Consider the following 72,089-nt stretch of genomic DNA (forward strand, 5'->3'; position numbering starts at 1 on the left):
TCTCTCGCCTTTTCGTTCACTTTCTGCACCAAATTTTCATTAACGACCGAAGGACGCCCACTCCGTTCTTCATCATGCACATTTGTGCGGCCATCTTTAAATGCTCTCACCCATTTCCTTACCATTCCATCACTCATAATGTTTTGTCCGTAAACTTCAACGATCTCAAGATGAATATCGATCGGTTTTACGCCTTTAGCACTAAGAAATCGTATAACAGCCCGTACTTCACAATCAGCGTGACTCACGATTGTTGGAGGCATCTTAAACACTGGAGTAAACAAGTATACAATGAAGAATCAGACTGTAATGGCGTCAGTGCGTAGACAAGAGATGTAGGTAACCAGCGCTCATGCGCGGAACGCCGACCGTAGCGCTGCGGCGGCGGAATCGCAAAACGGTACTTACTTAAAAAACATGCCTCGTATAATACTTTTTACAGTATTATTTGCCATATTTCATAGGCTACAAAAGTGTATGTTGTAACTTTACCGAATTAAAAAAAAACGCAAAAACTCATTCATTGCACGGTTTTATTTAATATACTTCTCATATACATCTATAATACATACATTAAATTAATATTCTCGTGCAGGTGCATTAAATTAAATTAATTTAAATTATTAAATAATTCTTGCGGAACATGCCTTTTACACAATACAAAAAGGATATAAGAAAATAATACAGAGGCGGTCCACCCTAGACTAAAAATCATTATCGCAGATACTTGTGGTGCACTACTTGTGAGATCACCAGGCTACACTCACTACTAATACTCTAAGTTTGGAAGAATCGCATAAATTAGAAAAAGTACTGTTAATAGAAATTACATAGTAGCATTTACTTTAAATAGTATTCTTAATTAGTTACAAATAGTTAGTAGTCAACGGGTAGAATAACTTTCAATCGGATAAAAGAATATGGTACAAAAACTATGCTAATAGATAGATTTCATGGTCGTATATTCGTTCTAGTTTATGCGATTTAGATATAATAATATAATACATTATACACATTAAACGACTTTATACACACGTTAAACAAATTCGATGAATCGTTACAGGAACAATCTTTTTGAAACCTGTACGTGATTTGGTGAAGTTTCAATCCTATATAAATTAGCAAATGTTCGGGCAACGTAGGCAAAATTAGATTCGAAATTTTGTTGGTATAATAAAAAAAGAGAAACAAATAAGAATCTAGAATCCTGTAGTGTAAAAAATAGATAAGAACTGATAATAAACTCGTAAAAAAGACTCGTATAAAGAGTTGCTTTATAGATTCAAACTGTACAAAACTAATTACAATATTTTACACGAATAAATAAAGCAATTAGAAAATTTGTTTACTTGTAATAATATTACAAGAAATGAATGCAAATATTCTGATATTGTCACTAGCAAATACTTTCTGCTGTATAAAACTATACACGATTATGTTAATAAAAGTTAACAGCTTAAGTAAAAGTGCCAAGTATCCCTTTAGTTACCCGAATCAGAACACAGTCAAACCAACCTCACCAAACCAATATCCCTATCAATAGTTTAGATGACAGGAGCCCTCATTTTATTGATGGCATTTGTAAGGTGCATAATTTCTGTATTTAACTGGTGTGCAAGTGATTCCAATTTTTCTACTGAATCTAGGACTTCCACCCTTCCGGTGTGTGGGTTGAATCTGACTTCGAAGGGTCTGGACATTTGAGATACCCATCTTCTGAATTTGTCTTTCATATCTTCAATACTTTCTGCTACGTAGTACACTGGTTGGTATTCTTGATCTTGATATGGTTGAAGAGCGGTCTTAGCTGGGTCGAAAGGTCTGTGTTCAGGTTTGTCAGAAAGAGCATGGAGAAGTTCTCCGTACGCGCTGAGAAGACCGGCACCATATGCTCTGGTTTCTCCATTTTCCTTGCAGAGTCCGAATTCAACTGTGAACCAATAAATCTGAAAACGAAAGGTAAGAAAAATGTTAAAATCATTTAAAAAATATTTTTTTTCTTAGTTAACATTCGTAATAATTGGTTTATATAACATTTTAACTTGCGATGATCTGCTTTCTAGATTTTGAAAATTATATATAGAATGAATGTTTGCTGCATTGCTAAAGGTAGATGTTTCGTTTTACATCTTCATTTATTAAAATCATAGTGTTGATATTTTTATAAACTTTTTTTTTAGCTGTAGCATTTATTTATTTAGCCAATTACGTGTTGAGAAAAACTCTCGAAATATATCAAGGCTTCAAGAATTGCAAGTGCTTCAGCACTAAAAATTGAGCAATTAAGAGGTAGTTTGAACATTTTTCCAGTTCACTTGGATGGAATGTAGAAAGCACATTCGGTCCTTTCCGATGTTTTGGATACATCTGTATAGATTACAGTTGCCTTGGGCCATTTTTTAAATAAGAATTTAAGATGCATAAATCTAATGATGGAGTATTATAATTTGTTGGTATGTGTATGTCAGCTTCATTAAAAATGCGAAATAGTCGTTATTATCAAGGTTGGTTGCTAATACTGTTGTTACACATGGCTCTAAAGGCCATACAAAGGGTTGGTGAATTTTTATGAGTCCAGTAACTGTTTGTTAGATCATCTGTATTTAGGGAGCTTATGCCAAAATCTAAGGAATTAGTGATACATGAAGTTTTCACTACAAATTGTTCACTTAGATAATTTCGTCTAAAATTTAAAGAAGGTTCTAAAGCTTCAACATGCAATGGAGCTATTGGAGCAAACTTTATTGCTCCCATACAGGTACGAAGAACAGTCCGTTGAAATACATCAATTTTATTTAAAATTTGTTTACTTGCTGATCCATAAAATATACATCCGTAGTTCAGAATGGATCTGATGTAAGATTTGTAAAGAAGCAAAAGTTTTGATAAAGGTGACAAAAATACAAAAAATATACAAAATTGTCAACAAATGCCATTAATGTGAAATCAAATATAGCAGTATATTTTTCACTTAAAATAAAGTAATTATTTGGTATCAAAATTAGTCAAAAAGATTTAAATGCTCATATATTTATGTAAATACCAGAAATAAGTAGAAATGAAAAACATTATATTAATGCATATTACTAGTTAACAGAATCCAATTTGTTTTTGTATAAGAAGTATTCGTCTTAATTATTTCAGAGTAGTATTTAAAAATCTATTCTAAACGTCAATATTTTTTCTAAGTGGTCCAATTCCACCTAATTAATTTAGCGATTGCACATATCCGAAGAATCTACGTTGCAAGATAAACAGGTAATTTCCATGCTATTAGTATTTAAACTGAAGCAATAGCAATTAGATGGTGACAAATCAACGATACTGATTACTATTAAGTGGAAAACCAGAAAGAATTCAGTAAGAGTTTAATAATTAATTTTAGGAACGATTAGTGATACATTGATAATATTATGTTTTATGAAAAACATTATTGGTTCTTCACCTTTCACATAAAAATGTTAGTTTATATTTTATATGTGTATTACTAAACGAATAGCAACACGTAGGCATCTTTAATTATATAAACAGAACAACAAACTTATAACTCTTATACGAACAATATTTACATGATATTCAATATCTGAAATACATTGATGGTCCTCATAATTTAAATAATGTCTTTTCAAGCTGTACTTGCTGATATTTAAACAATAATTATTCTCTCAAAAGAATTAATGCAGCAATAACATGGTTTCGTTATTCTCTGCTTGTTATTCTCGGTTTCAATAGACACGTATGTTTCAGCTGAAAGTGACCAAAATGTTAACAAAGTTGTTAAAAATAGGAAAGGTATCTAAGATGAAATTACGATCAGAAATATAGTTTTTTACAATGTTACGCTGTCATCAGAGGACGTAAGAACCCCAAGGAAGCAAGTACATATATTATATGGATGTCAAAAATGAGAAAGAAGGTATACTTACTAGGGATAAAAATAGTTTGAAAGAGTATGACCACTACTATTAGAGATGCTGCTGTTGAAATTATTGGAAAAACCTTAGCAAAGAAGGCAACCACAAAAAGCCATAAAAAAAGTTCTTTGACAGTTTATTAAATGAAGAATTTGATAGAAAAGTGTAATCACATATGGCAGCGAAGTTTGGCAAATGAAACAAAGAACAGAGAAACTGTTACTAGCAACAGAAATGGACTTCTGGAGAAGAGCAGCAGGAAAATCAAGAAGAGATCGGATACCAAATGAGAGAATACGTGAAATGATGAGAGTCAAGCATACAATAGTTGATGACATAAAAACGAAACAGTTAATATGGTACGGCCATGTACAGAGAATGCCAGATGACAGGATTCCAAAACAGATTTTAAAGTGGACATCACAAGGAAGAAGGAAAAGAGGAAGGCCGAGAAAAAGCTGGAGAGAGGAAATTGAAAAAGAACTAGAGGAAAGAGAAATCCCTCCAAGCCTATGGCTGAATAGAGAAGAATGGCGGTTAGGAGTCGGAAGGCGTCGGAGAACGCTGTAAACCGATAGTAGTAGTAGTAGAATTTGATAGAAAACAAATTGAGCTAACTGACACAGCAACAGCAATTATCACCAAAATAATAAACGAATAAGTTGCTCAAGGCATTTAAAAATTAAAAAAAGGTAAAATATTTGGACCAGAAGATATCCATAAGAAAGTATGAAAGCTTTAGTAGAGCCAGCAACAAATTGATTAACAGGTTTATTTAATATCAATATGGAAGTGGGTAAAATTCTAGACAAACAAACGTTATATATAACAATGCACAAACTACAGGGCTATAACACAACTCAATCACACGATCAAAATATGAGAAAGGGAGAGGTTGATACACAGGTACGTAGACGTAGAAAAACCTAAATGTCCGAAGATCAGTTTGGATTTATGCAAGGCAGATCAACAATAACTATTTAAATAGGAATAAGTCACAATTAAAGGTTAAAGTACGTTTATTATAAACATTTGTTTGTATGGCATAAAATGTGGGGAAAACTGAGAGAAATGGGAGAAATGAAGAACAACTGGTATGTTGTATGTGTTATGAGAATAATATTATAGAAATATTTAATGTTATTAGTTTGAATGGTGCATAACTTAAAACGAAAATTTGTATAATTCTAACTGAAGCAGATGATATTTACTATTTAAAAATCTGGTAGATATAAAAAAACTTATATTTATATAAAATTATTGAAATACCGATATATTCATTTATATAAAAATAAATGTTTTACAATTTTCCATCATTAACAGCAATTAAAATTGCGGTATAATTGATTGCGAAAGAAAAATGTATTCCATTTATCTCATTGCCTTGCACCCTCACTGCTATGAATAATATGAGTACATGAATACTGAACCTCGGTTTATTGTCAATCAAGCAGAAAATCAATAACCACTTCACTTGTAATTAATACATATTTTCTAAACAAACAAAACCGTGATAATTACCTTCGACTGATGTTCTGGGACGAAAAAGGTGATTTTTATGAAAAAATGCGACTAATATGTCATGGTCAAGTATATTTACGCACGATCGACCATTATATCATTGGGCAGTGCATTGAATGCATTTACTCAATCTGCACATGGTCAAGCATCTATTTTGCAATCATAGAAACTAGGTCTGAGACATATATATGCACGCATTATAATTTAAAAAATGTTTAGGTGGGAGTTTTTATTCTACATGACAAAAACAACAACTAATTGGAATTTGCTACTTGTAAAAACGTCGATTGAGAGAAGGAATATGAATATTGATAAGCAGTTTTTTTTTTGTTAGTTCTTGCATAGTAACAAGGACGAAAAGATGTCGAAATAGTTTGTCATTTAAAAAGTATGGTTTATTAAAACATTGTTTTAGATATTAAAAAATGTTAATTTTGGTATTCCCATTTAAAATCATTTTTATCTATGTTTTAAACACATCTCATTTGTTTTACAAATGTCCTCAGTATTTTTATAAAATAACTAGCTGCTAATACTTACGGTAGATAATTTTTCAATCTCCTCATCAGATGCTCCAAGTGATGCAAGACCAATTTCTTGTGAAAATTGAGCGAAACTTGGATCGGCAAGTAAAGGCATGTGTCCTAAGATTTCGTGAATGCAGTCACTGAAAAAGTAAAAGAAAAACTCAATAAAGACTACAGATTCAATCTGGAAATAAGTACTTCCGATACGTTTAAATTTCAAAACGTCCCGTGAGATGCAAGATTAGGTTTATAGGTTATCAGACTGTAATATTCTTTCGTCAAGGAGACAAATCTTATTAGGGTATATCGGTACAATGGCGCACAGTGGATATTAAAATTTCTGATTAAATGCGAATGCAAAAAATTGATAAAAATTCACGAAACTACAAATCTCTTAAATATTACGGCGAATATTTATTTTTGCGAATGCGATATAATATAATATGCATGAATAAATTTAATTGTATGTAAATTTGTATTTCCGTTTTGACAACTTTGTACATTTATTTTTTATATGCTAGTACATTTAACAGTTTTTTCAAGCATTTATGAGTTCTATATCTAAGAATAAATTTTGCGAAACATTAAATATTTGTTTGGTTTTACTTTTTTGTTGTCTGTACTTTAGTGCAGATATTGTAGAATTTTTTATTTTATTTTAAACTGCTATTTATATCAAGTTTGGCAGTTTGTTGTACAACCTTATAAATACTCATGATTAGTATTATTCTTATTTCTTATAAAAATATTTGTGTTTCTTTGTTGGATATATTATTAAGTTCCTCATTTATTTTTAGAATCCGCTTTCATATTTTAACATAAAAAAATAATGTAAAATGAACGACACTGGAACTGTTAGATAATTTTCAATTGCAAAGTTAAGCGATCCGCTATTAGTCTAGCTCTCTCGATATAATGGAATACAGATTCAATTACACCCAAGTTCTTTGATGACACCAGGCCCTTTAATGTACTAACATTATATAACACTTCAAAAATCTATAACACGTCTATTAAAGATTGGTAATTCACAACAACTTTTGTAATATCCGCTGCTTAATAATTGGTCAAGAATATTAATAACTAACTGATGTATAATTATTATTTAAATCTATGTTATAAAATAGTTTAAATATCGATCGATTTTGCAATTTACTATTTTTATTGGGAATAATCCACAATTTTAGTTTAAAATGAGGTTATTTTGACATTTTGATTATTCAACATAAAAATAGTAAATTGCGTATTCCCAATAAAAATCATTATAGCAATAGTGATACTGAATATAAAGATACTTACGGTTCTGGGGTGTGGAAAGGTGTTTTTGTGTGACGGACGTATTGTGTACTTTGGAAAATTCTGAAAGCCAGTGAAGCCAAGAAATCCCTTGCTGTAAGTAATCCAGCGGCAGGTCTTAAAGTAAATCCTGTGCGTTTCTTCATAAAGCAAGACATTTCTTCCAATTGTGGCACTTTGTGTGGATTGAATATTCCTTCATCTTGAAGTATTCTGTAAAATATAATAATAATGATTAGGTTTGGCTTTTTTATCTAAAGAAGAAGGTATTTATTCAATAAGATCAAAGACCACTAATAAATCTCCAGGTCCAGAACAAATATATTATACATAAGGTATTATGGAGTCGTATCGTGGACGCCTGATCGAGAGGAGTCCAAATTAAGACTTAGTTCCTTTGAGATGTGAAAATATAGAAAAATTCTGAAGATCTCATGGGTGGATCACATTGCGAACTTTTTTAAGTGTTAAGAAAAACCAAGGAATAAAGTTAAAGTTAAATATAAAGTTGAGTATAATTAAATACATAAGTTGAAGGAATAATAAAAGAAAAATACTGCATCTTTAACCACAAAATCTTTGGCAAAATAGAGGGTAGACGGAGTTTCAAAAGAAGACGAATATTTTGGCTGAAGAATCTAAGAGATAAATTTACTTCAAAAAAATGTTTTAAAACGATAACTTTGAAAGTTATTGTTATATTATGATGATTGCGAACCTCCTTAACGGAGATGGCACTTACAAGAAGTCAACGATATTATAATATATAGGAACTATATATTGCAATAACTAGGAACATCTAATAAAATGGTTGTAGGTAAAAAATTAACCACTTAAAAGAATACAGAAATATTCAAAGAGTGAATATACGATAGCAGAAGGACTTTAAACCAATATACCTATTTGATCAAAAAGTAATATATGGGAAAGTTTGAAAATAGGTTAAATATAAGACATAAAGGATTTTATGGGAAATAAAAGACAATCTGTTGACAAATAAAAAAATTGGCTTTTGAACAATATGTATGCGCTCCAACGAGTTCGATTGTTTCCAAACAATAAAAGGTTTTTTAGAAGAAGAAGAGTTTGAAATGTCAGACACATTTATTAAAGAAATTATTCAACATCTGAAAGGATTGAGTGAAGCTTTTGATAAATATTTTCCAAAAGAACAGCAGATGAAATATCAAACTTAATTGTGGATAAAAAACCCATTTTTTTTTAATACACGAACTTTTACCATGTCAACGGGAGAATACGAAACTTTTATTGAAATGACATCTGATTCATCATTGCAAAATAAATTTAAATTAATGCTATTATTAATGCTATATATTATATTATTAATGCTATAATGCTGGTGCAGTATAAAAGATGAATATCCTGAATTGACGCAAAAGGCAATGTTGCTGTTTTTACCATTTGTAACCACATATATGTGCGAAACGGGGTTCTCAGCTTATTTGTCGATAAAAACTAAATACCTGAACAGACTTGATGTCGAACCTGACATGAGAATTCAGCTTTCATCAATTAAGCCTAATATTAAGTATATTTGTCGTAATAAAAAGCAATATCACTCATCCCATTAAAATTAAAATTTAAAAGTCCTTTAAATGTAAGTTTAAGTTTTTTTTTAAATTTTATATTAACTAATTACTTTTTAAAGAAAATAAATATTTTTTTTAAATAATTGTCATTTTCGCTTCATATAACTAATCTACAGATGAGGTTGATCAACAACTTAATGTTCCCAATACTGACCTACGGATGTAAACCCTGGACCCTGAGACAATCGTAAAGAAGAAAGATAGACGCCACTGAAATGTTCTGTGGGAGACGAATATTACGAATTTCTTGGATTGGACCGACCGTAGAACAAATAATTCAATTTTAAGAGAGCTTCTTCTTTTGCAGGTGCCATCTCCGCTACCGAGGTTGGCAATCATCATAGCTATTTTAATTTTTGAGGCAGTAGCTCTAAATGGTTGTTTTGAGCTGCATCTAAACCATTCTTTCAGGTTCTTAAGCCATGAAATTCGTCTTCTTCCGATGCTTCTTTTGCCATCTATCTTTCCTTGCATTATGAGTCGCACCCCGCATCACATGTCCGAGATACTGTAGCTTTCTTTCTTTAATTGTAAGTTCAACTTCCTTCTCTTTACCTATTCTTCTTAGTAGTTCATTGTTCGTAATACTATCTACCCAGGAAACCCTCATAATTCTTCTATAGGTCCACAATTTAAAGGCGTTTAGTCGTCTTATTGTGTCTAGATTTAACGTCCATGATTCCACGATTCCAAGAGAGCTAAAAGTTAGTAAACGGCTGGCTTTTTAGTAAAGTACATCTCCAACAATTAAAGTACTTTGGACATGTTTGAGAGCAAACACAGTAAACATGGAAAGAGTCATTACACAAGGAAAGGTATTAGGCCCAAATAGCTAGGAAGATCCCCAACAAGATGGATCAAGCAAATTACAGGAATATGCAAAAGACACTATGCATGAGTTAAAAGAAATACCCAAAGACAGAGATCTTCGGACATGGAAAATACACGATATCACGTCAATCACTACGCTCCCTCCGGGGGGTCAGGATTGGATTGAAGAGAGAGATTGAGACAAACTAGGAGTTCCACAATAAAAGTGACTACTAAAAAGGGTTTTATTTATTAAAAGAAACCGTGTTATAAACGATAAAACATTTTAAAACAATACCAACAGGTTTTCTCTATTAAATATTTTAAAGTAATACCAACTGGATTTCTCTTTTATTGTTAAAGTAAATGTGTGCAAATTTAAACTTACCTGAATACTGTTCTGTACTCTGCACATGCATGTTTGTGCATTAATTCACAAACTGTGGTAAATACTGCATTCCAGGTTTTATTTTCAGTTTCGGTATATTCAATAAATGGTACTGGTTCCCCACTGAAAAATAAAATCAGTTATATGAATTGTGTTAAATTATTAGGAATACATAGAGTAAGAAACTAGCATTATGTCTCTTGATCGTAATAAAACTATATCATAAGTTATTATTTTTTACTTACTATTTATAGGAAAAAGCAATTTCTGCAATTTCTTTTCGTCTGGCTCTGTATTCTTTGTCGGAGAATCCAGGGTGATTCATATCAAGATCAGGTTCGTACTTGGTCATCAAATGGTTGCAGCTATCCAATTCACTGGCATGTCTTGGAAACCATGGGTTTTTTGCAGAAATATTATCTTCTCCAATAAGAGTAGTGTGTTCCAAAGTTCCTGATTGTCTAAGACCCTGGACAATAAATAATATATACATTTACTTGCAATTATAACAATAGTATTGAAGCAAGAAGATTTTACCAAATTTAAGAAATTATTAAAAATGTTGGTAAATGCTATGAACCAGGAAGAGCAATATTGATAGTTATCGGAGTAGACTTAAATCACAACTTACTAAATATTGATTTTATATGCAACTAACCTTAAGAAGTTGAAGTAAGTTAACACGAGTCATCTCGATCTTAATAAGAGCATCCAATTGTCCATTTTCGCGTTGGTTAGGGCGAGTTTCTAAATGAAGAACTATGCCCTGATATTTTTCGATAGCTTTAAGTACACGCGATAGTGAGTTCATTCCTTCACGTAGACGAAGGATTAAAGCGGCTTTCTGGATGGCCTTTTCGGCCTCAGGTCCTTCAGTGATGGCATTTGCGAGAACAATTTCTTCTTCGGTTAATCCGGTATCTGAAATTATTTTATATTACTAAAATACACTTTATACAATAATAGTTGTTAAGTCAATAGCATCATGCAATTTGTTGGTTAAAAAGTCTTAGAACTAATGAAAATAAATGAATAAATCGATTTGGTTATTCGGCACGAAACATGCAAACTGAGATTATCTGATATTTATATCGGAACTGATATACTATATACACATTTAATAATAGGCGTCCATTAATTGTCTCTAATTGTTTTGACAGATGATATACCTGACTGTCCACAGACCATTGGCACTGATATTTGTCGACTACGAGAAAGCATTCGATATCATAAGCCATCAGGAAATGTTAAAAGCATTGACAGAATGCCGAATAGACTATCGCTACACTAAAATAATCAAATATATCTACCAAGATGCCACAGCTAGCGTAAGACTGTCTCTCAAAATCTATTCACGACTCTTTTAGAATGTACTTGTAAGAAGGCACATCTGAACGAGCATGGTATCAACATAAATGGAGAGAATCTGTCATTTGAGATTTGAAGATGACATCGTCTTTATAGCCGATCGTATGAATGGTGCAATAATAATGTTTGAAAAATTATATCACGTTTCCTTGGAGGTCGGACTAAACATTAGTATGGGCAAGACGCAAATAATTACTATTCTGGTGCTAAATCGAAATATTACTGTTGATGGAAGGAATATTGTGCAGACTACATCGTATAAGTACCTAGGACATGAAATTTAGTTGGGCAGAGATAACCAGACATGTAAGCTCCCACTTCGCATAGGACTAGCCTGGGCAGCGTTTGGTAAATAAGCTATGTGTTTAAATCGGATCTACCCATATGCCTAAAAAGGAAAATCTTTGACCAATGTGTGCTACCTGTACTCACTTATTGACCGGAGACAATAACGTTCATAAAAAAGGTAGTTAATAAGATTCGCGTGACTCAGGTGGCTATTGAGCGGCAGATGTTGGGTGTCTCTCTGAGAAACCGAATCCCAAACGAAGAAATACGTTGTAGAACAAAAACAACAGACGATGTCGAAACAATCACGTCGTTAAAATGGAATTGGGCAAGACACGTCGCCAGATCATTAGACAAGACAGATCATCATGCTAGCCGCACAAGATAGAGACAGATGGAAAGAGCTGAGAAAGATCTATGTCCAGCAGTGTACGCATACAGGTTGATGATGATGATACCTGACTGTATTGACTTTAATATACGATATTAATACTTTTTTTTAAGAGGAAATGTCATTTAGAAATATTTAACCGTATTAATATAATAAAAATCTACTGGCGCCACCTTTTGAAACCTCATAATAAAACAATTCAAGAAAAATCTGAAATATAAGTGTAAAGTACATCATTACTTTAACGATTCTCTTAGAGTGCCGGTCGCCGAGACCATATTTTCAGAGCTTAACCACTAAATCTAGTTCTTCCTGACAAATGGAGGGTGAAAATTGACTTTTGACAACATAAAAGCGATTTTCATCCTTTGTAAAAGGAGGAGGTGCACTTTACTTGGTAACTCGGTAACTCCGAACCCACTCTTCGCACAATTATATTCCTTTTCGCATGAAATATCTACAGAGAAAAGAAAAAAATTATGAATTTATTGTCGCTACATTCAACTTCGACTAATTGTGTCAACTTTTAAAAGCATGAGCGTCGTCAAGAGAATACTAAATTTATTACAATCACAAATGTTGTAATATTTTTATTAAAATAATTGATTCCGTGATTTTAATTTTAAAGATTAAACACAAAGAGTCACGCTTATTTTTTCTGTATTACATTAAAACCAGGACAAAAATAGAAGAGCTTTTCTAGTTCTGCGAATAATACATCCATATTTTGTGGTTATTCAGAAATTACTTATTACCACAAAATTATATATTAATAAATTGAACCTAAAAGATAAAAAACTTCTTCGATATTCAAAGAATACTACTAGATAAACGAGCTTAAACATTCCTAAATGTTTGAACTAAAAGCTCAATCTTGCGAAACTGACTAATAAATAACATTTTTTTACAATATTTTTAAACTTATTGTTAGTAACTAAAGTTAGCGGTGCGTATCAAAAACTAACCTTGCGGTATTAACACAAGAACTTGACATAATTACTTGAACTTGGTTGTTGATATGCTAGCACGAAGAACAAGGATGTGGTTAGGCATTTTTAGATAAAAAAATTATCGAAATATATCCCGGTGGATATTTTCTTATTATAGAGAAATATATTAACAATATAATTTTAATTTATCAAAAAACAATTCCAATGGAGTGTATTTAAAGTCTAGTTCCTTTCATAACGTGGCTACTCGACTATGAAAATAAAACAAAAAAATAAGTATTTAAAATTACGTATAGGCGATATAAAATAAATAAATTTTAAGTCACAGATCGGACCTATGTCCATGTAATCCATCTGTTCCATGACGAGAGGGAAAATGAACAGGATATAGGTGAAGAAGAACCATACCTACAAATTTTACCCTCAGAAGTAAAGAATGCCCTACAGAATGCAGAACAAGGAAAAGCACCGGGTCCTGATCAAATTCCAGATGAACTGTTAAAAGCCTTAGATGACGGTAATATAAAGAGACTCACCCGAATCCTCAACCACATATATGTAGAGGAAAACATCCCGGAGGAATGGTTTAAATCGATATTTTTACCTCTACCAAAAAACAACAATCTCAAATCATGTAATGACTATAGATTGATGAGCCTAATGTGCCATACTTTAAAGATTCTCTTGAAAATTGTTCAAAACCGAATTTATAAGAAATATGAGGAGCAGATAGATCAAACGCAGTTTAGCTTCAGAGGAGGCATGGGGACAAGGAAGGCATTATTTGCGTTGACGGTACTCTTGCAGAAATGTCAGCAGCATATGAAGTTAATAGATGACTTAAAAAAAATCAATTTAGACAAAAAATACATTTAGTTTATTAAGGCTATATACTGGAACCAGAAAGCAGTAGTAAAGGTGAACGATATAGAAACAAATAATATACCGATTGAGAGAGGAGTGACGCAAGGACGCGTCTTGTCTCCGACGCTTTTTAACGTGTACTCACAGGTCATATTCAGAAAAGCCTTATGGGAAAGAAAAGAGGGAATAAGAGTTGGTGGAGGAATCGTTTGGATATACCGGAGAATGTTGAGAATTCCATGGACTGCCAGTGTCACCAATGAGGAAGTGCTGAGAAGGATGGGTCGAGACAAAAAATTGTTGAGAACAATAAAAGTACGCAAGACTGCATACCTTGGACACATACTGAGGAATGATAAATATAGTCTTCTGCAGGTCATCATGCAGGGTAGAGTCAAGAGGAAGTCATGGCTGCGAAATATTCGAGACTGGACAAATATGACTGTAGACGAATTATTCCACGTTGCAAAAGACAGAGAAACTTTTAGAAATGTGGTCGCCAACCTCCGTTAATGGGGACGGCATAGGAAGAAGAAGATCGAACCTATGTTCTATCCACGACGAAATTTATCAAATTAAAATTGTTTTATTCATTCTGTTTATAGACAGGAACTGTGGAGAAGGTCTGGGGAAAACAATTTCCAATGTTGCTTCTCCGCCATTGTATAGTTTTGTGGTTTAAGTATGGTATGTGGCGGCATTTTTTATTTCCCTGGGGACCTTAAGAAATGTTTGGAAAAACATATGGTACCTTACATGAATTTTGTAAGGTAAAATTTTCTCCTAATGCAGATAATGCTGGTCGCACATAGCCATGGCAACAAAGCAATACTTTACAGATGTTAGTATTCGAGTACTTACTGCGGGATAACTAGGAAAGAGTAGTTTGGCAAAATAATGGCAAGTTTAAAACTGTGGTAGCGTTAGAACAGGCGCTGGTGAAAGAGTGGGAATAAATACCGCCAAACGAGAAATCCGCTTTGATTGAGTCTGTGCCAGAAAGGCTGAGAGTTGTTATTTTAGAGTAAAAGTATTTTACACCGGAATAAAAAGAAATTGAAAATGTTTATTTGTTGTTAAATTAATCAATATTTTGGAGCACAATTCGTCTAACCTTTTTAAGATGTAAGGATACAGAAATAACGTTATTAAGTAATAAACAAATTATATATAAAAAACAAAAAGATAAGGAAATAATTAAAAAATACTGCAAAACTAGTATCTCATAATTATAGTCAAAAATAGTGAGGTATATGCAAAACTAAATTTTATCTAGATGATCTGAATACTAAATTTATTATTTGTTACTAATTGAACGTAAAAAAATAATATAAAACAAACACAAACAATTAACAAGCAGAAAGCCGACACACGCATTTTCAAAAAAATAAACATTGCTCAGGGCTATACTTTTTATACAAAAAGTTTGATCAAGGTTACTTCCTCATTGTTTACCACTTTCTGACAATATTTTAGTAAAAAAATATTATAATATCTGGTATATATAAGTAAATATTGGTTCTGTTTTTATAAAAGACTAATTTATAATCTAATATCTGCCAATCAACAGTTGGTTTTAATTTCTTTAAACTGATTTACAAATTATATATTTTTTATAAATTATATATGAATACTTAAATATATAATTTATTGCAGGAATTTTGTTTGAACTCGTGGCATAAGCTAGGTCACCTTTGTTTATATACAAAATGTAAATTTTGCAAATATCTTGTATGTTAAAAAAACTAAAAAACAAAAGTAGAAAATACCTCATAAATGAAAAGAAAAAAATGAGGATATACAAAAGTATAAATTATGCAAAACAAACTATTGCGGAAGAAATTTGAATTATTAAAAATGGGGATAGCAAATTATGATGCAACATCAAATTAAAAGAAAACCTACACCTTATGTTGTATCATGTCTTAAATGAAAAAGGCTGTATACATCCCCGGAATAAATATACCTCAAATATGATGACTTCTAACTAGATGACTAGATCAATTTGTTCAACAACAACAAGATATAACAAATTACTTAAAGAATACAAGATATTGTTAATATTTTTATATTTCTACTAACGAGATGTTTCATGGCTAAGCAAAGAAATTATTGCTTTATATTAACGACTTTTAACATTATGAAAAATCCGTATTAATTGTTAAAAATGTAGATTACATGCTCTAATTGTTTAAGTCGTAGTTGTATGCAACTTGCTCTAGATACATTTTATTGTTTTAAGATTTTACGATAATAATTTGCTTATTATCATATTACAACAAATTTAACAATATACATTTTTTTTATCGAAATTTTAGTTTTGATTTGATCATCTGAAAATAAATTAACATCTACTGCAATATTATTGTAGGTGTTATAAAATTTAGATCCTAAAGTTAGTAAATTTTGTTATATTTATAATAGCGACGTTTAATTTATTCGGTATATTCTAACCATTGATTATTGCTATCTTTATAGGTATATGTATTATAAATATATATACGATATTGTTATGACATACCCCACTTTTAATGAAATAACAAAAGCGTATTTAGGAGGAAACCAACAAAAACATTACACTGTGTAAAAATTTAATATTTGCTAATTTTGGCTTATTCGGAATATTCTTAAGAGCAGCAATGCCAAACAAACAATTACGGTTTTTTATCGACTGCTAAAATAGGACGTTTGACTTCGTTTTATTTTATATAACAGTCTTGCAGTATCGCAGCTTATGCAATGGCACGTAAGCGCGTACAAATATAAACAAAATATTTAAAAAATAGAGCACAAAATTGAGGAAACGTAAAGAATATGGCCACAAAGTATTTATTCTAAAGGATGATATAACTGTAATTATTAACGCAATAACTGATGCAAAAACGAGCAATTGCTTTTTATATCAATGTATTTTATCGACCAATTTCTCGATTAAAATTAAAAGAAATTACCAGGGAAGATTTAAATGTTCTTAAACAGTAGTTGGGTATACTTTATTGGCTTTTCTTTACCTTTTTCTTCAGAAGTTGGTACTTTAAATATAGTTTCCAAATACGATAACTAGAATAATTATAGTGTTTCATTTATATATGCGATTTATTTGGGTTTCATGTACAGTTCTATTGTAGTTTTCAATACGCTAGTTATTACAGCTTTTTTGTTTATTAATTTACCTTACCAAATAAGATATTAATAATTTGCTTTAAATTTAAGTAACGTTAAAGAGAAAATTTTAAATTGACTGACAATCTAATTCTTTGAAAAATTCGATGGCCGCGTAAAAGTTATTGTCGTGAAACATCTAATAGCGTAATACCGACTTTTCTACCATTTATGCAAAGGACATTATCCTTTAAGAGGTCATATCTCATCTCCGTTGTTTATCCATATAAGTATGTTCAATAGTAATTTTTGAATTTATGCCGTGATTTTATTGGTCCTTGTATCTATTTTTATGAAAACCTTATATCTTTTTATTGATGGTTTACTCAAACAAGAATTAATTTTTTTTGTATAATAAATATTTAGCCTGATATTCATCTCTAAAATTATTATTTTGTAGGTATTTTATTTTCAATCCCATTAAGCTAAGTGAATATTTTTAATTTTATTAGTCTACCATTATCATCCTTAATTTTTATTCCTATTTTACAATATTTTTGGAAAACTGATTTATTATAATATTTTTTAAAATACCTACTGTAAAACTAGTCAAAAATATATAAAGCGTTATCAAATATCAACAAAGATTTTTACCTTCACAAGAAGCTAGTAGAGAATTTAGAAGAAGAAATATTAAGGAATATATTTGTCTTAGTAGTATATTCATTAATTTTATTTTTATTTGAAACGGCTTCAACCACAAGGATTATTAGCAATAGTCGATTAGAATGATAACATAAATGTAAAAAAAAACAAAGAATGCAATTAGATTTTGTTGATTAATCCTGAGGAAACCAAAAGAAGTATGGTACAATTGTGGTCACTATCATGTTGTCTTTCAAATGCGTACAACGGACACTCCACTAATAAGTGATGTACTGTTAGATCACTATCACACGTCTGGCACAAAGATTTGGGTTGCTTCTGTAGTAGGAAATCATGTGTAATCTTGGTGTGCCCTAATCGTAATCTGGAGATGATAACTTGATCTCTTCTTTTCATAGGTAGCCTCCATGGTACGACAGTAAGTCAACTTCGAATGATTTATGGATACACCTCCACTAGCATGACATCCAGTCGTTCTATTCTTAAAATATGGTGTAAAGTATATACCGCTCTGAAGAGACCTAAAGAGGTCGAAATAGGTATAAGCGGCTGTTGCTGCCCTGTATCAAAACAAAAATCTAATACCGTCATTATGTTTTATTACTTTACTTCGGTTGGAGTACCAGAAACTGAATTCACTACAAATTTTGACCATGATGAACGGCATGTAAAATGCAATTTTAGATTCCCTTGCCGAGTAATTTATCTAACTGTTTGCTTCGCAAGTTTTAGGAAGCACAGTGGTAAAAATTTGAATTCGATTTCGCCAGGTAGAAATCGTTTGATTTCTCTTTTTGTTTATGGTGTAAAGTTTTTATGATTGTGACACGAATCTCCTTTGAAATGTATTTTTTTGCAAACATAGGATGGATGGATGAAATTTATTTATAAGAATTTTAAGATGTTCTAAATGGGTATGGTACTCATTTAGGTTCTATTCTATCATCGGTAGAAATATTACTTAAAACGTGTTTTGTAATTTTGTTTTTAATTCTATAACAACGAAATTTAAGATATCTTGGATTTAACATAGGATGTATTTTAGAAAGTCTATCAATCCTTCGATATCCTCCGAGTAAGTTCTGGCGATACTGAGAGGATCTGAAAGACCATGCGCATTTTCAAAGAAGTCAATAAGTTTTTTCTGTGTTAAGTATCCATTGTTGGAGATTTCTTGGAAGAATTGACTGGTGCATTTGGTAAGATCTTCAACTAGGTTTCTGTTGTTTTCTTGTTTAGTTTTAGTTTTTTTTTTGCTTCGTGGCTTCGGTTCAACAAAGGTATTTTCGTGATCTCTTATTGGGGGGGGGGGGGATATTATTTCAGATACGTTTTGTTAAGGGTACTGAGATGAGGATGCATCTTGATCTAAGGTATCCATTTGAGTCTTATTGGGTAGGTCGCGGTTTATCGGAGTAAGCTTATTTGATTGAGAGGTAATGATTTTTCTAGACGTTTTAGCCTCAGTAAGAGAGGATTGTGTAGAGGAATTTATCGACAAAGGAGCTGATTGTTGTACTGAAGTTTCAGTCTCAGTAGGAGAAGGTTATGTAAAAGAAATTGTCGAAAGGGGAGCTAATTGGTGTATTTCCTTTAGAGAGTTTAGATGAACAGTATTTTGGGTGTTGTTTGAAGAAGTCTGATTATTTTTATTGGGACACTGAGATGCAAAATGTCCTTGCTGTTTGCATAAGTAGCAAGATTGTATATTTGTATAGAATCGGGTAATTTGTCTAAATTAGTTGGCGCTGTAGAAGGGTATCGTCGGAAACTCAAGATATGCTTGAATGCTGGATTTGAAGTCCCTATTCTTAGAAAGTCAATTGGAATTATTAGATGTATACCTAAGTTTTTCAGTTGTTCTTTTATAATACTGTGCGGAATACTTGGACATACGTTGAAAATAATCAATCGTTCATTTGGAGTTATTAGTCTTCGGGTTTGAATACGTTCTTGATTAATTACTACAATCCCATTGTCGTTTGCTAGAAACTCATCGACTGTCTGTTCACTGGTAAAGAAGATACAAATACGATCGAAGTTACTGCCATTAAGGTAAACTTCAATATTAGAGTTTGGGAGTGAGTGAAATAGAATTGCTTGTTTTTTGTTGGGAAATTTATTTGTAGGTTGATTAAGAGCTGTAGAGTATAATTTTGATGGTTGGTTTACAAGTAGATTGCCAGAACTTTCTATGGTGGAAGATCTCGCTGCTGAATCCATTTCCATGCTTGGGATAAGTAACCTGAATACGGCTCTGGTGTTTATAATTGATCATTATTGGAAGGACTGGTTATTAACCTTACGCCAAATGGGCGAAATAGTTCTTTACTCTTGATTTGTTATAGATGACATAGTAAAATCAAACTTAGTTTTTAGTCCAGAAGAAGTAACACTTTTACACTGCACCTTTGTTTAAATTTCAGATATAAACAAATCGTTAATTTTGTAATTCATGTAATTATTTATGAATATTAAAAGATTAAAAAGAAGTATGAAAAAATTAATATTTGTGTTAGTTATATTTTGATGTACATTTTCGATAGCCCAAAGTTAGTCAGATATAAAAGTTTTAAAGTAAGGTTAGCAACTGTTATTTCACCAAAACCAATATATTAATAAAATTATTAGATATTCTTTCAAAGCGTTTTTTTTTCACACACTTACCATCTTCTGTATTTGGTTCAGGTTGTTTTTGAATAGGTGTTTCATCTACTTCAGGTTCTAATGTGTCTAGAATAAAAAAATATCGTGCAAAACATCTAACGTGCCTTATTTAGCCATGCTGTATATTATTTGTGGATCAATAAATATTGGAAGAATAAAAAATAGATTCCTTATTTTCGAAGAATTTAAAAACTAACGTTGAAAGAAGATACAGTTAAGATTACCTATGTACAGAATTTTTCTACGAAGATCAACTTCACAATTAGTAACAAGCTATAATAAGATGTAACTACAGAATAATTTTATGTATTTCATTGATAGTTTTATGACTGGAAGAAGTAAAACAGGTGGATATAAGCAAATAGACTAGGGGAATATCGAATGAAAAAGAAAGACGAAACAAATATCTAGTACGAAGAACACAACTACTGCGTACGAAACTGGAAAGACAAATTTAATCAAACAAGTAATGAATAAATAATAATGGAGTCGTCAAAAAGTAAGCTACTAAATGAAAAGGGATTCTGAGCCTGAGAGGAAATATGATGGCCAAGAAGCCTTAAGGAAAGAAAGAAACCAGTGAAATTTATATATTTAAATAGAAAAAAAACTGAGATTTATGGTTGGGTTTACTATTAATAACTAAAAACAAACCATCATTTATATTAGGCTGTCCAAATGTTTGTTATAGTAGACCATATAAAAAACGAAAAATGTTATTACATATCCACATTAACTATATAAATAGTATTATTGAAACCATTATCATAAAACAAAGATATCTGCATCAATAATAGATCATATCATTTGAAACGGATTTGTTCTGTGTGATGCATTTAATTGTTATAAAATTTAACAAAAAAGATTTTAAAATGTAAACTACAGTAATAACTGGTTATAGCAAAAAGTTCTCGGTTCATAACAATCACCTTTATCAGCTTTAACTTATTTTTCCCGCATATTAGAAAGTAATTGTTATCAAACCTTGCTTAATTGCATCAAAAGTGCCTGTTTGTGAAATACATTTAGAACATGCACATATCTTTATTTTATATTTTACTACAGTGTGACATAAAACACTCATTGCAAAAAAAATCATTATCTATAATAATTAAATATATCCATATTGCTTACAAAATTAAAATAAATGTTTCAGATATACCATAAAGAAATAATAAATTAAACATTGGCATCGATAATCGAAGATAAATACATGACATAAAAATCTTAACAGAAAAAGTTCTGAACGTTGAAAAGAAGAAAGTATAACAAGATAAATACAATACTCAATACAAAAGAAGAAGTATTGAAAAGGTGGGTGGAACACTATAAAGAACTGCTTACTATCGAAGTAGAAGATCCAAATCAACCACCCCCAGGAGCAAACAACAATACACCATTGGAGCCTCCATCAATTCAGGAAGTACGGGATGCAATAAAACACCTAAAAAATAATAAATCTCCAGGAAGTGATGGTATACCCGCGGAACTTATTAAATGTGGAGGTGCTACTCTGACTAATCATATATATATAAAATCATACTGAGAGCCTGGAATGAGGAACAAATCCCAGAAGAGTGGTGTATTGGGATCGTTTGCCCGCTACACAAAAAGGGCGATGAATTAGAATGTAGAAACTATAGGGGAATAACCCTCCTTAATACAACATACAAAATATTTTCGAGTATTTTATATGGTCGCCTGAGTGAGTATTCAGAGGAGCTTCTTGGCGAATATCAAAGTGGTTTTAGGCCTGGTCGATCAACAACAGACCAGATCTTTGTGCTAAGGCAAATACTGGAAAAAACCAATGAATTTAATATCAACACATACCATCTTTTCGTAGATTTTAAATCGGCCTATGATAGTGTCCTAAGAAATAAATTGTATGAAGCCATGGATGAATTCCACATCCCCGATAAACTGATAAGATTGGTTAAGGCTACAATGCGTAAAGTTGTTTGCAAAGTCCAAATACAGGGCGAACAATCACAGGCATTTGAAACGCATGTTGGGTTGCGACAGGGAGATGCGCTGGCGTGTCTCCTTTTCAACATAGCTTTGGAAAAAGCGGTCAGGAATGCCCAAATAGACAGCAGAGGAAACATTTTTAATTAAAAATCTCCTGCTTATATTTGAACGAAGGATCCTGAGAAGAATATTTGGTGGCATCTGTGAAAATAGTGTTTGGAGAAGGAGGTACAACTACGAGATATATCACAGATATAAATATATATTTGGTGGTAAAGACGTAGTATCCTTTATAAAAATAGGAAGACTAAGATGGGCAGGACATCTGGCAAGATCACAGCAGAACAACCCTCCTAGAAGAATCTTTATGTCATAACCTGTGGGAAGTAGAAAAAGGGGTAGACCAAAACTCAGATGGAGGGATGGTGTAGATGAGGATGGTAGACAAATAGGCGCAGCAAACTGGCAACAGTTGGCAATGGATAGAACTGACTGGCGTAATAGACTTGGGAAGGTCGAGGCTCTTTTATAGGGCTGTAGCACCAATGATGATGATGATGATAACAAGATAAAAAAAGAAAAATTAAAATTATAATCGAAAAAATATGGCAAATACATCATAATTTGTAAATCAGAAGTTAATTTCAAAAAGGGAATTAAGAATACTTTCGTAAAGTTATTTAAATAAATAGTTTTTAAATTTATGATAATTGTAAAACAGATGAATTAGAAGAAATATAGCTTTAAATGCTTCAATTTTAAATAAAATATAACTAAGCAATTTAACAACAAATTCAAGAATAATAAATTAATAATTTGTAGTTTTGTTTTAACGGTTTCTATTTAGAATATTTATTATCTCACACTGTATTTGCTACGACACATATTACATACAATACACATAAAACCCAGCACATCAAATAAAAATATAAGAAGCAATATTCATATAAATATCCCAAAATGCATTTATAAAGAGACAATATTTATATAAAATAAATATATAACCCTTGCAAACATACAAATACATTTCCTATTAAATACTGCAAATAAGCTGTATTACTTACCATTTGCACGTTGTCTAGCTTCATCCAAAACAGTTTGTTTCGTTTGTTTTACCACTAAAGTTTCAAACCTGGCATCATCTACTAAAGAACGTCTTCGTGCTGGATATCCGTTCTGAAAAATAAAAAAAAATGCTATTAACCAAACACAAGTTTAATTTCAGAATAAGTCAAAAAAATAATAATTTAATATCCTAAATCTAGAATATTATGCATATTTATGTATATTAGTGTACCGAATAAATTGTCGATGGAAATCAATTTAAATCACCAGTATAGAGATGTTTTAAAAATATGGAAAACTATCGAATATGTTATTGGTAAATACTTCTGTCAGAAGTTATATTCAAAAGCAAATGTGTAAGAAGTTAGTTCAAAAGATCGTATTAGAATAAGAGGCTGAGAGTTCGTTAGAAAAAAATAAATATATCTCAGAGCTTACGATGGTATTGTCTCTGGCAGAAGGAAGCGAATATAAGATCGGAAATTAACTTCCTCGAAGCTAAAATTTTAACAAGATAAGTTCTGAATGTCTTGATTGTATGTGAATGTCAGACTAGACAAAAGTCGAGAGTATATTCTTTGACGGCATTTTGTTTAAGTGATTATAACTATATGCAGTTTGGTTTTTATTAATGTATTACTGATTTTTATTTAAACATAATCATTTAACTTTTATGGGAAGAAATTAGTTAAAAGAATGTTTATTTTATTTAAAAAATTATTATGTAAAAGCACCTCGAAATTAATACTAAAAATCTATAAAGAAGAATAATTTTTTCCAGCCTTTTACCTTGTACAAAGAGAAAGCAAAAATAAAAAAAATAACATTCGAATAATAGGTCACTATGCCTCCAGATCTAATTTACATTGATCCATTATAAAAAAATGCAAATGCCACATTTTACCTTGAATGCTGTGTCTACGTGACATAGGTGACATTCACAACGATCTAAATCATTTGCTAACTTTCATTCTTTTATACTAATTTTCATTAAGAATAGGAAATATTATTCATGAGTTCTGGTATGCTCTTAGATGTAATTATAAATAATTATATTTCTCATTAGTTGATATAAAAAAAAACTATACCATTCTCTGTTTCCGGGGCTGGGTTACCAATGCCCTTGAAAAGTAAGGGATACAAAAAGTGTCTTGCTACATAATTATTGTATTGGTTTTGTTCAGGGTCGGACTAATTCAATGTTTAATAGAGATAAGATTATTATTTTGTACAATACAGGATATATTTCAATTATAAAGAAGGAAGTATAATCTACAACATACAACATTGAAATGTTTCCTTGGAGAATGTTACGCACAGGTGAGTTATTTAAATTGGCTAAAAAACAATCAGTAAAAGTCTACAAAGGCTAAATCTACACAGAAAGCAGTCAAAAAACGGTTGAGGATCTAAAAACTAAGATGATTTACTAGACTTAGTTAATGGGTGTTATACCCATAACTACTTGCAGTAGTTCGGTGGAAAAAAATAAAGCGGCAGAATGGCAAAAAATGTAAAGACTAGCTTATATAGGAAATACGCGTGCTATGAGATCTGGCTCCACTACAGCCTTAAAGTTAATGTAACTATACACGCATATAATAAGGATATCCATATGTGACTTTAAGATTAAGAAAGATTCACAATTTAAAACTCGACAACTTACTGAACTTCTGGAGTTTCTAAGAATTTAACATTGTAATAAAAATAATAGCATTTTAGTTTATTACTTACTAACACTTATTACATTCGTGGGTCAAAAACACACAAAGAAGTAGGAATAAACGTCCTAAAAATAGACTATCGATAGGTTTTGGAAATACTCCAATAATATTTAGAACCAAATTATAGCAACAAATGTTTGAGCTCAAAAGTACCTAACAACCACTCAATTCGACTAAAAAATTTATTGTATCTGACAGTAAAAGCAACTTGGATTTAGATGTAGTAAAGACTATCAAACTGAACAGTGTGTGACAGATTGAAATTAAAAACATTCTCTTAAACAATTGGCGAAGCACAATAAAGTTACTTTTAACTACTATGCTTTTTAAGCCGTAAAAGAATAGCTAGTAAAGAGATGTCTAAAAGAGTTACTAAAAAAATCACTTGATTTGACTGCGATATACAAAAAGTCCGATCGTGAAAAATATACAAAAACAGGAACAGACACGTATTCTACTTGGAATATATTCCACGCCAAATGAAAGCAAAAATTATTATCGCACTCTTCCGCTGACTATCCAAGATTATTGCTAATAATTCAAAAACTAAACTTAGAGTAATCAACGGTGTTTTCACTAGATATTCTTTCCTTAGATATCATCTTTATAAAAGTAGAAAGAACAACATGCACTTTATTTAAAAGTGAGATGAGGCTGCTGAGACCTTATTGTCGGCGACAGGATAATTGTTACCGTATGGGGTTAATCAAGAGCACAGTAACCTAAGCGATGCTTCAGAGATATGTCAAAACTCTGGTGGATTAGAGCCTTGACATGAAATGGTGGCACTGCCGTTCCTGATAACATTTCGTCGCAACACGTGGGAATAAAAAGAACTCGGAAACAATCATAAAAATATGCTATAAGCAAACCTACAGCACGGATAGATAGATACCCTGGTCATAACCGGGCCAAATAAAAGTTCTATAGGGTGTTGGTAGGAAGTGTATTCATAGTAGATATCTCGAAGTCCCGAGGACTTGTACAATGGTTAATTAAAGATGTTTAATAAAAAATAGAAACAATGTATTATTACCACCTTTACGACGTTTATTTATTGGTTACATACAAGTCAGCAGGAAGTAAGAAAGTTATGAGTTTTATCTTTGAAAACATATATGACAAAAGGCCTACAGTATCAAAGAGTTAATGGTCTACTATATAAAAGTAAATAACACAAACCATGAACTACTAGTAATAATATCAATTAGAATCAACAGAGCCCTGGTGAAGCCTTAGCCTGTTCAATTAGTTGTCTACAGTTAAGCCTATTTCTCGCTTTTGCCCTCCAATTTTGCTTTTGTTGTCCAGTTTCCAATTTGAAAGATTTTCAGAACTGTTGTTGATTTGGAGGCACTTGGGCTCCCCATATATACTATTCATCTTAAGTCATTAAGTTCAATCAGATTTATCTTATAAGGTTCTCTGTAAATTTAGTATAATGTGTAATTGTATTTCCTACTCTAAATGTAAGTTTCGCAGGCAGCCCCATGGAGTGTAAATTCTAAAATTATTTCAATTTTTTATTCACTCCCAATATAATAATTTGGCTGTGTTCTTTAAGTTTATGTTGGTATTTCTTGCAATAGATTCTGAGACTAGATTGAGTAGAGTCTAAGTCAATTTGTATACTTGCCTAAGGCTCTTTGATATTACAGAAATAAATAGAAAACATATTAGTGATTGGTGCATTGAAAAAAAAAATTGAACATGTAAAATGCTAAATATAAAAAGTAAAAAAGAACTAAAAATGAAATAAATTAAGTTTAAATCTAAGATAATTTGCTAATAAGTAATTACAAAATATTTTAAGAAAAACTTGAAATTTTTTTACTGAAAACCAAAAAAGACACAAGACGAATAACTGAGACAAACAGCGATTTAGAAGTAAATGATCCTTACTGTATCAACTGTTAAGTATTAGTCATACTTGTGCAATAAGGTGTAAAGTAATAATTTGTACAAACATAAAGTGACACGTTTTGAGTTGAAACAATATTTATGGAATGTGATGAGATGCTTTACAGAAGTTTTACCACTTCATTCTTTAACAGGAAAAAAGTAGATTACTTAGTAGTTAAGTTAGACAAACAACCAATTGAGTCTAATATTTTAATGCATCAACAAAGAAAGTGTTCGTAATAAATTTGAGACAGATGGAGCAATAATAAACCAAACCATTTGAACAGATAAAATAAGAGGACCGAATGATTTAAAAAATTGGCCATTTTATTTGGCGCCAATTAAAGTATATCATTAAGTCTAAAGGTAGTAAGGCATATATTAACACCTAATTGGTTTAGTCAACTTCACCATTATCTGAATGCATCTTAATTTCCATTTGGTTATCACTAAATATACTTTGGAGCCAAAACCAGTCAAAGGTTTTATCAAAACAAGAGTCTGTCTGTAGTATTCGCATATAACTCGAGTAGTGACCTTTTGGTTATAAACAAACTCAAACAAAGAATTTAATGTTAGAAATTAACGAACTAACAGAGTCTTTTTTTATTATTTTTGTAATACGACTGATTATTGTTCTTATTTAATGACACAAGAAGTAATAAAAATTTCCAGCTGCTAATGTATTTTACCATTTTCATACATTTTATGGTAAATAATCATATACATGTAACAGGTACCTAGTTTTTTATTATATTTCCTCGTTAATCTATATTAATACGTTTAATTCATTTTATTAATTCTATTTTATAATTGGGTAGGTAGCAATCAAAGTTGATTGATTATTGAATCGTTAAAAGCTGCTTGATACTTCCTTGTGGTGAAATGACCTTCGAAATTTTAACTGTATTGACATTGTGAATTTTAATTTTATAATTAGATTAAAGTAGAAGTCTTGATATAAAATACCATTAATGGAGACTGCTAAAATGTATGTTTTTCAAAATTGGTCAAAACTGAAAATCTTTCATTTTGTATTAGTATATATCTCAATACGCGCACTCAGTGAAGGTATTTTTAAAAATATTAATTTTTTTGAATATATTTGCTCCTCGCCTTCTTATGGATTAACTTAAAAGTTCTACACATAGACGATTTCTACAATATTTATCGTAAAGTCGGTTCGCTATATTTACAGGGGTTTCGGATTAAAAATTTTATTGTAAGTACCCAGTTTTAATTACCTGCTCTTTAAGGAAATATCAACTGGTCAAATGAAATGAAAAATAATCCATAACTTTTTTTAATTAAATAATAATGGAAAATCTTTTATATAATTGACAGTATAATAAGGAGAATTACTTCATTAATGGAGTCTAATGTGGCTAATATAAACCTAATAATAATTTTATATTACACTTCACACAGAAAATATGGTCTATGTATATTTGTTCCATGGAGAGAATTTCTAATGAAAAATAAAAAAATTTAAATTGCCAACAAAAATGAAATCAGTCATTATCATCAAAAATATCATAATCGTCATCATCATCACTGTCATCACCATTAATTGTTATTATGATTGGACTTATTTCGTTTATTTTATTTTCACGAGTCCAACAATCTTCTATTAGTTTCTCGCACTTGAATATACAGTTGCACCACACTTCTGGAGTTACAATTGAAAGTGCCTTTCGCCAAGTTTCCCGAACTGCGTCGTCGCTATAACCGTTAGGCCCAATATGGTTGTCATAATATTGTTTTGCTATTCCCCATATATATTCGATGGGATTAAACTGGCAATGATACGGTGGCAGACGTAAAACTTGATGACCGTAACTTTCAATAATCTGATCCACAACAAAGGTTTTTGGTTTTGCGTGGATATTTGCCAAGCGTAATAATTCTGATTTTAAAATATGTTGTGTAAATGGTATATGTTCCTTTGTCAACCATTCTTTAATTTTATTAACAGTCCAAGAATTCGTTGGACTTTTGCTTAATACTTCAGAATGGTAAGGTGCATTGTCTAAAATAATTACGCTGGGCTCACTTCAACCTGGGAGAAGTTTTTCATGTAACCATTTTACAAACATTTCTGTGTTCATATTATCGTGATAGTCACTTGATTTTGATTTAGATGAAAATATTAAATCAGCACCTTCTATAAAACCCGATTTCCCTCCTGCATGTAAAATTATGTGTCGCTTCCCTTCTCCATCAGTATGTTTGATAGACTTTACGTTATCATCTTGCCATATTCTCTTGGTTGCACCCCTAGAAAATATCCATGTTTCGTCTAAATATATAAAATTTGCCCTTTCTTCTTTTAATTTGGAATATTTTCTTAGAAAGTTAATTATTTTATGCACAACAGAACTTCTTTCACAAAAGGCTTTTCTGTTATCCTCCTTTTGAAATTTGAAACCCAAATTATGTATCACTTGCCATAGACTTGTTCTGCCAATTTCGTCAAATTTTCTATCTTTTAATTCCGAGAGAATTGTATTTAAGGTCACATGTTCCTTGTTGGCTCGCATTCGATAAATGGTATCACGAATTTCAAATTTTTTTCCATCTGGAATATCTTTCATTTCCAATGATAGGCGAGTTTTTCGGTTGATCTTCTTTCGGCCGTTCATTATTGCGATTTTGTAATACTCCTTTTAGTTTGGTTTCACTAATTCCTAGAGCATCACATACGCGTTGTTGAACAGACATTTCCGATTTTAAAGGACCGCCATTTTCTTTTTCATCCGTAAAATACTTATGTACACTACAAATTAGACTATCTACATCTAACACACGTCTAGGCATTTTTAAATATTTCCACCAAACATACAATGTCAACACTGGCAAAGAATCAATTCAACTGCAGTATTGTAACAAATTTATACCTACCCTAATGTTATTTTAATGAATTTTAAAATATGACCATTAATGCAGTTTTACCTAATTTTCTGGGAAGTCGTTTACTGCAACTGGTTATCAATGAGTCATTAGCATAATTTTGTTAATCCGAAACCCGCGTAAATATAGCGAACCGACTATACTTGGGAAAACAATTATTATAAGAAACTGACACAGACCAAGGCAGTGAAGGACCGAGAGTACTGGTTATGCAATGCAAATTTTGCAAATGCAAATTTTACCCAAATTAGGATCAGTAAACGAATACAAGAAACCAACAATAAAGAATTATTCAATACAACTTTGAAGTTTTTTGTAAAACACAAGTCGATGCATATCATAATGTAAAATTTCAGTTTAAAATAATGTATGAAAACATTTATACACACAAATTTTGCATTTTTTTTGCAGATGAGACCGTATGTTTTGGGAAATTTCGACCAGCCTCGTTTAACAATACGAATAAATAAATGTTTATTTTGTAATTTAAAAGAGAATGTTTATGTTTTTATATTTTATATTATTTTTATAAAAAAAGTGGTCTAAATGATATAAATAATGAACGATTGCTAACTTATCTGAGAATTTTGTGGGAATACCTTGTTTGGGAACTACCAGTTACGCGAACGTAAACCAGTACAACGAAATGAATATATTAATAACTTCTTAAAACTATATTATACGGCTACCTGTTTTATTTATAGATTCGAAAGAATATCAGCAGCGGAAAAGATAAACCAGATAGCTTACAGTTACATCTCATTCATATTTCACACCATTAAGTTTCTATGCGCATATGTAATTATTTTGAGATGAATTAAATTAGTTGTATAATGTAAACTTGAAGAATTTTGTTTATTTTTCAACATCGTTAAACGATAAGTTTCTAATATTGACAGCACTAGTTAACAATCTTATAAATCTACATGTTTATACAACTTCTAAACTTACATGTTCATATTATACATTTTTACAACTATTTGGGATCATGAGGCAACTTAAATCTAACCATTTTAGTAGTAACTGACACTGTTCTCTCGCCCTTTCCATGATATTCTCGTTGAATCTCATCACCCAATTACTCACTTACAGGAATTTTTGACATGAACGACAATAGCGATTCTGAATTTAAAACGGTATCATATAAATGACGACGACGTAGTCCTAGAAGGGTATTCTTAAACTTAACAATTCCTCTACGGAATCAGATATTGATTTAGAAGAAGCTGTTAGACGAATTTCCATAGCTAAAGCTGAAATTTTCACCACAGATTTGTATGCTTCTGTAAAAGCATCGCTTAAAGAAGAATTGGAGAGTTTAGGCAATCCCCGAATATCTTAAATAATTTGTTTAGGATTGGGGAGAATTGAATTGAGGATTAACAACAAATGGTTGACAAAGTAGTAGAAGTCAGTGAAGAAAACAAGACTGTCCCTAAACACAAAAAAGACACAATTTATGGTAATTACAAAAGCCCAACAGCGCCGAGAAAACATAACAATACATAGAGAACAAATTAAAAAAGTTGAAAAATATAAATGTCTGGGTACAATAATTAACGAAAATAATGAGTACACAGAAGAGATTAAGGCAAGAATAGTACGGGCAAGAAATTCTTTCAACAAACTTAAAGAAGTACTCTGCAGCAGGGACATTTCAATTTCTTTAAAGATAAGACTTCTGAGATGCTACGAGTTCTCCGTATTATTTTATGGGTTGGAGGCTTGGACAATGAAGAAAGATGTTTCAGACATATTAGAAGCCTTCGAGTTATGGACCCATTGAATGATATTAAGAATAAGTTGGGTGGATCGAGTCACGAATGTCGAGGTGTTGAGAAGAATAAGAAAAGATAAAGAGGTTTTAAATACATTTAAAATCAGAAAACTGCAATATCTGGGACATGTCATGAGGAACGTTATAACTTGTTGCAATTAATAATGCGAGGAAAAATACAGGGTAGAAGGAGTTGCAGAAGAAGACGCATCTCCTGGTTAAACAATTTGAGAGCTTGGTTTAACTGCACTTCTGCTGACCTCTTTAGAGCAGCGGTATCCTTCTTAGAAGACATGGCACATGAAGAAGAAAAATTGAATGTTGAAAACATGGTGTCAAAAATCTGCACAATAAGGCAAATCATTGGTAAACTAAGATATGTCTTGCCTGAAGGTAACTTAAAGAATTACCTAATGCTGCAGTATGTGATAAGTCAGTTCAGAGAATACGAAAATACAGATAAGCAACTGTGTAAACCTCGACAAAGCACTAAATTAATGATGAGATTCAACAAGAATATCATAAAAAGGATGAGACAACAGTATCAGATACTGCTAAAATTGTTGGATTTAAGTTGCCTCATGATCCCAAATAGTTGTAAAAATGTATAATATGAACATGTAAGTTTAGAAGTTGTATAAACGTGTAGATATGTAAGATTGTTAACTAGTGCTGTCAATAGAATAAAAAAAAAAGAAAAAATAAACAAAATCATTATAAAAAAAAGTAAACTTGAATATTATAATCTTATTATGACAGCAAACCAGACCAATTAAATAAATATTCTAGTTGACATTGTTCTAAACCAATACTCGTTTTTTCTTTTGTCCTAGTCCTGTTTGACATAATATAAAAATTCACAAATAAAAAAAATGTTGTTAAAACAACGATTGTTACCAAATTACCACAATCAACGAAAGGGGTGAAGCTTAGAAGATATTTCAGGAATAAATGAGATACAGAGAGAATTTATGTCTAAAGAAAATAAAGAACTTTAATGCAGTAAGTAATCAAAAGAAGCGCAACTTGGTGTCACTAATTATTGAAAAATAAAATCAACATTAGTTTTTAAACAAATAAATCTGCGGCAACCATAATGAATAAATGGTTGAACAAAATTAATCTGTCAAGAAAAAATTTAGAGTAGGATATTAAATATGCCAAAAAGTTCCATCATACAACAACAATAATAATTGTTGTCTGTCACAGTCAAGGACAAACAAAAAGATCTGCAACCAGATATACATTGTATATATATATATATAAGCAAAATAGTTTAAATCTTAAATGGTTCAAAAAGGTCAAACAATAAAAAGGATATCAATCATGTAAGGTTAATATCTCAATAGATTTTAATCTTTTTAATAAAAATTATTAATTTCTGCAATTTTTGTTAACCTTTAAGTACTTTAATAATATTGTCTGCTCTATCTTTTAGCAACTGCACATTAGTAATGACAAATAATAATTTGGACTAGTTGTTTTATTTGCAAAAAACTAGTATTATTGTTTCTAAAATAAATCATAACATAAAATAAAATATAAGTTTCCAAAATATTAAATTTTTAATTTAGAATGCAACAATAAGACAGTCAAATGTTACTATAATAAATGCAGTTTTTGATTTGTATAAAATGATATCCTTTCTATTGCTTACCTTATATGATGTTTAATGCAAACTGTCACAAAGTCACGTTACAAATATCACAAAAGTCACAAATCCACATACCTCGATACTGTAAGATTTTTTAATAGCGAACATTTCGCGATTTTTCTGTGCCGCTGCTACCGCCGCCATTTTTAGTTGCAGGAACTTTGTAAGAGATTTTAACGGGTGATGAAGAAAAACTCGCTGTTCAGCCTGAAAAAGCACTTTTCACTGCTGAATTAAACCGACGCTGAAAAACCGCTTCGACCACGATCGGTACCGTCTGTCAAGTTAAGGGCTATGCAACGCTGGTTAGCGAGTTGTTGAGTGAGTGATAGCGCTTCGACGAGGCGGTTTAAGTAGTAGTTGCCCCCTAATGGGGGGGACCGGCCCTTTTTTGGTGACGCTTGCGTGCGGGTGACTCCGGGATCCCCGCGAATGCGTGTTTTACAAGGTTTTCTGACAGGGATCACCGATACGGTGGTTCTTTTTCTTCGCCTCCGTAGTGTCTTGGTGCTACCGAAGACTATAAACAGTGGCTCGCAGAGGGAATTTCTGCGAATCTATGAATTTTAAATGCGAATTATTTATCATTTGTGTTCAAAATCGGTGAAATACTAAGTTTAGTTTTATTAAAGTAGTAAAAATTGTAGAATTTTCGATGCGTGCAGAATAAAATCACCAAAATGTGTCATAATATTAATTATTGTGAACATAGCTATTCTCTGCTACTACATATTACTTCATTTACAACAATTATTATAATTTACATTATTGAAATTTTAAATTCAAACCTAAAAGTTGATCTTTTATTATAATACAATTTTTCATCAAGCTGTATTACATTATAAATGCGTAGATAATGAAACTTTTAGTTTTACCAACTTTTAAAATTGTATTTGTTCTTTTAAAACATAGTTCTTATTTTATGATAATATTATATATTCACAATATGTAATGACATAATGTTATAAGGACTTAACGAATTGACTTTAGTGTTATAAAAAGTCGGAGCTAGAAATTATTATTTTGTACAATGTTGCAATAAAAATAATTGTAATAACTTTTATTTTATAGCAGTAATAATGAGGACTTTCAAATAATAATATTATAATGACAACTTTCGAATTAAAATAAAAATTGCAAGTGCATAATTCAACTATAATATAAATATTATATTATAATAATAAAAATATATATACACATATATATATATATATATATATATATATATATATATATATATAATAATTTTCTTGGGTATATGTCAGGTTCTATCATTCTGGAATTAAAATAGTTCTATTTTCTAGTCACTTAATATTTCGCCAACACTGATTGTTGGCTTCATCAGAAGTGCTCTAAAAATTTATTAAAACAAAAACATAAGCGCCAGAAATAAATAATAAATAATAAACAATTTAAAATCGTAGACTAATTTTCGAAACCAAATTCTTCTTTCATCTTTCAGTTCTTCAAACTGTCTTTTCCATTTTAATAAACAATTTGTTTTAATAAATTTGTGGAGCACTTCTGATGAAGCCAACAATCAGTTGGCGAAATATTAAGTGACTAGAAAATATAATTGTTTTAATTCCAGACCGATAGAACCTGGCATATACCCAAGACAATTATTTTAAATAATATACGGTCGATACTAAACAAAAAATTTTATATATATATATATATATATATATATATATATATATATATATACTCGTAGACATACGTATCGCATATTTTGAAATTTTCTAATTTTTGTTTATTCAAAATAAATTCTGGTCAATCAAGGCGTTTATTGTGAAAAAGAGTTTATTTTAACAATGTTTAATGAACAATTTTAAGTTTTTCTGGGGAGAAAATTTCGAAAAAAATAAATGCTTAATATTAGGTAAATAAGTTTATTTTACTCTAAACTTAAATGCTAAGCTAAATTGCTTAAACAAGTCTTTTAACAAAAAAAAGTGCATGATCAGTAACGAGTATTCCCCCTTTAGCTCTTATTACTGCTTGCATCCTTCTCGACATGCTTGCAAGTAAATTTTGGACTTATCCTTGGGAAATTGCATTTCATTCATACTGTGCAGCAAGCCCAAGCTGCTCTATCGTATTTGTGACGGGATTTATTTGTCGTATGCAGCGTTTTAGGTGATCCCACATATTATGCTCTATTAAATTTAAACGATGGCCAATCCAATCTTCGAATTTGGACTTCATCAAGATAAATATTCACTATGGCAGCGGTATGTATGGCATTATCGTGCATTAGCATAAGAATCTTTTATATCCAATGTAACCAACATATGACAAAACATGATCTTGCAGAGTGTTTTAAACGTACGAGTCCCCAGTCATCCGTCCAATCACTTACACAAGTACGGTGCATACCTCCCAACTAATGCATTCTCAAAGAATTATGCCACCACCTCCAAAACTAACAATCTGGGCGAGATTGCTATAGACGTGGTTTTGACCATCTGGCTTCCATAATAGGATTATGGTCTCATCAGTGAAAAGAGCATTTTTCCCGTTGTCGATATTCCACTGAATATGTGTTCTTGCAAATTCCAAAGAGAAGCTTTATGATTTTGGAGAAGATGTGGAACTTTAACGGGACGTCTGATAGAGTTACCTACTCCTTTCCCTTCAAAAGCAAATTCAAAATGCACTTTTTAGGCTATCTTTTCTATTGTAGTTTCTCCAATACCCATAAACAGTGCGAAAAAGCTTTAAATATACAAAAGTTTTAGCATTAGACAGTTGGAAAAATGTATTGTATTGAGCACTTTCGATCAGGTCCAGGTTTTTTGTTTTATTTGCCGACCTATGCCTATATCTTTTGATTTCTGTTGTATGAATCAGACTGATAATTATATTGTCTTGTCTTTTCGTGTCTGGAACTGTATAAAACTCTTTTTTAAAAGAGTTGATGTAAGTAGGCACTAGTTTTAAGCACGTAAAACGTTTATTTTTGTGCTTAAACGGTACAAAACCTAGTGCTCTTTTAGTCCCTTTATTTCCTTCATCAACACATACTTCCATCGGCCTTATCCATCATTCTTTAAATAATAAAATAATTACTTATTGTTTTTAAATACAATAAATCCCCACATAACTTGTAACAAATTTGTAGGACTCACTGGGTCAGCTGAGTGACAGTTGAAGAGTTCCTATTGGCTGGTTGAAAATAAGCTGGTTAGCATGGACCAGTATAATAGAAATAAATTATTTTGCATGTATAGGTGATTTTTATCATGCTTTTACCACTAGTTATATTTTTCTTGCATGAATCAGATAGAATAAACCTCTTTTGCTACAACAGAACAATGCATTGGCACATCTAACTCAAATTTGATTTTTGTGTGACTTACGGCTGTTTGCATGTTACCACCTCAAATATATAAATATTAAAAGTAAATTATATATATATGCACTAACAAAAATTAATTTAATTTATTTTAATAACAATTAATAATAACATTAATTTTAATTTTAATCCAACAGGTGATACAGATGTGAATACATAAATGTGAGTACATGATATTAAATGCAGTAAATTCAAGAAATGTTGGTAGGTAGTTGTAATCAAAGTCTATTTAGATATTTATTATTAATTACGATTGTCCATAAATCAGTTTTTCATAGAATTGTGTTGTTTTATTTTTAATACTTATATAATCAGTATACTTCATTTGTTTGATGTGTTTTCTAAATATCCATATACTTATTTTTATTTTGATTCTGAACTGTTTTGTGCATCGAAATACTCTTTTAGCCCTTCAACGACTAGGTGAGAGGCCTGTCAGGCCTCACCCATATGAATGTACAATAAAAACTTTGTAATTTTTTATTGACAAAATTGAAACCTCATATAGTTTTCCTACTAGTAAAAATAAAATTTCTCCGCAAATTTAAAAAAATACACGGAACTTAAAATATACCGCTAATAGTCCTCACAGGCCTCACCTGACCGAACGTGTAATTATTTTTTTTTTTTTAAACTTTATGCTCCATCTACTGAAGGACAATTACCTCTGTAGTTCCCCTACATTTTGAACAAAATATAAATATTCAGCGTTTAGTTGCACGGACACAAACATACAACAAAGTAAATCCCAGCTCAAGGGGACATGAGATTTCCGGAGCGGGTTAGGATACGAGCCCGTAAACAGCTACGAAATGTGCAGGAATTCTTTTGGAAGAGGACACAACACCTGCTCCAAACAAAAGCGCTTATTGCAAACATTTCAGAATTAAACAAACATTGTTGTTTATTAATTATTATTATCACGATGTCATTTTTTATTTAAAATATTTTTTAATATTTACTTTTAGGTTACCTTTTCTTATTTAGTAAACTAAATATTGAGGATTTTTATATGCTTGTTTATTCCTGACAAATCTTGAATATTGCAATTTAGATTGAATCAGCGAAGTGCTACTTATTATTTAGCTATTATGGGCATCACAGGCCTCACACGTGCGTTCGTGTAATTTTATTTCGTCCGTCCGCTGGGGGTTACAGCGAAACCCCAACAATTTATTTTAAACTCTTTCTCTTATGTCTGAGCTCTTGTTTGATTTCAAATTCATCATACATTACTTCAAAGCAACTTAGTTTTTCGTTATTTGTTTCTTCTTTTTACAGATAGTTTGAATTTCTTTTAAGGGAATGGATAGATCTGCAATTGATTTATTACTTTGAAATTCCGCTTGGTGTTCCCCGTATTTCATTCGTGGCATATTGATTTGGTTGTATCCTTATGCATTCAGCTAGTATCTAATATCATATTTTTCTATTCATTAATCTAAACTTTTCATTGCTGCTTGTTTTTATTTTCATGCACATCATGAACATTTTTTTGTGTTTTTAAATTCTCTGGTATATGCTAATTTTTCGATATGTTTTTAATCAGTTGATATATTTTTTCTCGCGATGACTTTTCTGATTTTATCATATCTGCTGTTATTTTTCTAATTTGAGGACTTTTCTTATTCTTCAGAATTCTTCTTATATCACTTACTTCCTCTCCTGTTGCTATTACTCTTATTTCTTTCTGTTTATCTACATTGTATCTTATAGTAACTTTTTCAGTAAACCTTGAATAATAAGCCACAAATCCTCGCTTATCCTCCAGGGCTCCTGCAGAAGTGCGACATCAATGCCTTCTTGTTCCACTCTTCTAACCAGCTTTGCCCATGTGGCTTTTGCGTGTTAAAGATGGACCTCCAGGAGCCTTATTTTTCTCTTCACTACGAGGAGTTGTCCGGTTTTTATCCCATCGACGTTTCTTCTTTTTTTGTGAGTCCAACGCACTCTTGGACAGTGGTTCACTGAGCTGGTTCCGCCTGAATAAGGTTGTCATTCTCCCTAAACCTCCATAGTAGGAAAGTTTCTGCTCTTTTACTGAAGTGACTCCAGGCTTTTTCTAGTGTTTTCATCTTCTCTTCTTTGTATCGGAAAGTTAATTTTTCCACTCCGAAATAGGATGAAATTTTGAGTTTATGGAGCTCATCTCGAGTTTCAAAATCTATTGAAAAGATCCATAAAACTCCTTTGTCTGAAGGTTTGCTTCTCCAGACTGTCTATAGATATATCCTGGGTCCATCGTTACTAATACTTAATCTATGAAGGATATTTTTGGATTCTAGACGTTTTTCATATTCATCCTATACGAAGATAGTGCATAAGTGTAGCTTGGGTATATCTTCTCCCTCCAATGCCATAAGAGATGCATTTTTTCAGAGTTGGAATCACTTCCCTTGGCCACCTCCCACTTGCTCTATCCGCACACAATTAAGTTGTTGGAAATCCAACTTGTGGCTACTCTTCTGGAAGCGAACCCGAGGTCCTGTTTCAGGAATTTCTTCATACGCCACCAAGATGGCTTGTTGCACTGTTTTAAGCGTATCCATATCCATTTAAACCTCTGAAAATCCTGTTATTACTGCGGTAACTTAAACACAAGTGGCAGTTTCGCTGAAAGTCACATAGTCGGTTGTTTTTGTTTTGCCATAGCCTCTAATTGCTTTGCGACAACTTTGTTGTCCGTGCAGCAGCCTTGGTAAAATTGGCCTTGATTAGAGCTTTTCGGCTTATATTTAATCTTGGCCTTGTTTCGCCAACTTACTGATATTGTTCAGAAATGCCAGAGAGCTTTGAAGCCTTAATCTCTTCGTCTTTTATACGATAAATGTCTTTCAACGCTGTTACTCTGACAGACTTTATAGTTTCCTGCTTTTTAGCATGAATGTTTCCTTTAGAACTACCTCTCTTTTCAGCGTTTGCATTTTCTTAGAAGTTTCCTGCCTTTTGGCTTTAGGAATCGTGATTTTGGCTTAAGATTTTCCTGATCTTGCCCTGAGTTGTTTCTTTTTTATTTCGCTCAAATAACAATAGCTGAAAGTTCTATAACGCTGAGATTTGCTTACTCCCCAGATGTGGTTGCTACCCCTTCTCGGAGGCTCGAAACTTTTTGCCATCTTCTTTCAGGTTCTACAAACTCTTTTTTTAATAGCGACGCATTTAAGGGTACAGATAAACCTACAGATAAAAACTAAGAAAAACTTAAAATTTCCACTGCATCACGAAACAAAGCATCACTAGACTATTAGTCCTGTTTAGATCATGTATCAATAAATATTTTTGAGATAAAAGTATAGATTTGATCAATATTATTTTCTAAAATCTTTTACAACCACAACAAGAAATATACAATCTGTAAATTCAAATTTTTTAGGAATCAGAATTATTAAAAATAAAAACTCTTTAATTACATCTGTCAATAAATTATTCATTATTCATTTTAATGGCAGAATAATTATATTTTATATAATAGAAACATATGCAAGCTAATTATATTTTACTAGAGCCTGTTGTATAAAAGCCACGACGAAATTATAATTGATAATAATTATCAAAAATTATATTTCGAAACTTCTAGTTGACATATTAGCTATAAATGCAGATTACGGTATGCGTTTTAGTAGTTACTGTCCTTTAGAATAGAATTATGCCTTTAATATTGATGTGACAAATTTTACCACAGGTCCAAGTTTTCTTATCAGAGAACACTGAGTACTATGAACACGAGCCAGCTTTACACCTCTAGCTTTTTGGATTCTTACGATACGATAAATAACAATAAAACTGTATACATTCTTTCCATACCACAAATTTTGGTTACTGTTAAAGAGAAACCTAAATTAAAGTTCTTTTTTATGTATTCTGAAGAGCAGCGGTTCCTTACATTCTTTTTTCTGCGAACTTATTTATATGAATAATTGGTATAAAGAGCAAAGTAAACTAAACGATAACTGTAAAGTAAAATTTTAAGAGATGGTATTAAAACAAAGTAATGCGATACTTGGAAAAATCCTCAATACGATATTTGTGACCATTTGATGGAACAAAGAAATTAAAACTTTGGTTCAATGTCTAAAAGTTTAAGTCTTATATTGGGTTCTGGATTTAATATGTTTATCTTTAAGGTAAGTGTATATTGAAAATGCTTTCTCACACAAATACGTTGTGCAGAGCGGTAATAAAATTTTGATGGCCTTTTTTGCTGATATGATATTTTATTTTATACACTGAGCCAGAAGTCTATTGAACAACATTGAATCATCAGTTTACATTTTTATAATAATTCTCAGATTAAAATAATTTTATATAAATATAATTATTATTTTTTATCATATTATTTAGTTTAAATAATATTTAAATTTACTGCCAAATGATATTTTTTTTATATTTTGGTTATTAATATTTATTCTGAATTTGACAGGTTTGTCATAAGTAAACAACTTATGCTTTGTTAATACATCAACAGGTGGCGTTAGGAGCAAATATTTATAAACAAAATTTATTTCAAATAGAATTTGTTTAAAATATAAAAAATAAGTAAATATTAAAATTACTTTATTTAATTTTAAATATATTATTTAAATTTTAAAAATACAGAAATCATAGCATAAAGCTCCGCGCTATTCTGCAGTACCGCCTACTGTTTCACTTTTTTTTATATGCAGATGTCACTTTTAAGTGCATTCTAGAAAATTCTCGGTTTACACGATTCATCGCAGTAGGACTTGCCGGATTATTGTAGCGGCGGCGTTGCAATATTAATGAGAAGTTCCGCCATTATCATATTTTTTTTGAGAACCTGTAGGAGTTGGAAAACGCTGCTGTATAGCCATAGACGTATGGAACGTGTAAAAGCATATTTTCCAAGCTCTAAATTTACTTTTACATAATAAGCTAAAACCTCATTTCTTTAAATTTTTGATTATTTTCATTCATTTCATTTCATTTCACACTATCATTCATACATATTTTATACACATTCCCATAACGATGGAAAATATCTACCAAAACAACAAAATAAAAGTAAAAGTTGAAGAAGAACTAATTTACCCTATTAAAGCTTTCAATGGAATAAGGCTCTCTGAGTTCTGTATTGTTCAACCTGATTATGGATAAAATAATGAAAAAAGTAAGAACTAAAAAAGGATACCAAATGGGAGAAAAGCAACTTAAAATAATGTGCTATGCAGACGACGTAATACTACTTTCTCAAAGTGAAGATGTTAATTTTCCCAAAAAAGACAAAATGCATGGTTATAACAGCAAATTTACTAAGATGTAAATTGGTGCTGGAAGATCAGATAATAGGTGATGGCAGTTAACAGGTGATGGATTTTAAATATCTAGGCATCACATTATCGAGCTACGGAAAGCTGGAAAAACGTAGAAGACCAATAGAGCAAACAGAGCCTCAGGTTGCCTGAATGAAACAACATGAAGAAATAAAAATATAGGGAAACATACGCGGCCGAAACATAACCTGACGCGGAAAAGACAAGAAGGATATTAGAAACAACAGATGAAAACACATCAAAAAATTGATAGTGAAACACTAAGGGACAGAGGTAGAAGTACAGATATACGGGATAGATGCAAGGTGAAGAACATCAAGGGCTGGGTAAAAAATTGAAGAGTAGCATAGAAAAATCATACAAGCCAAATGACAGCAAACAGAGTAGTAAAAACAGCAAGAGACGGTTCCCCAATAAGAAGGCGATTAATAGGAAGACCAAGAAAACGATGGAACGACAACATACTGAAGGCACATTGAAAAACAGACAGAGTCATGTCTACATAAAAAAAGAAGAAAAAGACTGTATTCTCACATTTATTCTATTAGTCCCTACTTTCCGGGATATTAGCAGAAAAAAACGTTTGTTTTTATTTTATATAAATAGATTAAAATTAAATTATATTCAGTTGGTTCATTTTTGGTTTTAAATGTAGAAAGTATTAAAATCGTTTTTAACCTTTGAAACCTTGAACTTACCAGAAAAATTAAATCCTGAAATTGGGCAGTACATAACTTTCTTCTAAAACTTATAAAATACTAATAGTTATGTGTGAACCACATATCCTTAAACGCGATAATAGCTTAACCAGTAGCATAAATTCGTTAAAAATAAAAGTAGAAATAGCTATTAATTGATAACAGATTTTAGTCATTGAAAGTCAATGAAATTGTAATTTTGTTCTAAATACAGACCTGTCGATTTGTAATATCTTAGCCAATAGGTTAGATTCGTCAAAAATAAACATAGAAAGTAGCTACTATTCTGAAAATTATCATTAATAACCAAATTATAATACAAAACTCCATATGTTTTGAGATATAAATTTGAGTTGACCAATTTGTAAAATTCTAGAATAAAATTATCCGCAATACACTTAATGTAAATTAAGATCGATTAGCGTAAAATAGTTCTAAACAAAGTTCTTAATTTCTAATCAAGTTAATAAGAGTATTTTTAAAATGTAAATTCCAAAGTAACAGTTTTCTACTCTAGATCTAACATACCCGATATACAGCTTATATACAAAATATAGCTTTTGGACGTCAGTCAAAACTATCGTGAAAAAATTTGTGATTTAAGAAGTCCTAAACGAGTACAGTACTATTCGAAAAGTCAACGAGTAAACACCTGGCTTCTTCTATTGGTAATACAAATAATTTGCTGCCCCTATAGGCTAGGCATTGAATTCACCAAAAATTAAATTGTCAATGAATATCAACAATTGACGTGCAGCTTATGTGTACATGAGCAACACAGGAAATACTATCAAACCAACTGTTCCTTCCACAACAATGTCACAACAAGATTCAACAATCCGCAACAAACAAGATACACCAAACAACAACACTTCTTCAATGTCATATGTAACAGCAGCAAAAACAACACCGAAATCAATCTACCCAAAGAAAGAAGAAGCAATCGTACTCCATGCCGAAGCCAGCCTCAAATTATTTGATTGTGTGAAAACAATTGGTGATATTATCGAACCCAGGAACATCTGCTTCGCCTCCAGATTTTTCAACAATAGGGTCTGTATATATTTAACTAATAAAAACATAGTAGATGAACTTGTAAAAGCTCATCCTACCATACAAATCGGCTCACTAACTTTAAACATACGTAAACTCGTTTCTCCTACAAAGAGAATCTTAATATCCAATGTCTCCCCGTGTATCCCACATGGAATTATCGAAACCACTGTTAAAAGCCTAGGTCTAAAAATTGCTGCAAGCACTCCGGGGGAGCAATTCTCACATATCCTTAGCTTCAGGAGACAAGTTTATGTGTTTCCGCCCTCCGAAACTTTTGAGCTTCAAACCTCTCTTGTACTCTCTTTCAAAGATAATGAAAACCGCACCTTCCTTTCTACTGACAAATCAAAATAAAGCATTATTTTCGATAAAAAAACTTTCCTGGAGAACACACATTCGAAAACTTAAGGGTAGCTGCCTTCAAAGAATGAATCTCCTTAAATCACTAGCTCATTATAGTTGGGGAGCCGATGAGGAAACACTACTAAACATATATCGAACTCTTATTCGCTCCAAACTTGACTATGGTAGTGTTCTCTATATGTTATTAAATAAATCACTACTATGTTCACTAAATGTAGTCTAACATACTTCCCTTCGACTCTATTTAGGAGCATTCCGATTCAGTCCGGTGGAAAGCATTCATGTTTACGACAACAATTTCTACTGCTCTATTTCGCTAGAGTTTCAGCAAATCCCACAAATCCCACAAGAAACTTCATCTGTAATAGACAATTACCAGTTACTAATAATCCTACAATGGTACCGTTCACTATACTGATGTTAATTGCTTATTTAGATATCAATATGTTGTCGATCAGCCCTTTCACTTTCATTATCAAACAAAGATTCTATGAAATACTAAATCAATGCAACTTCGATAAGATCCTTTACTCAGACGTATCTAAGACTAAAAAAGGTGTTGGCTGTGCTGTTACAACGGCTACACCACCGTCAACATGTTTCCAGCAATTGCAGTATTTATACTGCTGAACTATGTGGAATACTACAAGCGGTGAAAACTCCACTCAACGATGATAAAACTATAGCAATCTGTACGGACTCTCGGTCCTCCATACAGTCCATAAGAAACGTACATTCTATCCACCCAATAGTTCAAGAAATCCAGAGTATATAATCGTCTTCAAACTAATGGAATTACAGTAACAATATTTTGGGTCCCATCACATGTTGGTATTCCAGGTAACGAAAAAGCCGATCAAGCAGCAAAACAAGCATGTTCTCTTAACGCAACAACAGACATTCAAACATCGTCAGCCTAAAAAAAACACTCAAACACAAAATAATGGACCTTTGGAATGATCATTGGAAATGAAGCAGTACCAAGTTAAACGTTCTACAACCAAACATTTTCTACCACCAGCTCCCATCAATGAAAAGAAAGGACAAATCTATCATTCGAAGACTGAGAATAGAGCACAGACGCCTCACACATGGACACGTAATGAATTCCAGTAATCAGATTTTGTGCCAGTACTGCAACAGCACGAATTCCGTAACACATGTACTTCTTGACTGTCAACACTACCTAGCGGCCAGAATAAAATACAATCTTGGTAACAACCGAAAAGACATACTTATCTCAAACAGCAGCAACTATGAAAATGTATTAAACTTTTTTAAAAACACAAATTTATACAATTTAATTTAAAACAAAATCTATTATAAAAAATATATTGTAACTAACTTGTACCCAATGTTAATTTATGAACCATATAAACATGAATGTAAATTTTACCTGTGTCAATGACCATTAGCTGTCGAGACACATATTTTCGAAATAAAAAAAAACTATCGTGCAGACAAGATTGGTTCATTCCGTATACATTGCTTTTCCGTTTATGTTGATATCTCGATTTGTTTCAGTTATGTATTTTTGTACAGCGCATTGCGTTTTTGTGCGTGCTTTAATTTGTCACATGCAACATTTAAGATTGCTTTATTATGTGTTTTGATTGTCTGGGAATTGTCTTATTGCCATAACGTTAGTTTGAAAACAAATTGTTAACATGTATACTCTCGAACATGTATAAAGCAGTGCTAGAGTTTTCTATTTTGAAAACAAAACATTAACTAATTAAAATTTTTCAAATTAACAATAAAATATAGCTTGTTTATCGGACAACTTAAACAATTTTAACTGACAAGAAGTATTTTCCCTGAAAGGTATCTGGTCAATTTAGTTTTACTGCTACTGTACCTTCGTGAAAAAAATAATAATTTTACATATTTATTACTACCGTACAAAAAAATAAGAAAATCGATCTGTTAAATTGGCTAATTTTGAACAGGGAGTTCAATTGGACTTTCTGGAAACTAATTCTCCTTCAGATATACCCCTTTAGTGGTTTTCATGTGGACGGCCGTAGCTCAGCGGCAAGATACTGGCTTTGTAAGCCAGAGCATACGGGTTCGAATCTCGGTACCAACAACGACATTTTTATTTCTAAAAATGATATGAGCCGTTCACCATACTTCGAAGGGCACGTAAAAAAAAGCCATACGATATTATTATGGTTTCATGATTTGGTAGGGACCATTAATTTTTTAGCAGACTTAAAATTCTCTGGCTTCTTAGCCTATAATTTGATTGATACTGTATAAAGCAAACTTAATAAAACAATATTTGTCCTAAATTAAGTAACGTAAGTACATCCATTTAAACTAGTGTATTCGTGTTTATATTAAATATAAATAATTGTATAAAAAACACATTTCAGAAATATTTCATTTTGTTCCGAAGGGATTGTTTAACTACTATCGTACGTTTCTTAACTCTCCACTCATGAAATAAAAACTCAATTCTAACACCTGTCTAGTTAAATTTTGAAAAATCTAATGTTGACCCGTCACATAACTGACATCGTTTCAAGGTGGGTGAGTTACGGGACTGTCGCCATCAGGTTTATCATGCATAAAAAGATATTAGTAGTTTTTGAAAAACGTCTACAAATTTGTTCCTGTATTTAAATTTATCACTTATGAACCACTCCGAATCTGAATTTGTTCTTTTACAATATCGAAAAGGACGTTTAGGCAAGGTCACACTTACGCTTGAAGTAACGCTTGAAAGTTGATTGAAAGAGCAGAAGCACTAGCAATAAGTGTTACTCTGACTTGACCAAGTGCGACCTTACTGAAACAACGTCAAAACAATGGTTTTTCTTAAAACCTAAATTATTCAACACCAGTTAATGTTTTCACAGGATATTTTCATTTACAGTAACAAAAACAACTCTTCATATTGTCTGACGGAACTGTTTTCCGATTTTCCTGTCTGACGGGTAAAATGTTTCGGGAAAATTAGAAGGAAAACACCCCAGGACCAAAGAAAAATCGCAGAGAGAAACATGTACACTTTATCAATTTTATATAAATCTATAAAATTAATTAATAAATAATAAAATTACTTTATACAATTTTAAAAATATTAAGGGCCTGCGTAGCGCAAGCGGTAGGATGCTTGCCTCGCATGCCGGTGGTCCGGAGTTTAAATCCTACCGCCGGCAAGAACAACTAGACATTTTTAAAAATGTCTATAGGCCCCAGGTCGACTCAGCCTAAATAAAATGAGTACCTTGGGTAAAACCAGGAGTAATAATAGGCGGTTGAAGCGTAGCACTGGCCATGTTACCTTCCTTGTATACCGTAGGCCCTAGATATAGCAGACTACCCTGCTATACTCCCAAAAGCCGCGAAGCGGTATAAAACGGGAGACTGTTATTATAAAAATATTATTTAAATTTTAAAAATACAGAAAAATACTTTTAAAAAGGAAGTTGTAGTCTAATTATTCCGGTATAACCGAAACTGGTAAAAGGCTCTTAATATTTAAGAATAATTCGGCATATCTAAGAACCCCATATTCTAAATTTTCTGACATGGATTATGTCAAGTTTCTCTAAAACATTTAATTATAATACCTAAGGAATCCCCCTGTATATTTAAACGTGCAAATTCGTTAGGAAGTTTTATTTTTATATACTCAGATTCCGACTCGATAATATTGTGTTTTATGCAACTGTTTAATAATATGTATCTAATAAATATTTTTATTACTTTTGTGATACGAATTTTAGTTTAATAGTCAAATTAATAGGTATTCCGCATACAAGATATTTGTATAAAGACTAAAATTAAATCGGCTATACCGCATAAACAATATGAGGAAGAATTATTAAATTACTCTAAATTTGAACCTATTGAATGAGTTAAATCACTAAACGGACATGTTTGTAATACTTATTGAATGCACATAAAATTGATAGTTTGTTTATATTTAAACATTAAGTAAAATATATGATTAACCAGAAATAAATTAATAGTTATAGAAATAACTCATAAAAGATATTATTGCGTTGTAGAGAGGTTACCTTTAAATGGTTTTCTTTTTTTTTCAATGATATTGTTTTCAATTTAGTTACTTTGACTGAAAATAATAAAGGGTTTTGATAATTTCTAATTTTGAAAGAAGTATAAAATATTCTAACTATGAGGTTAGAAATGGAATCTCTGTTTCTCCCGGCACTAGTGGTTTTAGGCCTGTCTGTAATGTTGTCTTTTTTGTGAAGTTAATGAGTTGTGTTTTTGAGCATTGAATGTCAGTCCGTCTTGTTTAAATCAGTTATCAAGTTAACGTGGATAAGACAGTAGCATTATCCTGTAAAGGAGCAATCGTTTTTGCCCTTAAAAAACGACACATTGCAGAAGCTACTTCAAAAATCATGGGATTTTACGGCTTTCCTCTTTATATATTTTAGAAACTGTTACTTAATTTGTAAACACCTACATATTTTTCCAGCAAGACCTAATCATAATCACTCCCCCAGCAATTTAACCTTTAATGTTTATTTACAGTTCTTATCCACTGAGTTCGTAAACAAATCTATATTATATTCTGCAAAGAACTATATAATCATCTCCCTTCACCACTTGAATCTGCGGTCTTTCTCTAGGTCTTTTGGCTTCATATGGCCATCAATTCCCGATTTATTTATTCCACTGGCCATCCTTAAGACGTTCGTTATGTCCAGCCCATTTCCATTTCAGTTTAACTGCCTCTTCGACAGCATATTTTACTTTTGTTCTATTACGAATGTCTTCATTGGTTTTATGGTCTTTGACATTTTGAACCAGATATGTATATTCCTCTACGTATTCTATCTATGTCCATTGAATGTTTATCATAGGTTTGTCATCTTTGTTTGACATTAGTTTAGTTTTGCTGAAATTCATTTTCAGTCCTTATTTTAGGGATTCTATGTGTAGCTTCTCAATCATCGTATTCAGTGCATTTCATGTGTCGGCTATTAGTACTACATCATCTGCGTATCTAAGATGGTTCAAGTATCTTCCGTTAATTTCCGTTCTCTTATTTTCTCAGTATATTGGCTTAAAGATATCTTCCAAGGCAGCTGAAGATAATTTTGGAGATATTGTGTCTCCTTTTCTTACTCCTCGGTTGGTTTTTACTGGTCTTTTTTCAATTCCCTTATCCAACGTCACTATCATTTTAGCTTGTTCGTAAATATTATGTATTAATATTCTGTACCTGGAGTCGATCCGGTTATTGACTAATGTTTCTTCTATTGCCCACAGCTCTACGCTATCAAAAGCTTTTTCATAATCTATAAAAGCCAGACATAATGGGACATTGTATTCGTTAGTCTTTTCTATATTAAGATTTTCAAAGTATATAGATGGTCACAGGTGCTGTACCCTTTTCTGTACAGTATTAAACTGCTGTACTGCATTAAAGTTTGTGTTAATGTTTGTTCTGCCTCTTTTATCGCTTATAATACTTGGTGTACCAAGAGCCTGATTACCTGGAGAGTAGGCTGAACACGCTACCAGTTTCTTCTGTTCTACTTCCGTAGTTATAATTAGCATACCTGAAACAATATCATCCGTGCAGAATAACGAGATTAGTGTACAATCTACTCTATTCCTGTGAATTATGCATGACCTTGGCCTTATAGCTTTAGGTGTGAATAAAACCTTATCTTATTTAGTTGATAAGCTAGCAAATTTAGGTCATTTGACACTGAATAGTATATAGATTAAATATCAACATATTTGTGTAAACACAATGCAGAATCGCAGAAAACCAGTAAAAATCATGTTCCATTTCTTTTGAAAAAATTCCCAGTGATCATTGTTTATTGTTCTTACAAATACATGTATTTCGTTTCTATTTGTCTTGTAATTATGGTATGCCTCTTGAGTTGTTTTTTGACCATGTATTTCAGGTAACCTTTTTTTTCTATAAATTTTTCCTTCACTTCTGTACAAAACCATGGAGTTCTTCGCCTTAAGAACGATTTATTTTTATTTATATTTCTTTCACCAAGAACTTCCTGGTCCGAGGCTAATTTTTGCCCAGCTTTCTTCGACTCCATCACTTTCTGTGATATATGTATTTCTGCTTTTTTCGGTTATCCTTTTTTGGAATAGGTATCTTGTGGAGTCATCCTGTAAGCTTTTGACTTTTATCTTTGTGGTGTAATCTGGTGTTTTGTTATCACATATATGTTCTCATTCGAATTTTGCACAATACCAATTTATGTTCGCTTCCTATTTTTGCTGACGTTAGTGCTCTTACATCCAACATTTGAGAGGGCTGTAACTCTCTATTTGACAGAATATAGTCTATCATAGATTTTTATCCTTTACTGTTTTCAACATGTGTATTTGTATTGTTCTTTGTGAGGGAAAATGTATTATTAATACGTATCTTGTGTATGTTGCAGAGGTCCGACAGAAGGTATCCGTTTTTATTTCTGATCGGGCGTTAAAATCACCCATAATGATTGTATATTCATCATTTGGGGTCTCGTTTATTACAGAAGGTGTTCGTAAAAGTTTTCCCTTGTGGTGGTTTCTCTGTTGTTCTCTGGTGCATAGATTGCTATTATATTCAGAGGTTTGACATCCAGTTTAATTTTTATACTTACTATCCTTTCAGAGGTATATTTACATTTTTGTACTTGGTGTAAAAATTTTTTGTGTACTAACAGGGAGACTCCTTCTTTGGCTGGTTTCTTTCGCACCACCACTGTAAATCATTAGATAATCATCTAGAATAATTGACCCTTTCCATATTTCTTTGTCTCTTGAAGTGCACATATGTCTATATTTGTTTCTACAAGCTCTTTTGTAATTTCCTGTTCTCTTGTGTTTAGAGACTTTACATTTCAAGTACCGATGCGAAGTATATTTCTCGTTTTCCGTAAATTCGTTCTCCTCTTTCCCGCGTTAGTCGTCGTAATGAAATCATTTCTGTTACTATGAGCTGTATGGTTTTAAAGTCTATCAGTAGGGTGCTAACCTTGCTGTAGATCCCTCCTCCTTTATCCGGGCTTGGGACCTGCAACAGTTCTGTCAAGCTACTCGATCCAGCCAACAAAACAGCAGGCGGAGTTAATTAAAAAAAAATTAAAAATTTGTACTAATATAAAATTAATATAAAAGAAAAGTACAGTGCTTATATTTTCTTGAAATCTGTATTCAAACGGATTTCACTGTTTTATATGTGCTATAACATAGAAACAAATTTCTATTTGTTTTCGACTTGTGATTTCTAAAATGGAATAATTTTTTAAAACCACAATTTTTTTTATACAAATTTATTCATCGAACTCTGTTTACCAGCACTTAAACATGTTTTAGGTTTTTACATTTTCAATAATCGCAGACACACCCACCAGAAAAAATGCAATCACGCGACGATGTACAATTTCTTAGTGGGAAGTCCCTCGTACTAGATCTTCACGAAAGTTAAATATTTCGTGATAAACCTCTAAAGATGTAAGAATTTCTTATTATTACGAAAAATTGTATGCATACACGAAAGATATAAGTAATAAGTTTATATATATATATATATATATATATATATATATATATATATATATATATATAGATATATATATATATATATATATATATATATAGATATATATATATATATATATATATATATATATATATATATATATATATATATAAATAACACAGTTTCTTGACATTATTATAAGCGTACGGCGGGAATGAAAATGAGTTTCCATAATTTACATTATAAGTGAGTTGTTCAAATCATTGTAAGTGAGTTGCTCACTCTAGTGAGATGTTTAAATTACTCGTATTTGGTCACAAAATTCGGTCACTTAGCTTATCATAGCTATAAACTTATTTTTTTTTTTCATTCAACAGTTAGTAAAATTGCAAAAAATGTTTGACAAATTGAACGAGAAATATAAACTGTTTTAAAAAGAACTATCAACAATATCGACAAAGAAATGGTTGAGTATCGTGCAGACGAGGATAAAATTGAACGGGAAACAGAGTAGACTCATGCGAAAAATAGAAAGAACTGGAAAATGGATACTTTTCCAATACTAAAGGGATAATTGTAGAATTGTAGCTTTTCAAATGCTTAAATAAAAGTCATTATTGACACCTCTGTTAAAATAAAAGTTCAAAACAAGGAAGATTTTAAACTGCTTTCTGTAGCATTCAATAGGAAATATCCGTGGCATTTCTATGAAAATGACATTCTATAAACCCTAATCATATTATCAAAGAAATGAGGAGACATGGCTATAAGCTTATTGAAGCTACACTCAAACTGAAATATAATATTAGATAACCCTTTAATATATTCATGTTATCCTTTAGACATGAAGAAAATATTGATACAATATTCGAAATCTCTGATACATTAGGAGTTAGAATTCAAATTCTGCCCTTAAGAAATTCAGACTCGTGCACCTATGCAATAAATGCCAAGCTTTTGGCAAAACACAAAAAAATACTCCCCAAAGCCACCACGATGTGTTAGACGTACCGAAAAGCTCCTGACCATCAATTGTGATAAACTCAAAAATGTCCAGCCAAAATGTGTCTACTGTGAAGAAAGTCAAACAGCTAACTACAGAGGATGCATGGTATTAAAAAATAAATGCAGATGTTAAAAGTATTTTGTATAAACGGAATAAGATAACTATCATGCCTAAACAGCCGCAAAGGATGCAACAAAAGAAACCAACATCCAAAATCACCGAAAACAAAAACCCTTTATAATTATAAATACTGAAGAGTTAGGAAGACCCTGATGTCACAAATTGGTCTAATGTCACATGTAACTTTAATGTCACAAATTGGTCGCATTGCTCCTGTAGTGATCTTTTCCCAAGTTAACACTTTACTGTATTGTTTATCTTATCGAAATTTTTTTTATTTATGATTTATAATTTTTGCGCTTCCAAAACTTTTTTACTCAAAGTTTATTTTTTTGCTTTATTAAATTGCCCCTTTTTTTAAACTTAACAAAAGTAGAAAAGAATTTAAACCAAAAACAATGATGTGTATAGGCAAAGAAGGAGATATAGTAACTCAACAGAGTGAAATACTACAAAGATGGACAGAATTCTTCAAAGAAAAGTTTGAAAAAAACGAAGATCCACTATATGATGGAATTATACTGGATCAAACGGATACCAGAGAAACAACCCCCCCTTCAGCAGCTGGAATGCAAGAAGCAGTTACCCGACTGAAAAACAACAAGTCACCTGGATTAGACAATATTAGCGCAGAATTAATAAAGGAAGGTGAAGACTCCCTATTGAATGCGATACACGAACTAATAGTGAACATATGGAATAATAAACAACTGCCACAAGACTGGAATACCAGAGTAATTATTCCACTACATAAAAAGGGAGATCAGCTTCAATGTAAAAACTACCGGGCAATAACGCTACTGACTGTGGCATATAAAATACTGTCAAATATTGTGTATGATCGATTGAGACCATATGAGGAACAAATAGTTGGGGGATATCAATGTGGTTTCCGCAGGCAGAAGTCCACAATAGATCAAATCTTCGTCTTGAGGCAAATCTTGGAACAGACTAGTGAATTTATTATAGACATACATCATCTTTTCATTGACTTTGAGAGTGCCTATGATAGCATCCATCGAGAATTTCTGATCCATGCATTGAAAGAGTTTAATATTCCAACTCAACTCATTGATATCATAAAAGAAACACTTAAAGTACAAAGCAAAATTCAAATTCAAAACGAACTAACAGATACAAGTCATGTGAGAACAGGCCTACGACAGGGAGATGCCCTATCCTGTATTCTATTCAACATCGCATTAGAGAAAATAATTAGGGAGTCAAAAGTCAACACCAGAGGAACAATAACAACAAAAAGTGTACAAATATTGGCATTTGCAGATGATGTTAATATCATAGCTAGAAGCGAAAGAGAGATGATAGAAGCATTTAATGCGATAGAAAGAGCGGCACAAAACAGTGGCCTAAACATTAATGAAATAAAAACCAAATACATGAAGGCCAGTAAATCGACAGGCCAAAGAAACCTACAGAATCTGACAATAGGAGACTATAACATCGAAAGCGTGAAAAATTTTACATACCTAGGTTCACTAGTTACCGCAGATAATAAGGTCAGTGAAGAAGTTAAGAGAAGAATACATATCGCTAATAAAACATATAATGGACTAATTAAACATCTAAGATCTAACAACATCACAAGAAAAACCAAATACAAAATGTACAAGACCCTGATAAAACCGGTCCTTATATATGGATCAGAGACATGGACACTGTCGAAAAGCGATGAAAACCTATTAGGCACATTTGAACTACAAATCCTTACACACATATCCATAAAGATCGAACGCCTGCGCTGGATGGGTCATGTTGAACGAATGTTGGAGACTGAAACACCAAAACATATTATGAGGCAAACACCACTAGGAAGAAGGTCAAAGGGAAGACCCAAACTTAGATACATGGAACAAGTGGAACAAGATCTGAAAACACTTAAGATTACCAACTGGAAAAACAAAGCAAGGAACAGAACAGAATGGCGGAAAATCCTAGAACAAGCCAGGACCCAGAAAGGGTTGTCGAGCTACTGATGATGATGATGAAATTGCTTCTTTTTACATTCGGTGCCCTAAATTGTACTTCCTTGATATTTGTTTTACTTTTTGTTGCTTTTTGCACTTAATGTTTTGGAATAAAACGTTTTGTATACAAGAACGAAAAGAAAGGTTAATTTTTTTAAATTGACTGCTTTGAAAAGCATTTGTGTAATAAGTATAATAACCTTAAGATTTAGGTTGTCTGTTTGTAATATTTTCATTCTATATTTTTATTCTAATTACCTAATAAGATGATAACCTAAAAAGTTAACAATAGTTTTATTATTTAAATACGAAAAAAAGAACTATTAAAAAAGGAATTTTTTAGGAAAAATACCCTCATAAAATTAAACCCATAAATATGTGCATAGATACATATTTGCTCAGTATTATTCCTTTACAAACATTTCCCAAATACCTATTACTACCGAGTATTTAAATTATTCATCAATGGAATAATTATCAAAATAAATAAAAGTTACCGGTAACGTAAAATCAGATTACTCTGAAAAGTAAAGCAAATTCCCATCAACAAAAATAGAAACCACAGATTCGAATAAATAATTCGACAATGACGATAAACTGGTTTTGTGCATAATTATAAAACTATAAAATAATCGCAATAAGAGGTTTTTAGATAACTAAGATGATACATAGTCTTACAAGAAAAATACGTTAACAAAGACAGGAAAATTATCTTTGACGTTTCGTTTACGCGTGGATCATAAATATGTAAAGAGTCTAGGAATGATATTATATACGTTACGAGCAAAGCCCGAAATTGGACAATCCTACCATTGTACCGAAATTATTGTCATTTTCTAGCATTGTACCCCCAAACTGTACAATGTCTGAAATGATCAAAATTAAATATGATTATCGAAACGCTCATCGATTCGAATCGATTATTATTGAGAAACCACACCAAATCAAAAATCGAACATGTATTGTTAATTATTTAATATTTTTATATTTTCTATTTGTATATAGATTCTTTCTCGAATCTACAATGTGATAAAATATAAGTAATAAAAGGAAATTGATCTACAATAGAGAGATAATGTTAGTGAAATATTTCAAAGCTTTAAGAGATAGATACATCATACATCACTATAATACAGGGAAGATGTAGGTGAAACATTTTAGATTTCAAGAAATATGTATGATAATTTAAAATAATTTAGTACTTCCATGTGGAAGTCAAAAACCCTGATTAATTATGTATTTATAACCTCAATTGATGTTTGTTTGTCGTTATAGCAAATGGGGAATAATCGTAAAAATCAATAGGAATCGATATCTGTCATATTCTCCCAAACTTTGACGAATCGCTACTTGAAATTTGAACATTGTACAGCAATTCTTTGGTACAAAGTCCGACAATATATTTCGGAGATTGTACAGTTAAGGGGTACAATGGTAGAAGTGGAAAATATTTTCCATACAATGCTAGGATTGTCTAATTTCGAGCATTGCTCTTAACATATATATATATATATATATATATATATATATATATATATATATATATATATATATATATATATATATATATATATATATAGCAGAGGTTTTATCGGTTAATATAATTGGCAAATAAAAGTCGTCAACTACTTTATTGATTTATTCGAATACGTTTCGCTTTTATTTTTAAAAGCATCATCAGTTCACTACAAATAAAAAAGATTTTAGAATATAAGTAAACAAACCAACAGGGTTTATACTTACAAAAACAATTTGTAGGGTTTTTTTTATATCATAACTATTGCTGTATTGTTGGAAGTGCATCTATGATTTTCTTAGTTCTTCATTCTCTTTTTCAATGTTTTTTACTTATAAATTTTTTATATAAAAAACAAAACCACATGTTTTTTTTGCTGTGCTTAGTTTGAACAAATTGTTAACTTATTTAGTTCAATTTATTGTTTATACATCGTAATCGTATAATGTTCATTTACTTAAGTGTCTTTACAACTTTAATATCACTGACTGCTACATATCTTTTTAAGGTAACACATGTAACAACTTTTCCATGCTTGTGTGGTTTTTTCATATTGTTCTTTTTAGATGAACTGATGATGCTTTCTGATTAAGAAAGCGAAACGTCTTCAATAAATAGATGAAGTAGCCATCAACTTTGTCTATTTTCTCCACCTTTTGACCGAAAAAACCCACCACTCTTCTGAGTGATCCTTAATTTATATTGGATTGACGGTCGTGTACTCCTTTTCTCGATATATATGTATATATATATATTTATATATATATATATATATACATATATATACATATATTACATGCTTCATATATTTTTTCGTTTCAGAGGTACTTCTTATTTAATATTTTTTTAGGTCCAGAGGGGAACTAAAATATTATTTTTGGTCCAATCCACAAGTGTTACCCCTTTTTTATTCTATGACATCTTTTATTTGCATTGTTTTCTTTTGGTCTACAAATTTATGTATGACACATTTGAAAATACTTTTAATAAATGAGTATGTAAATAAATACATTAAATATAAAAAAAATCAATAAAAAAATGTAAGCATCTAACTAAGTATTAAACGTCAATTTCATAGAAAAATATTATAGAGTTTTAACAATTCTTCGTAATACTTAAAATCTTAGGATGTCATATTAGGCGAATATTACAACGTTAGGATGTCATAAATTAATAGTGGGATCACCTCATTTATTATTAAACTTGCTATAGTTTTAGAAATATTTAGTTCCATTTTATTCTTAAATTTTTGATTCATATAATTTTTATATTATGTATATTTTTTATAAATACATCCAATTATATTATGATCTAAACTTTATGTTAAAGTCCTCTCTTTAAAGCAGTTTTTCCATTATCTCTATTTGGCTCGTACAATATTTTCTATGACATTTAAATGCATATTATAAAGCTGTCATTGGCGGATGATGATGATGACTGCCTAATTCCTTAGACAATCCTATATTTATCCCTAAAGTTACGGAGTTTAACAAGTTCTGTTGCGTTATTGTATATATGTTTTATCAACTTGGCATATATATCTATTTTACTTCACTTTGTTCTGATGATTTTGATACTTACAACAACTCCACGATATCAAAAGTTTTCTCTAAGTCGACGAATCTTAAGTGGTGTTTTATTCTCAACATACTTTTTAATCAGTGGTTTTAGTGCTTGTAAGAGGTCATTTGTTCCATATCCTCTTCTAAACTCAGCTTTTCCTTGAGGCTGATAGAGAACTAATTTTCAATACAATAATTTTTAAATTCTAAATCTGATATATTCCCTTTTTGTATACACTGTGTCCGTAAAGTATGGAACAAATTCTTTTTTAGCTAAACAGAGCATTTTAAGAAATAATCCTGAAACACGTCGATTTTTGATTTTAATTTACCGTATTTTAAAATAATATTCTAATATACAGGGTGAATTACTTTCGAGTAATGACGTCACCGTCATTCTTTTTAAATGGAGCACCACCATTTTGTCTCAATTTTCGGATTACTCTAGCTAAGCTGATTCCAAAAATGTATCACATGTTGATTCAAATTGGTACAGGGTGGACAAAAATACAATAGTTTTGTGTGCTCATAAAGTAACGCGTTGGTTAAAGTTAAGTTAAGTTAAGTTGCTTGTATCTAAATGTACTGTAATTTCTTAGTTCTTCGTTAAGAAACTCTTCCACTGAATAATATGGTCTTTCAGATAGGCTTTTATCAATTTAGGGAACTTGCAGGAAGAAGTTGTAGATTTAAGTTGCAAAGGAAGATGGCTGTATAATTTTTTTGGCGAATATAATATAGATTTCTTTACTAACTCAGTAGACGGAATCGGTAAATGCACATCAAATCTTGAATTTATGGTAAAGTAGTCATGATTAGGTCTTTCTGGAAAAACATGTAGGTATTTACGAATTAAGCAAACAGTTTCTAGAACATATAAAGAGGAAAGAGCTAAAATATCGTGATTTTTGAACAAGCTTGTGTGTTATTCTACTGAGGCCAAAAAGATGCCATTAAGAAGCAAGGGTTTGAAGAGCTCCTTTATAGGATAAGGCCATAGTATTTTATTTTAAGTAGATCAGAAGTTATAATTGCATGAAGAGTTGCAATTTTAGAGTTCCTCCAGGTAATACTGGTATCATCAGAAAAAGAAAAATTTTTCCATCGGTTTTTAAGTCAGCGATGTCATTTATAAAGATAAGGAAAAGTGGAGGACCCAATACTGAACCTTGTGTTACTCCACATACAAAGATTTTGTAACTAGAGTCAGTATCATCTGCTCTAACTAGTTGTTTCCTAATCCTTAAGTCAGTTTGAAAGTAATTCAAAAAAATACCTCGAATTCCGTAGACATTTAGTATTATTTTATCAAAATGTCGTGATTTACATAATCAAAATTTTTCTCACAGTCAAAAAAAACAGTGGCAGTAAAAGATTATTGTTTATTGCTTGATAGACCTCATGTAGTTCAGAAAACATAGCATCGCTGGTACATTTATTAGATAAAAAGCCGAACTGATTTTGTGATAAAATGTTGTTTTTAACGAGAAAGGACATAAGTCGGGCTTTTATAAGTCTCTCAATAATTTTAGAGTGGACCGGTAGTAAGGCAATAGGTCTATAGTTGCAGATACTAGATTTTCACCACTCCTTATGAGAAGTGACAGGAGGAATAATAATGGCTGTCATTAGACACTCTGGAAATATACCTTTTTTTAAATGAATCGTTAATTAGTGAGACCAGGATTTCCAACACATTTTTTGGGAGATTTAATTTTGTTTAATTTTATTACTGATTGTTTGGATCAGTTCAGATTTATCAACTGGTTTTATAAAGAATGAATTCGAGAACTTTTTTGAATTGGGGAACTGGGAAATAGGATCTTGTTGTAGCAAAATAGTTGATGTTACGAATGGCACATTAACGAAGTATTTATTTAGATTTTCAGGGTTTGAAAGAGAAAATGTTTGAGCTGTGTTAGTTTTATTTCGAAGATTGTTTATTATGAACCAAGTTTCTCTTTTAACATTTTTAGAGCTTCCTAGAAGATTCTGATTTTTCCTGATAAGTTCCTTTGTACTTGGAGATATATTTGGTGACAGAGACGTTGGTAGTAAATTTCTTGATGTACTATAGTGAACGCATATTCATGGCATATATGTGGATACCTTTGGTAGTTCAGAGTTTGTGATGTTTTGGCCTAATTGTAATTAAAAGAAATGCCTTATTGAAAATACAGACAAGTCTCTCTAAAAACTCACTAAAATTATAGTCCACGTCTACAGAGAGAAAGTGACACCCAGAAGTCACTCTTTCTGATATTTGCTTAATGTACAATATACTTTTTACGTGGTTGTTATGGATAAGCAGGTCAATGACACAATTTAAATTTTCCAGATTGTCTTTGTGTATAGCATGTGACCTGATTTGAAGATTAGAAGTTGTTCTTCACGATTACTTCTGATTTAACAAAGATCTATTAAGGTTATCCTTTTTTTGTTTGTGTTACAGATATGTGAGATATGCCCATGCGAGAGATGTGTATGTTAAGATCGGCAATTTATCATACTTATTTTTGCTTAAGTACGGTTTGCTTTTTCTACCTGCGCGTCCTCTTCTTGTTGCTTTTTGTAATGTTGTATCTACATGTTTTTTAAACATCAATTCTTGGTTCATTATAACTCCTAGGTATTTAGCATCCCATTTAAATTCGAAGAGCACTGCTTGCATTTTCTCGGAGTTTATGGCAGATTTCCACTTGATACTTCGTTCTTCAATGTTGTCTAGTGCTGTTTGCAAGTTGTTGACCACTACGACGATATTTCTGTGTTTGGTCGCAATTACTGCGTCGTCTGCATAAAGGCTGAGTAGTGTTCTAGGTGTTTTTGGAACATTGGCGGTGTATATTGTATACAGTAGGAATGACAGGACTGTTCCCTGCAGTACTCCAGCCTCCGGAGTTCAAAATTCGGACAGGACTTGTCCTATTTGAACTCTGAAACTTTAATTGTTCAAGTACGAAGAGATCAGAAGGCTTTGCTTACATATAGGAAGGCTGCTCCTGTGTATTGCTTAATATATGATGCATGTGTATGAATAAAAAGTAAACTAGACCTATTGTAAATACAAAAATTATTTATACAAATTAATAGTGTAAATACAAATTTGTACAACCGTTCTTTGACAGGCACATCTATTTGTATGAAATAATAGTTTAAACAGTTTAGTATGTTTCTAAGAATTTTTTTTTATTATTTGGTCTTTACTATTAATGCAAAACTACACGAACAACTGGAAATGGTAATTTTTATAAAATAAGTCATTATTTAAGAAAGTTTTCTGATCAATAAATGTCTTAAAAACCGTCGACACCAAATAATGTATTATTTTTAAAAATTATTAATTAATAATAATTTTTAAAAATTAATAATAAACAGATTTAGAGTTATTATCTTTTAAGCTTATAAAAAACAATATGCTACGAAGATAATCTCGTTAGTATAATAAAAACAAAAATATCAACAGAAATAGGCAAGCTGAGGCGAAAATTCGCCCCTCTGGTATTAAAAAATTTAATATAATAGAACTATCGCAGAACAAAGTCTTTTAAATTTGTATAGCTGCATTTGCTATATAATTAGTTGTTTTACACAAGCTGGGACGCAATTGTCTAATAAAACTTATGTAATTTTTAGAACAATATCTCTAGTAAAGAAAGAAGAATAAAAAAAATCTTCTGTCTTATCATTAGCCTGAATTATATTAAATAATCACAAATATATTGGTTTTAAGACACACTGTACATAATGCAAATGTTGAATCATTGCTATTTTAAAATGCTTGAAATCACATTTTTTTACAAAGGTCAAAAAGTATTCTTACAAATTTAACAAATTTAACTACATTTTATAAAAATTTATTTCTAGTTAATATCCCAAATTATATATTTATTCATGGTGAAAATAATTTATCAAAAATTAAATCATCCTTCCCACAAACTAATTGGAAATTCTATGAAAATAATAATTATAGACTAAGATTTTCTCTCTGAGCTACGTCAATCACGTTTACAAAATAGATATTTTAAATGGATTTTAATTTTGTTTTTTGTTTAATAACTCCGACATGGGGAATTTTTCGCATTAATAATAAACTTTTATTGGCTTGGTATTTAAATTTGAAGAAGTGGATATCTTCAACATGGTTAAACTGAATACATTAATTCCAAGAAAAGCTTGATCTTGGAGATATCTGAAGAAACGGTTATTCAAATATAGGAATTTCCCGTTGCGGTTATTTACCCTTCAGCAACTGTATGTGATTGATATCGTTTATTTTTAGGCGTATTGAAATATTTCTCTTAAAAATTATATTAAATTATGCCATAGCATACACGTTAATATTTTGTGCTATTTTTGTTAGCCTTTGTCATTTTCTCGCTCAGTTTTATTTTATCTCTTTCATTTATACATTTTTTATGAGTTATTTACCTTAGCTTGAATTATATCTTGTATAAATATAGTAATATTGCATTTATTTATCACCAAAAGCATTAAAGTTTTACTTAAACATTATTAAACAAACAACTTCATTTCTTTTTGGTAAAATAACAACAAAAATGTTCGAAATAAAAATATTGCAATTGTCGCAGCTTAAACAATAATTCTTCGATACTTTTTAAAGAATTGGTAATGTCATTTGATTTATTAACTTTTCCTATTTTTTATTTAAATTGGAGATATATTAATTAAAATATATATGATATTTTGTTTAATAGTTTTTTTTTTAATAATCTCGATGTAATTACCATATTTTTCTGGATAAACTAGGACAGGTAAATTGGTTCACTGTGAACTGAATTTTATGCAGCGTAGAAGAAACTTTATTTCAGTGAATTTGCCCTGTGAATCCATTAAGCTTCTTTAATCAGCTTTTAAATTATTGCAGATTTGTGTATTGTTATGAATATCACGAATATATGATATGAATATCGTCTAAGAGAGGATGGTTGGTGAATGTACCGTTAATTGAGTGTATAGAGGCAAGTGCATCTGTACATATGGCTTTGTGTGTTTAGATGTTGAATATATTTGAAAGCACTTGAGATTAAGAGGTAGTTTCCCCTATGATATATCTTGTAGCTCTAGTTAACAACACACAAAGTTGTGAACACGAAATTCAAAGACGCATACAACTAGCAAGAGCAGAATAGATGACTGAACTAAACAGGGTCTGGCGTGATTATCACATTACTATGACAAACAAGAAGATACTCGATTCAACTCTGGTCTTTTCCATATTGTACTATGTATGCAAGACATGGACAATCAAAGAATTACATATACGACGCATAGATGCATTCTAATCAACAAAACAACAAAAAAGATTAAAGACATAAATTTATTTTTGTATTTGCAGCTAAATAAGTGTCGCCTAGATTATTTTGATGTGTGTATGTACAGAGAAGATTCTCTTCACGGACACCTTCTTTATCAGGAGAGTCTTCAAACAAAAATTATTCGGATATATCTATCTACCATAAAATATGTTATAATTAGTATAGTTCTATTTTTTATTTTTTAGTTTTCCATCTGAACATCTACCTACGAATTAGTTATAAAACACATCTTACATCTTGTAAATCCCCATACATTTTGTTATTGCATAATAAAAAATACAGAGTTACTAGGTACTTTATTTACATTAATATTATTGCAAAATTTATGTATTACCGCAAAAACTAACCCCAGGTGGTAACCTCTGCACTTTTTTTGAATTAATGTAATTTAATTATATTTAAATCACATTTCCAGGTGGTTTTATATAATTAGTACGGATTAAAAGATTTTCCTACTTATTATTTCGAAGAACACTTAATAAGTTAGCATAAAATTGTTTGTATATAATAGTTTGCGGTTGATTATATCGATAAAAAATAATAAAATTATTTAGCAAGATAATGATAATGGTCAACTACTGTATCAGCAACTGTATATACAAATTTCGCTAAATTACATGACATTTAGCATGTTATTGCTATTATTGAAAAAGCAATTCATCTACTGTTACATTTCCCCTAGGACAGTACATTTCTTTAGAATTTTGAATAAAAGCATTGAATATTTCGGTGATCGGGGCAGCATGGTCCATTTTCTTTCTCTCCTCTCGAGTTGTGAAATCATAAAAGCTAAGAGCACTCACTAATATTTCAAAGAGCTTAGAGGAGATGGTTACTCTTAAAATATGTGTTCCAATTAGGCCCTTTGCAAAAAGAGAATTCATATTTTCGTGGCCAGATTTGAAAACTGAACTAAACATAAGCAAACTGATAAATAGATGTACTTCCACAATATTAGTATCTCTATAATTTGATTTACTACTTTCAAGTTTTAGTTTGCTTCTAATTGAAATTAATTTAGCGTTGGTGAATTGGACAATTTTACCAATCTATCAATTAATCAATAGGGTTCGCTATTTGGATAACTTTTCTGGTAAGTCTGGGAAATTTTTATTGTCGTTTCTGTCTATAAAAAACTGCAGTTCTCTGCCATTTTTATCTTCATATTGGTTGGCGCTTTTACCAAAAAGTTGTTGCTCAGCTTTAAGAAGGCTATCTTCTCCAACACTACTGTCATATTTCTTAACATATTTCGACTTCTTCTTGTAATACATGCTGCTCTTCATCACTTTATATATAGTTCGAATCTATATCAGAGTCGTCAACCTTCTCGTACTCATCAGGTTCATCCTCGTTTTCCAAATACCACCCCATAACTCGTTGCTCAAAATCTTTGTCTCCAAGCTTAGCTCTTTGTCTGGTTAAAAGTTTTGATGCATTTCAACTGCTCGTGGAAGAAATATCCATGGTAATGGGCCCTAAAAATAATAAAGTATTGGCGTTTTGGAATTATTAGCTCCAAGACTAATTATGTGCAAAGTACATAATGTGAAACATCCCTTACGTACGTATATGATTACTAGCTTAATGCGAAATACCCGGATTGTGAAACAGGAACACTTTTAAACACCAGCTTGTACCTTATAGTTGCAGAACATATACTTATCGTGGTTGCGCGTGTAAATACCAGAGATAAAATAAAAATCACCGGAAAGAAAATATAACAAAAAACAAGAATAACAAAGCGGATAGTTCGTAGCTCTATAAAATCGTGGACAAACGCAAGTACAGTTTAGGCCCAGGTAAATTGATAATAATTAAATGTATACACTAATTATGACCATAGATAATATGATTCAGGACATCCTACAAAAAAAAATTACAATAAACGCAAAAAACGGCTTCGGCCACCAAAAAAATTAAAAAACAACCAACAAAAACCGGCGAAAGTCACAAAAAAATATTAACAAAAACGTTACAAAAAAAAATGTTGGAGTTTTGTTACCCAGGACGTCCACACGAAGAGCATTTTGCTGATAGTTGTGCATCTATCGTGCATCAGAGTGCTATAGGGGGGAAAGGTATGGTCTAGAGCATTGGAGCGCGGTGAAGTGAACCCTGTTTTAACTCGAGTTAATACACCTCGCTCCAATGAATTGTAACACCCGCACGTAATTCTTATGGGTGAAAATGTTTCACAGGCTGGGTTTAATTAAATCGCTTGCTTGGTTGTGTACGTTACGTATCTGAGTAGTTGATGGAGTTCTAACTGGAGTTCTAAGAGACAATGAGGAAACATACGGGGTCACATGCTTCTCGTTTGGGGGTCCATTAACACATTTTTAGTAGACAAACCAAATTGGACCACGGATAAGTTATTATATCATTTAGGATAAACGAATGATGCAAATCTGAACTTCCACACAGTCATAAAAAATTTATGCTCGCGTAGAAATCTTATAGGACCGTGCATGTGTCTAAAAAGAAATCTATAATGATATTGTAATTTGTTGTGGTTAAATTGTTGTGGTTGTTGATTGGTTAAAGTCGACATTTGTCACAATACCTAAGAAACATCGTCCAAAGACATGCGGTGATTATCGGATAATAAGTCTGATGAGTCACGTTTTGAAGATCTTCCTGCGAGTAATACACAGCAGAATTTACACGCTGTTAGAGGACAGAATTAGCAATACTCAATTTGGGTTTAGGAGTGGCTTAGGTACAAGAGAAGCCTTGTTTAGTATACAGGTGCTAGTACAGAGATGTAGAGATATAAATCAAAATGTGTACATTTGTGCAATCGATTTTGAAAAGGCTTTTGACAAAGTCCGATATAACAAAATGCTAGAAATATTGGAAACAGCTGGATTGGACGATAAAGATCTAAAAATAATTACAAATCTATACTGGCATCAAGTGGCAAGAATAAAGGTTGAACAAGAACTGTCGGATGAAATAAATATAAAAAGAGGAGTGAGACAAGGCTGTATATTGTCGCCTTTACTTTTTAACTTATATTCGGAGGAAATATTTAAGGAAGCCATGGAGACAAGCGAAGGTATCATTGTGAATGGAGTAACCATCAACAATATTAGATATGCCGACGATACCTTAGTGCTTGCTAATTGCGGAGAAGACCTTCAAAATCTAATGAACAAAATAAAACAGACTTGTGATCAGTATGGATTAAAACTCAACGTTAAGAAAACTAAATATATGATAGTTAGCAAACAAAATTATATACAGGATGACGGTATAAAAGTCGGAGATGCCACACTGGACAGAATAGTGAAACTCGTGTATCTCGGCAGTAATATCAATGAGAGCTGGGATCCAACCGCAGAAATTAAAAGCCGAATAGAACAAGCCCGAGCTGCCTCTGTAAAAATGAGAAACGTACTTTGCAGTCACGATCTTAGCATTGACCTTAGAGTTCGAATGAAATCTTGCTACATCTTTCCTGTCCTGCTGTATGGAGTGGAAGTGTGGACTCTAACTGAGGCTATCCTTAGACGCTTGACAGCCTTTGAGATGTGGATATACAGACGACTACTGAAAATAAGCTGGGTCGACAGAGTTAGAAATGAGGAGGTCTTTAGACGGCTGAACCAAACAACACAACTGGTCAATATAATAAAGAAACGCAAGCTGGAATACTTCGGTCACATTATGAGACACCCTGAAAAATATGATCTTTTACATCTGATCATTCAGGGAAAGATCCAAGGTAATCGTGATCGTGGTAGAAGAAGAACATCATGGCTGAAAAATCTAAGGCAATGGTATGGAAAATCAACTACATCGTTATTTAGAGCTGCTGTCAATAAAGTCACGATAGCGAATATGGTAGCCAACATGATATCCAACGATTGATAACGGTCATGGAACTAGAAGAAGAAGAATTTGTTGTGAGTCTGTAGCCAGTAGAGACTCGATATTGAGTGGTGCATACGTATTAAATTTTATTAAATTTTTGTAGAGCGAGTTTGAATGCTGTTCAAACTTAGGACATTCATAAAAGATGTGATCAAGATCACCCAGTTAACCGCAACGTTTGCAATTATCGTCTTCAATCACATTTGTTTTAAATAAATGACTTGGATAACACGCATGTCTAAAGCATAGTCGATTTATGGTGGTTATATATTTACGTGGATATTTAAAACTCTTAGATTAAGTAGTTTGTGGAATAACTGGTTATAAAGCGGTATATCTTGTATGGCTTGTGAAGCAGTACAGATTCCATTGGTTTTTCCATGGCGATAGTTGTTTTTTTTAATCATAATAGCATCTAATCTACATATTTATTATATTTGAGTCCAATATGTGTTTTAACCCAAATAAGTTTTATATTGAAAAAATATTATTTCAACGTTACGAGTATGGCCAATGATTCCGCCGAAAAAATTGTAAACTCATTGCGAAGTTTGTTCTTGAATTCAAAACCTACTTAGGGTAAAAAATAAGCGCAGCCAGTCCCTTCTATTGTATAAAAATTAAATGATAAAATTTCATTATTATATATTTTTATGTTTATTGTAATAAAATTTTCATATCTATACTAAAATCACAATCAAGATGCACTAGAAATAAAGAAACCAAGAAACTTGAATGTTACGAGAAACACTCCTGAATAATGATTTACAATATATAAACTTTGTAAATCATGATTTAGGATTTATATAATGAATATACATTTTTTTTTCTGAAAAATGGCTTTGGCAGAGCCAATTAGCCAGACTTGTTTGTGTTTATTGTTAACGACTGAATTTTAATTAATATTAATTGCAGATTTATAGTCAAAATTTTCTTGTTATCAGTTATCAATGTTAGTACTACATATACCTAATATTTTTATGGATACATAAATTTTGTTTTAATATATTTTTATTTTGTGTTTTTATTCTTTTATTATCTTCTTGTTTTTTTTGTTTTCTTTTCTTTTTTTATTTTGTTGCTTTTTGTTTTTTTTTTGTTTGTTTTGTATTTATCTTTTTGTTTGTTCTATTTCTATTTTCCTGTAAATACTATGTAATACTTGTAAATCATTATTTTAGAGTGCTCCTTGTACCATTTAACGTGTCTTAGTTTGTTTATTTCTAGTGCATCTTGATTGTGATTTTAGTATAATGTTTTCGTCGGTGATTCACATCATTTCAGAGTATTAGAAAAGGTAAAATGTTAAAATTATTTAATAAAACAACTATCTCTCGATTTCTTAAAATAATTATATTTGTTAAAATATACGAAAATAAACTTCTGCCGTAATAAACTAAAAGAAGTAGAAGGAATATCCAAGAAGACCAAAACTTTACGTCCATACTTACGTCACAGAGTTAATACTAGAATATAAAATTTAATAAATTTTATAGGGATAATATCTTAAAAGCAAAAGTGCATTCACTGTTTATGTTTGACGTGGAAGATTTATTCTAGAAAATTAAGTAGTCAATTATATATCATGAATATGAAATTGTATTTTGGATTTCCCCTTAGCCGTTGTTAAATAATAATTAATCAAAATAAATGTTGCTACTGCTAATGGTAGCGTTTACTAATACTCCGGTAGTAATTTCGAGAATTCTTTGTCTCCATTCATTATTTAAAAATGAACTTCATTTTGTACACGTCTGTGGATCGTGATCTTGATTTATCAATGATTTCTATTAGTCATAGGCTACCGGTAAAATACATATATAATATTATTCGTAACAAGTTTGCGGTTTTCTATAGATTTTAATAATAATGGAAATTAAACCACAAAAAATTGCATCGGTGCGTCAAAGGAAAAATTTCTCCAAAGTTTTCTAAGAATATGAATACTAGTTTTTATAATTATATGTCATTTCATATTCCAACATATTTTGGTTTGAAACTTACATGAGTTTGCATATTGCAATTAATATTTCTTCTTTTTTTCTGTATTCAATGGGTTTAGGATTTTTTTGCGTGTTATTAGAGAAACCCAGGACGACGCAAAATATCCTGGCTAAGAAATTTGAGGGAGTGGTTCGGTTGCAGCTCATTAGAATTATTCAGAAGCACGGCCAATAAAATTAAAATAGCGATGATGATTTCCAACCTCCGATAGGAGAAGGAACCTGAAGAAGAAGGAATTCTTCAAGAGGAAGAGAAGTATGTGTTTGAATGTCATTCCATCTAGTCTTGACACTGTTTAAAGCTATTTCAATGGGGATGTTAGGGTATAATGATTTTACGTCGAAAGATACAAGTTTGTGATTAATTGGTACAGACTGGTTTGAGATAAAATTGTGAAAATTCCATATTTGAGTTTATAATATGTAGAATTCTTCTAAAATTTGATTTAGGCAATAAAAATGGACGAATATATGACAGGATCTTTGTAGTTGTCTTTGAAGCTCTCAATGTTATTTACTCTAGGAGCCAGGGGAGCCAAAATTCCCAGTGGTTGGTTTTATACCATAGTTTAAAAAACTTACAATAAAGTAAAAACTTTTTTTGTAAAATGATATACCATTTTACAAAAAGAAATTTTTACTTTATTGTAAGTTTTTTTTATAAAGACAAATGTATAACGAACTGAAAAGGAGAAACAACTAAAAAGGAAACTGGAAAGGAAAATGAAAGTAGAGGACATAATTTTGTAGCAGTAATAAAACTAAAGTGAGAGATGGCACAACATGTTGTGAAGGAAGGGGATAATAGGTAAAATAAACATGGATAAACAATAAACAATTATTAAAAGGAAACCATATGCAGGAAAATAAACCGAGAAAGGCTACAGGAAAAATGGTATGACGATCTAGGAAACTGGTGGTTAGCAGAACACGTAATATGCAATTAAATATAAGAGTAAACAATAAGAACATCCAAAAGGTTTTCAAAGACGGTTTATATTCTTTTATAATTTACTACTCACGTTTATATAAGCACTTATCACTTTTGTTTATTTTGTTTTGCTCGCTATTCCGCAGAAAATAGAGGTTTCTTCCAAAGTAAAAGTTCTTAGTAACAAATATAAAATTATCTCATTGATAACCGTGGTGTAAAGACAATCCAGCTATTTTTGGTAACAGGTAACACCTTGCCCTGTGGAAAATTTTTTGATATAATATAACAATGATATTTTTTCAACATATCCACAAAATTTATTTTAAATTAGTATTACTACAGCTGTTTCGGCATAGTGCCTTTCTCAAGTCTTGAGGAACTCTCGGGGTGACCTCGGATGGTGTAGGTATGAACATTAAGCAAAAATAAGAAGTAAAAGATTCTATCATAACCCAATTTTCGCTGTTTTAACGAATGATAACAAACAATCGTATATATCTTTTCAATCTAAATCCAGCAGATACATTATAATATATGAGCTGTCGATTTTTAATTGTGAAATGTTTCTGAACAGTTTAGTAGACTGTGTCTTATACTTTATGTACCCCAAAGAAAACGTGATCTAGATCTCCGATAATGTTACACAACTCGCAAAGATCGATCTGGAGTATTTTGATCTTATGCAAATGTGCTGGATAACATGCGTGACCAAACTTCATTCGTTTTACTGATAGTGGTTATACTTCTAAGGCTGTAATCATGTTTGTAATACCAAGGTGTCCGTTGGTAATTTATAAAACTCAATTTATATTTAGAAAAATTAATATATATTTATAAATAATTTGTAAGTCTGCTAAATTTTATATATGCAGTAGAAAATTCTACGTCAAAGATTCAATCTGCTGCCAATGAATAAAATTAAGATAAAAAGTATCCTCGTGCCAACAAGATGAAATTAAATCAACGCAACTTTTTATTTAACCTTTATCTAGTTTATTACCTTCTACTTAATAAAAATTGCATAGCGATGACCTAGTAATCGCGAAAAGTTAAAAAATGTGCACTTAGCTGTACAATATGACTAATGCAACGATTTAAATGAAACCTTGACTTATCTATTATTATTAAAACTAGGGTCATTTAACACTTCTGTGTCCATTTATTTAGGATTAGCTTCCAATGTATGCTATTGTTATTACCTAAAATGTTAAAGTGATAACTAATGCATCTGTAAGGAGATATATACAGTATTTCCTAAAATTAAAATAATTTTTATGTCTCACAGAGGGACAAATAATATTTTCCATTTGGCTATAGCAACACAATTTTTTAAAACTTTTTAAATGCTATATTAAATTACATTCTTCTATTTAATTTTTTTTAAATTTGTAGGTAATATAGATTTGTTGAAAACCTGCAACCGCATCTGAATATAGTAAAATTCTACGAGCGAATATCCCGCTTAATCAAGGAAAATCCTATACGTATACGAGTATATCCTATATAAATATAATAATAGGTGGTGATTTCAACGCCAAAAAAGAATCTAACCCTAGAGTATTTGGGTACACGCAAATTACATGAATAGTCAGGTGAGGTCTGTAAGGCCAAGTTTTTATTTTACACGATACATTAGAAAATATTAAAACAAAACTATTTTATATATGTAAAATTTTTTTTTTATTTCATTTTTAATACATCTTAACTATTTTAAACCCAATGATAAAATAAACAACATCTCTAAAAAAATGCAAAAAAAGTTAACAAAAATGTACTTCTTTTACATTTAATAAACAAAATTCTAATCCTAATTTCAATTTTCATTGCAGTCTTCGCAAATCATTTTAATATGCTTTAAGCATAGCCATTTTTGGCATTTGACACAAAAATATCGTGTTTTACGATTTGGACAATTGGCGCAACGACCTCGTTTATTTGGACGCAGAGGCGCTGGATCTGCATGTACTCTTAATTTTTGGGCGATACTTCTGATATCCTTTTGCAAATGAGGGTCTCTTGCTCTGGTTATCATGTTCTCTCTTGTCAAGGCCAAGCCAATTGATTTCAGAAACAATCTTCGCTCCGAAATTAGGTCGTTTTCATTTGCATTACGTTTATGTAT

At 31.3% G+C, this 72,089-nt stretch overlaps 1 protein-coding gene across 2 annotated transcripts; it reads right to left on the reverse strand.

Annotated features, from left to right (window-relative positions):
* Positions 1–515: 515 nt before the first annotated feature.
* ple (tyrosine hydroxylase ple) lies at positions 516–33,706 on the reverse strand. Of its 2 annotated transcripts, XM_072538619.1 has the most exons (9): positions 33,441–33,706; positions 23,398–23,509; positions 20,363–20,428; positions 10,725–10,987; positions 10,312–10,535; positions 10,067–10,189; positions 7,262–7,471; positions 5,976–6,102; positions 516–1,946 (listed from the first exon to the last, which is right to left on the reverse strand). In XM_072538619.1, the coding sequence occupies exons 1-9, from the start codon at positions 33,507–33,509 to the stop codon at positions 1,545–1,547; spliced, it is 1,596 nt and encodes a 531-aa protein (XP_072394720.1). In that variant the 5' UTR covers positions 33,510–33,706; the 3' UTR covers positions 516–1,544. The 2 variants fall into 2 exon arrangements, with proteins under 2 accessions (XP_072394720.1, XP_072394721.1); XM_072538620.1 differs by lacking the exon at positions 20,363–20,428.
* Between the last annotated feature and the right edge of the window lie 38,383 nt (positions 33,707–72,089).

The sequence above is a fragment of the Diabrotica undecimpunctata genome, chromosome 7, assembly GCF_040954645.1.
Source record: "Diabrotica undecimpunctata isolate CICGRU chromosome 7, icDiaUnde3, whole genome shotgun sequence".
NCBI lineage: Eukaryota > Metazoa > Arthropoda > Insecta > Coleoptera > Chrysomelidae > Diabrotica > Diabrotica undecimpunctata.

Bases quoted from the DNA above. Each gene is read 5' to 3' on its own strand.
- ple (XM_072538619.1), bottom strand. From the start codon at position 33,509: ATGGCGGCGGTAGCAGCGGCACAGAAAAATCGCGAAATGTTCGCTATT. The intron at 23,510-33,440 runs GTATGTGGATTT...TTTATTTTTCAG, and splicing joins AAAAATCTTACAGTATCGAG to AACGGATATCCAGCACGAAG. The intron at 10,988-20,362 runs GTAAGTGTGTGA...AAATAATTTCAG, and splicing joins TGAACCAAATACAGAAGATG to ATACCGGATTAACCGAAGAA.